Source organism: Triticum urartu, chromosome 3A (assembly GCF_056163025.1).
Source record: "Triticum urartu cultivar PI428250 chromosome 3A, HENAU_Tu73, whole genome shotgun sequence".
NCBI classification, from domain to species: domain Eukaryota; kingdom Viridiplantae; phylum Streptophyta; class Magnoliopsida; order Poales; family Poaceae; genus Triticum; species Triticum urartu.
Genome location: NC_141875.1, coordinates 122280490 through 122352578, shown reverse-complemented (window position 1 = coordinate 122352578; position 72089 = coordinate 122280490). Strand labels below are relative to the sequence as shown.

At 44.6% G+C, this 72089-nt stretch overlaps 1 protein-coding gene and 1 long non-coding RNA gene across 3 annotated transcripts; one reads left to right on the top strand and one right to left on the bottom strand.

The window, feature by feature from the left end:
• Positions 1-23612: 23612 nt before the first annotated feature.
• Positions 23613-25542, bottom strand: LOC125543218 (uncharacterized). The gene is made up of 2 exons (XR_007298346.2): positions 24021-25542; positions 23613-23915 (listed from the first exon to the last, which is right to left on the bottom strand). It is a non-coding gene; the product is annotated as an uncharacterized LOC125543218 (long non-coding RNA).
• LOC125543217 (potassium channel KAT2) lies at positions 25525-29954 on the top strand. Of its 2 annotated transcripts, none has more exons than XM_048706488.2 (11): positions 25525-25751; positions 25841-26056; positions 26151-26306; positions 26380-26418; positions 26611-26854; positions 27435-27674; positions 27777-27875; positions 27968-28000; positions 28080-28265; positions 28360-28984; positions 29783-29954. In XM_048706488.2, exons 1-11 carry the CDS (start codon positions 25636-25638, stop codon positions 29893-29895), a joined length of 2067 nt encoding a protein of 688 aa, XP_048562445.2. In that variant the 5' UTR covers positions 25525-25635; the 3' UTR covers positions 29896-29954. The 2 variants fall into 2 exon arrangements, with proteins under 2 accessions (XP_048562445.2, XP_048562444.2); XM_048706487.2 differs by having other exon boundaries at positions 26380-26437; positions 26537-26854.
• Positions 29955-72089: the final 42135 nt, after the last annotated feature.

The window sequence follows — 72089 nt, the reverse complement described above, 5'->3', positions numbered from 1 at the left end:
ACATATTTGACTCACCAAATGAAGGAATTGGAAGATGCTTCATGGCCAAAGGTCCTAAGGTAACACACCCCAAGTATGTTGATTTTAATAGTGATGAAGATGACTTGTTAGGTGATGATGATTTACTTGTTGACAACTCTAGTGATGAATACTATGGTGAAACGTCAATTAATCATGCTAATCAAGATAAAACGAATGACAATGATAAGGAGAATATTGAGTCTCTAACTAAAGAACTAAACACTCTTAAGTTAGCTCATGAAACTATCTTCGAAGATCATCGAGAACTTTTAAGAGCTCATGAGAAGTTACGCTTTGAAAAGCTCAATCTTGAGCAAGAGCATGAGTTTTTAAAGGCAATCAATGATGATCTCCGCAAGAAAAGTTCTTCTTACATTGCCAAGCGTTTACTCTTATCCACTTACATGCCTCAAGTCAAGTCTAGTAACAAGAACAAGAAAGATTCTTCCTCTAGTAGTAACAATGATCATGCTAAATCCAATATTGTTGCTTCTAGTAGTTCTCTTGATTCCACTAATGATTCTCTTAGCCAAGTTACACTTGAGCAAGAAAATAGCTTATTGAAGGGAATTATAGAGAAAGGAGTGTTCTAAAGCCGTGCCGGGAGTAAGCAATTCGAGGAAATTGTGCGCAAGCAAGGAAGGCACCGGAAGAATCAAGGTGTTGGTTTTGAACGAAAGTTCAATGCCAAAGGAGTTGAGTGGGAAGAAGATCAATACCCCAAGACAAAGTTTGTTCCTCAACAAGAGAAGTATGATCCTACTTCCTTCAAGGGTACACAAGCTCAAGATGATCTTCCACCACAAGACTACAAGCAAAAAGGCAAGGACAAGCTTCAAGAGGAAATTGATGCATTTGAAGAAGCTCCTAAGACATTAGTCAAGTGGATTCCCAAGACCACTTCAAGTTCCACTTCATCAAGTACGACTACAACTCCAAGGATTCCCATCAAGATGGTGTGGATCCAAAAGAAGAAGAACTAGAGAGTTCTTGAGGGTGACTCCGCCAACATACTTCACTCTTATCATTTTGGCAAGAACAAGTGCAATCAACTTCCACATCTTGCACTAGTTCAAGGAGTCACAAACCCTCTTGTTGGTAAGACAAGGGACAAGGTAACCTAAAAGTTTTCATGGACATCATTTGTGTGCATCACTCTATGTCTATGGATATCCTTGTTTGTTCCTTGTGGGACTAACCCATGTAGGTATTGAAAGTGCAATTCACTCAAATGGATAGCTCCAAGTGATCTACATCAACATTGAGCATCCACATCTTCAACATCTACATGAAGTCATCATCGACAAAACCCAAGGTTAGTTCATCCCTCTTAGGGGGGATATCACATCTAGGGGGAGCTTTACTCTAAGACTTGAGCTAAAGCAACTCTAAAGATGTGAACACAACAATGCTTTATGTAAAAGTGGTAACCCCACTTGAGCTTAAACGATGAGTATGACCTATGATCAAGTGTTCTCACTTGACTCCTAAGTCAATATACTCATATATAGATGACCTAGTCATCGCCAATTGCTTCATAGATGCTAGAATTGGTTGTGCATGCTTTGTCACATATTTCAATTGCCATTTTATTGTGTGAGCATGTTGGTTGCATATTTTACTCATTCGAGGACATCCACTTGTTGTTTTGATTGTTTGGTTTTATTTCCTTTTGCCAAGTGGATGGACAAGAATGCCTAAGAACCTCCTCTAGCTATCTATGCTTTTCTCGTCTCAAACTCTATTCATGCTACATCACAAAATTTGATCAAGTCAGATTCGAACCACTCTGTGTGAGGAGCACTCAGAGTCCCCGATTCGTCATAGACTTAAACTTCCAAAACCTCTTTGTGATTCTCGGTCTGACTGATATCCTACTTTCGGTCCTACCGAGATCATTAAGTTGATCTAAATTTTCGATCTTGGTGCAACCGATTTGAACCATTCGGTCACACCGAGTTGCAATAACTGTATACAGTTCTGCATCTCGGTGCCACCGGGTTGTTCCACTCGGTCACACCGACAGGGTCCGGCTATATATATAGGCACGGGTAAAAATTTGGAAATTTCTCTGAACCCCTTCGCCCGCGCGATAGCTCGCTCTGCCAACGTGGTCTCCGGATTGTCTCCTCGCCGCCAGCCGCCTCCAGTCGCTGGTCTCAATCGCCGTCAACGGAATTCAACCCCGCCATTGCCGCCGTAGCGAGTCTCCGCCGAACTAGGGTATGGACTCGATCTTTGTGCTATCCCCAATCTGATTCCTAGCACATTGTGATCTTATTGTTTCTAGCCATGATTGAAACACTCCTATCCAGACAATGCGTTCATAGAATAGGTTTGATTCGAAAATTTTAGGGTTAGGTTTCCGCCGAAACCATCTCGGACCCACCGAGTTGAAAAACTCGGTCCCACCGATTTGGCTCATGCCATTGCACAAGTGAGACTCGGTCTGACCGAGAATTACTAATCGGTGTGACCGATTTTGGAACTTTGTGAAACCCTAGCAGCCTCGGTGCCACCGAACTGTGACTCGGTCTGACCGAGTTCACTAGTTTAGGTTCCAAAACTGCTTCGGTATCACCGAGTTTAAAAATCGGTAGATCCGAAATGATTTCTGTGGGAAACTAAAACTAAGATTTTGAATCATTCTTTTGCAAAAATCTCTGCATTTTGTGATGCTCATCCACTCTACCTCATCTATAAACTGTTCACAGGGTCAGCAGTCAGCTTGTTCATCATGTCTGATCAGAGTGACAGCCAGAATGTGTCAGAAGAGCAAGTGCACATGAGTGAGGGCACTAGTCCCTCCAGTTCTTCAGATGAAGGCAGCAGGAGCACCCCTAGCAATTTGCCAAAAGCTGCCACCAGACAAAGGAAGAAAAGAACCTCAGAATCAGAGGATGAGGATTATGTGGCAGAGGAAGAGGAAGCTACTTCTAAGAAAGTAGTGCTCAAGAAGGAGTATGGCTCAGCACAGAGCACAAAGCCAGGCTTGAAAGTCAAAAGGCCAGCAGGTAGGCAGCCTATGCCAAAGGCCAGAGCTTCAACTCAGATTCCTGAAAAGCCTGAACCCAAAGAGCCTACTGCAGAAGGGAAGAAGAGGAAGGAGAGGATCAAAAAGACCACTGCTAGAGTGCTTGGGAGATCCTCAATCATGAGAGATTCTGAAGAGGAAGAGGAAGAAGAGGTTGTTGCACCAGCACCCAAGGCACAAAAGCTGATGGGTGATGCTATAAGATCAGGGGCTACTGCATCCAAGCCCAAGGAAGCAGCCAAGGCTGCATCAAAGGCCAAGTCATCTCCAAAGAGGAACACAAGGAGCATACCAGCTGCTGAGAAGAACAAGGCCCCAGTGCCTGACATTGTTGAAGAAGAAGAAGGTCAAGTGCTCAGGAAGCTTAAGCCCAAGATCCCAGACCACAATGATGCTCATCTTGTGGCTGAGGACATGAAAATCAGAAGAGATTCAGGGCTAAGGAAGTGGAGAGAAGCAGATCCATATGCTTCAAGGAGAAGAACTGCTGTCGACTACAGGTTCCACACAAAGGAACAGCAGGACTTCTATGAGACAGTTTTGCTTGATAAGAAGCCTATCGTTTGTGACATGAGATGGGTAGACTGGGAGTACATCAAGGACAATGAAGAGCACTATCCTGGAGTGCAAGACAGCTTCAAAGCTTGTGGAGTAGCTGACTTGTTGGGCAGAAGCTCACAAGTGGAATGAAGAGCTGATCATGCAATTCTACTCCACAGCACATTTTTATCCAGATGGCAGAATTGTGTGGATGTCTGAAGGTACAAGGTACCAATCAACTGTTGCTGAGTGGGCACAGCTCATCAATGCCCCAGAAGAGCATGAGGATGACCTAGACATATATGCCAAGAAGAAGATGGACCACAACTCTATGTCCAACATGTACAGGGAGATCCCAAACAAGGCACTTGATACGTTCAAGTTTGGCTCAGTACATTATCTTCTGTCAGGGCTGCCAACCATTAACTGGATCCTTAGGCACACCTTATTGCCCAAGTCAGGTGATCATAAGATGATCAGAGGCCATGCAATAAATTTGCTTCATATATTTGATGTGCCACAGAAGTTCAAGGTGATGAGCCTCATGGTAGAGACCATTAAGAGGACAGCAGCTGATCAGAAGAGGAGCTGTGGATATGCCCCACAAATCCAAGAGTTAGTCAACTCAAAGATGGGCACAGGCACATACCTGCTGGACAAGGAACACCTGCCCATCCATCCAGACTTTGAGGACAATCAAGTTGTCATGAATGAGGATGAACCATCATCTGCACAAGCACAAGCACAGAAGGAGAAGGAAAGGAAGGAGAAAGCTGCCAAGATGCCAACTCAAGAGGAGGCATCTGAGTATTTCTTGAAAACCAAGCAGGAGCAGCTTAGTTACATGATTGCATCCACACTGAGGATTGAGAAAGGACTGGCCACCCTCACTCAGAATCAGCAGAGCTTAGAGAGGATCATAGAACAAAAGTTCTATGACATGGATGTCAAAGTAACAGAGATTCAGTCTGCAGTGGAGCAACTTCAAGATGACATGCAAGAGAGGAGAGGGAAGACTACAACTGATGCATTTGCCAGAGTGCCACGAGCTCCGAGGTCGACTGCAGTGCCAGTTCCTGACACTAGAGCCACCACCTCAGCTCCAGCCACAGCACCAGCCCAACCAGCTCCAGCATCTACTTCAGCTCCAACTCCAACCACGTCTACAGAAACCTTCGTCCTTGGAGTGATCCAGACTCCACCACCACCAGAAGATCAAGCCTGAGAGTCGATCTAGCACTATGCATTTTCTAGGAACTTTTTGGTAACTTGTTGCCAAAGGGGGATAAAAATGTGTAGATCATAGGCTTCGAGAGAGAGTGTTGCTTCTATTCTCTCTTGCTTTATTTGGTGTTTTTTCCAACTTTGTTTGCTTTTGGTTGAGATACTTTGATATGCTTGTGAGACATTGATGATCATGTGTTTCATCATAAGCTACACTTATGCATGCTTGATATTATCTTATCTATCTTATGTGATCATTCACTTTCTTTGGTGATGAGTGCATGTACTTAATTCTTATCATTTTGAGCGCTCCACCAAGATGTATGTGACATGGAAGAGCAACCCATGACTCTAACTCTTTGTGCATTTGCAGTCCAAAGCAAATTTTAAATATGCACAAATTTAGGGGGAGCTCTTACTTATCACATACTTCTCAAAGCAACGATATATTTCACTCTTATTATTATTTGTCGAAGCTTTGATCTATATGTTGTCATCAATTATCAAAAAGGGGAGATTGAAAGTGCAACTATCCCTAGGTGGTTTTGGTAATTCATAACAACATATAGCTCATTGAGCTAATGCTATTCCAAGATGATCATTTCAGGAAAGCTCAATGATTGGCATGGCATGGATGGTGAAAGTGGAACCCTTAAAATGCTAAGGACAAAGGATTGGCTCTAGCTCATATGCTCAAGACTCTTCTTTTTACATTTTAGTGGTCCAAGATCACATTGAGTCCATAGGAAAAGCCAATACAATCAAGGAGGGATGAGGTGTTGCTTAATGAGCCTCTTGCTTCATGTGCTTAATGATATGCTCCAAAATCCTCAGCTACTTTCCCATATCCACATTTGACCTAAACCCAAAGCCAAACTCGGACCTACCGATTCTTTCAATCCGGCGCCACCGAGTTTCACATGTCATAGCCACTGCCAAACCCTAAGCAAATCGGTTCTACCGATAGGGATCTCGGTCTCACCGAGATGGGATTGCAATTTCTCTGTTTCCTTTTCGTAACTTTTCGGTCTCACCGAAAGAGCAGATCGGTCACACCGAGATTGCAATGCAAACTCTCTGTTTCCTTTTTGTAACTTTTCGGTCTCACCAAAAGAGCAAATCGGTCCCACCGAGTTTGCCTGACAAACCCTCTGGTTAGCTTATTACCAAATCGGTCTCACCGAGTTTGTGTAATCGGTCTCACCGAGATTACGTTATGCCCTAACCCTAACCATATCGGTCCTACCGAGTTGCATGTCAGTCCCACCGAAAATCTCTAACGGTCACTAGGTTTACTATTTCGGTCCGACCGAGTTTGTGATTCGGTCCCACCGAGATTGGTAAATTGTGTGTAACGGTTGGATTTTGTGTGGAGGCTATATATACCCCTCCACCTCCTCTTCACTCGTGGAGAGAGCCATCAGAACACATCTACACTTCCAACTCATATGTTATGAGAGAGAACCACCTACTCATGTGTTGAGGCCAAGATATTCCATTCCTACCACATGAATCTTGATCTCTAACCTTCCCCAAGTTGCTTTCCACTCAAATCTTCTTCCCACCAAATCCAAATCCTGTGAGAGAGAGTTGAGTGTTGGGGAGACTATCATTTGAAGCACAAGAGCAAGGAGTTCATCATCAACACACCATTTGTTACTTCTTGGAGAGTGGTGTCTCCTAGATTGGCTAGGTGTCACTTGGGAGCCTCCGACAAGATTGTGGAGTTGAACCAAGGAGTTTGTAAGGGCAAGGAGATTGCCTACTTCGTGAAGATCTACCGCTAGTGAGGCAAGTCCTTCGTGGGCGATGGCCATGGTGGGATATACAAGGTTTCTTCTTCGTGGACCCTTCGTGGGTGGAGGCCTCCGTGGACTCGCGCAACCGTTACCCTTCGTGGGTTGAAGTCTCCATCAACGTGGATGTAGGATAGCACCACCTATCCGAACCACGGGAAAAACATTCGTGTCTCCAATTGCGTTTGAATTCTCCAAACCCTTCCCTTTACATTCTTGCAAGTTGCATGCTTTACTTTCCGCTGCCTATATACTCTTTGCATGCTTGCTTGAATTGTGTGATGATTGCTTGACTTGTCCTAAAGTAGCTAAAATCTGCCAAGAACTAAAATTGGGAAAAGGTTAGGTTTTTATTTGGTCAAGTAGTCTAATCACCCCCCCCCCTCTAGACATACTTTCGATCCTACACAAATTCATGGCCCGGCCGTGCTATGTGTATCTACAGCTCAAGATGCCAGGTTATAAAGGCACCATCATGGTACATGGAAGCCGGAAAATAGCCCTGGAGTGTGAAGAAGGAGATGTCGCTTATGCTGAGTCTGTTTGTGCAACAGAGGAGTTAAAGTTTTATAAAGATAATGTTGACCCGGCAGACATGACGTCTTTGAAGAAGCCAACTACGGAGCATGAATCAATGTTGAACTTCAAGTCAGCTGATGACACCAAGATGGTTGATTTTGTGCCTGGCGATTCATCCAAACAGTTCATTATCAGTGCTAACTTGGATCCAAAATAGGAAAGCGCGCTCATCGAGTTCATCCGTGAGAACCGGGACATCTTTGCATGGAAACCTTCTGACATGCCGGGTGTCCCAAGAGAACTCCCTGAGCACACTCTTAATATTGATCCAAAGTTTAAGCCGGTCAGGCAGTTTCTTCGACGGTTTAGCGAGGAAAGGCGCAAGGCCATTGGAGAAGAGGTGGCCCGGCTCTTGGCGGCCGGGTTCATTGTTGAAGTTTTTCACCCAGAGTGGTTGGCTAACCCAGTGCTTGTACTCAAGAAGAACGGCACCTGGCGTATGTGTGTGGATTATACCGTTTTGAACAAGGCTTGTCCGGCTGACCCTTTTGTTCTCCCTCGTATTGATCAGATCATTGATGCTACGGTGGGTTGCAAGCGTTTGAGTTTTTTGGATGCATACTCAGGTTATCATCAAATCAATATGGCAGTTAAGGACCAGGAGAAAACAACTTTCATCACTCCGTTTGGATCCTTCTGCTATGTGTCTATGCCTTTTGGGCTTAAGAGTGCCCAGGCGACTTATCAACGGTGTGTGCAGAATTGCCTTCACAATCAGATTGGGCATAATGTTCATGCCTATGTGGATGATATAGTGGTGAAATCCAGAGAAGAGGAAACCTTGGTAACAGATCTGAAGGAGACCTTTGATAACCTCCGGGTCTACAAGATGGTGCTTAACCCGGCCAAGTGTGTTTTTGGAGTCCCAGCTGGCAAACTCTTGGGTTTTTTGGTGTCTAACAGAGGTATTGAAGCTAACCCGGAGAAAATTAAGGCAATCACATCCCTGGCCAAACCGGTGTGCATCAATGATGTTCAACGACTGGCGGGTCGCGTTGCTGCTTTGAGCCGGTTCATAAGCCGGTTAGGGAAGAAGGCGATGCCTTTGTATCAGATGATGAAAAAGACGGATGACTTTGTCTAGAGTGATGCTGCAAACTCTGCTTTTGAGTATCTGAAGAAACAGCTTGCTGAGCCGCCGGTTCTTGCTGCTCCGGTTGAGAAAGAGCCGTCATTATTATATGTAGCTGCTAACTCATGTGCGGTCAGTGTGGCCATTGTTGTAGAGTGCAAGGAGGCTGGCAAGGAACATCCGATCCAACGGCCGATTTACTACGTCAGTGAGGTGCTCATTGAATCTAAACAAAGATATCTGCACTGGCAGAAGCTTGTTTATGGGGTGTTCATGGCAAGCCGGAAGCTTAAACACTATTTTCAGGGTCACCCAATAACTGTGGTTAGCTTTGCTCCTTTAGGAGACATCATTCAAAATAGAGAAGCCACAGGACGAGTCGCCAAGTGGGCTATTGAACTTGGGTCTCATGGTTTAAAGTATATGCCACGTACTGCGATCAAATCTCAAGCGCTGGTTGACTTCATTAATGACTAGACAGAGTTGCAGATGCCAGAGGAGAAACCAGACAACACATATTGGACGATTCATTTTGATGGGTCCAGACAGTTGGAAGGCTCGGGGGCTGGAGTTGTTTTAACTTCTCCTCGAGGGGACAAGTTTTGTTACGTGCTGCGATTAATGTTTCCTTGTACTAACAACGCAGTAGAGTATGAAGCCTTGCTCCATGGTCTTCGAATGGTAAAGAGATGAGCCTGAGCCGGGTCCGGTGCCTTGGAGATTCAGATTTGGTGTCCCAACAGGTGTTAGGCAAGTGGGATTCCAAGGATCCTCTCATGGCGGCTTATCACCGTGAAGTCGACGCTGTTGCAGGACATTTTAAGGGTTATCAGGTGGAACACATTGACCGTAGGAAGAATGAAGCGTCCGATGCTTTAAGCCGGTTGGGATCTCAGCGTAAGCCGGTGCCACCTAACACCTTTTTGGATGTTTTGCATAACCTGTCTGTTAAGTTACCTACAGAGGAAGGTTTGGCCGTTCCTGACCTGGGGGCACAGTTGGTGGTGGCTCTTCACGTCATTCCAGATTGAACAGTACCGTTCTTGGCTTACATGACCCGGGGCGAGTTGCCAGAGGATGAGACCCTGGCCGGACAGATAACCCGGCGGTCCAAGTCAATGACGATTTCTGACGGAGAGTTAAACCATCGCAGCGTCACTGGAGCATTTCAGCGGTGTGTTTCTCCTGAAGAAGGCCAAGAAATACTTCGTGAGATCCATGAAGGGGATTGTGGTCATCACGCCGGGTTAAAGTCTCTTGTGGCCAAAGCTTTTCGTCATGGTTTTTACCAGTTGATGGCTCACGCTGATGCACAGGATCTGGTGAGTAGGTGTGATGGATGTCAAAAATTTGCACGACGAGCGCATGTGCCGGCTCAAGAGTTGCGGATGATTCCAATCACTTGGCCTTTTGCAATCTGGGGGCTTGACATGGTTGGACCTTTTAAAAGGTTTAAGGATAAAAATACACATCTTTTAGTGGCAGTTGACAAATTCACAAAATGGGTTGAGGTAGAGCCAGTGAGTAAGTGTGATGCAGCCACGGCGGTTCAGTTCATGAAAAAGGTGATCTTTCGCTTTGGTTTTCCACACAGAATTATCACTGACAATGGCACTAATTTATCCCAGGGGCTATGGAGGATTTTTGTCAACGTGAGCATATCCGGCTTGATGTTTCTTCTGTAGCTCACCCTCAATCCAATGGTCAGGCTGAGAGAGCAAATCAGGAAATCTTAAAAGGTCTCAAGCCCCGGCTTATGGTTCCCTTACAACGGATGCCGGGTTGTTGGGTAGAGGAATTACCCTCGATACTATGGAGTATCAACACCACTCCTAACAGGTCTATGGGTTATACACCTTTCTTCATGGTTTATGGGGCGGAAGCAGTGCTGCCTAGTGACATCCGTCATGACTCGCCTCGCGTGGCAGCTTACATTGAAGCTAATAACGAACAAGCTCGACAGGATGCACTTGACTTGTTAGATGAGGAGAGAGACTTGGCGGCGGCTCGATCAGCAATTTATCAAAAGGACCTGCGCCGCTATCACAGCCGCCGGGTTAAGTCCAGAACTTTCCAATAAGGTGACCTAGTGCTCCGGCTCATCCAGGATCTGTCAGATGCACACAAGCTATCCCCGCCTTGGGAAGGACCCTTTGTGGTCAGCAAGAATTTAAACAACGGGTCATATTACCTCATCGACGTTTGGGAACACAAAGACTCACGTAAGTCGGAGGAGGAGACCCGCCGGCCGTGGAACATTGCTCAACTTCGGCCATACTACACCTGAGCCACCGGCTCTCATCATGTACATACTTTGACATTGTATATATTATGATAAGTAATAAAGCGGGACCTCTGTCCTTTTCCTCTTCAAAGATTATATATCTTACTATTTTCATGACTATTAAGGAGCTGATCATATCTGAATTTAGCTTAACCTTTCTGGTCCGGCTTATGATCGTATCCGAATCTAGATGTAAACCTCATGATCACTTGGGGGCTTCCTGTTCAAACATAGGTCGTATTCGAACCAAAGAGAACATAGATGTCGTAACCCTCTTGATCGGCTCAAAGCCAAACTCACTAGGGGGCTTCTTGATCGTATCCGAATCATAGCTTAACCCCTTTTGGGTCCGACTTGGATCGTATTCGAATCAGGGTCGTTAAAAACCTCTCAAGGTCATTTGGGGGCTTCCTGTTCAAACATAGGTCGTATTCAAACCAAAGGGAACATAGCTGTCAGTACCCTCCTGATTGGCGCAACGCCAAAGCCACTAGGGGCTATATGATCGTATTCGAATCTTAGCTTAACCCCTTTGGTCTGGTTTGCTGATCGTTATTGAATCAGAAACCCCCAATTTCCAGTTACAAAGTTAATTTATATTGTTTGAAATCTGCTATTTGTCTTACTGGTCTTTGTTGTCTCAAATTTAAACGATCAGCATAGTTTTTTCACCGGCTTTTTTATTTGACAATAAGCCGCTAAGGCATGATAGTCATCAGGCATACAGAAGCATTGACTTCTAAAAAAGGACCGGGTCATCAACCTCATCACCTGGGTCATATAAACCGGTGGTCCAGATGCAAAAAGTACAGGTATGACTGTTATTTATGAACAGTTCTTTCTGTGTCTTTTCGTTAATCAAAGGTTGTTTCAACCTTGTTTATTTTCACGTCTGTTTCTGTTCTTTCTACTATGATAAAACCATTGGTCATGTACCGGGTGTTCTGACCTGTTCGGTGCTAAACCGACAAAGCCAGTTTTTTCCTTTTCTACAGGAACAAAGCTGAAATATTACAGAGATAACCATAGATGTGACACATATATTTGACATCAAGAAGCAAAGAGTCACACACGGCATCTTATGCACGATGGCATAGGCAAAATATGCAGTTGTTTCAAGCTAAATCTATTACAAGGCTTTAAAGAGCCCACAAGATGGTTATCACTCTTCCCTCGCCGGTTCACCTCCTTCTGTTGATTGGAAGCTGGGATTGGACCAGTCAAAGCCGTTCACGACAATGAACTCTGCTTCATCATCAATCAGGCCAGTCGGATCAACTTCCGGAGCAAACGTATGTTGACGAACCGGCGGGATAAGATCTGTCACCTTGAAAGAGGGAGTCGCCATCTTCTTATTCTCCAAATCAAAACCCGGCTGATATTTGTCAATGTTGGTCTCATCTCCAAGAACGGTAGCTTGAGGTCGAACTCCCCTCACGCAGGCAATGAAGTCATCCTGCTCAAATAAAGACCCGTCTTCCTTCACAGTAGGGTACCCCCTAGCTACATCCATCGGGTCTAGATCTGGCACCCAGGCTTTGGAGCGGCTCAGGGCAGTCAAGGCTCCGGCTCTGGCACAGGATCGTTTGACCTCTTGAAACCTGGCGGGTAAGATTGACAATTTCTTCAAGATATCGCTCAGCCGATTGGGTCCTTGGTTGGCAGGAGAGATAGCAGCAAGTGCTCATTGAGCGCCAGTATACAACTGCTCTACTAAGGTGTAAATCGCCTTCAGTTTGGTCACATTATCTTGGCTCAGATTTTTGCTTCGCGGACCTGCACATATTTTTTAAACAAAGGGTCAGCAGGCGGTTTATATTCCGGGTCAAAAGAAGGTATAAAAGATCAGTACAGATGGCTTACCAAAGATGGCAAAAACCATTTGAGACACCCGGTTCTTTAAGCCGGTAAGCTCCGTGGTAACCTCCTCAAGAGCCGCTTCAGCTTTTTCAGCGCGTTGTACCAGCAGCGTCTTTTCTTCGGCCCAGGTTTTCTTTTTGGCAATCAAGCTGGTTTTCAATTTTTCCATCTCAGAAAGACTCAATTGAAGTTTAGAATCAGCAGACTTGATTTCTGCCTCTTGATCCGCCAGCCGGGTCTTTGCATTAGTTAATTGGGAGCCCAATTCAGATAGGGCGTTCTACAAAACATACACAGGTGCGTCAAGGCTTAAATTACAAGTTATAAAGATTCAAGTCTCAAGTACTATGCACCGCAATACCACTTGACACTTGGCGGCTAATGTCTGCCAAAGCAATTTTTATGACTATTATATGTTTCAAGTCCCAAGTGCCTTACAAAGTAACAGCACTTGGCACTTGGGTGCTAATGCATGATATTCAGAAAGTTTTTCAAGATTAAACCAGATTGCAATATTTATTAGGATTGGTAAAAGGTAGTTATGAAGTTAAGTACCAGTTCATTTATGATAAGTTGAGCCGGCCCTTGGGGACTACAGGTGAAGTTTACACTATTTTGTTGGACTTTTGAAAAACTTAGAGAGAAAGTATCAATCTATATCATAAAGTCTCCAGATCATTCAGGTTCATCATCTGAAGACTTGGGGGTTGGCAGAGTGTAAGTAAACCGGAGAACATACCTCATATTTCAGCTGCAGTTGCTTGACCATCTCAATTTCTGACTCACAGCTGGAGTGGACATGGCTGAGATAGCCGAACAATATGTCACTAGCATTCAGATGAGTGTAGTGAGAAATGTCAAAACACACTTTCTGTCTCTCCAAGGCTTCTTGTTTAGCAGTGTGCCGAGCTAACACAGTGGGAGTCCCCGGTTCAACAAAACGGCTACCCGTGATCAGAACGTCATGATCAAAAGATGACGGCGGGTTAGCTGAACTGGATGGTCTGGCAGTAGAGGGGTTAACAACGGTATCATCAGCTGACGGCTCAGGAGGGTCTAATTGAGTATCAATAGCTGGGTCTTCTGGTGCTTTAGTTCGAGGGGGAGAAGTTGGCATGGCCGGTTCAGGTGCAAGAACTGACGGGTCTTCCGCCGGTTTAACCACTTTGGCCTTCTTGGGCTTGGCTTGACCACTAAGACAGATTTTATGAGACAGTTAGTGCAATGATGCAGTTTTTTAAAGACATAGAGGAAAGATGATTTTTTCCTAACCCAGGGGCAGTCTTGAAGGCCGGAAATTGCGTCTGGGATGAGTCGCCAGAAGAGCGAGAAACCTCCTACAAAGGTAAAATAAAGTTAGTAATGCAAGAGAATAGACTCATTAATAAAAGCAAAAGATGAAGATAAAAGAGACCTCATTCTGGCGTTTTTGAGGAGTTTGTTGTACAATGGAAGGCGGTTCATCATCGTTCCGGGCCTGACGGCGGCTCTCATGTTGCTGCTTTTTCAAAAGAAAATGAGGGTCCAAATAAGCTAAAGGGTGCGAAAACCTTACTTTCCGGGTTACCAATCGAAGTTTCTGTCTTGGCAAATGGGCTGAGTCGGAGGAAATAGTTACCTCTTCTTCTATGGCCTGACTGGCCCCCGTGTCGTCCTGGCAATAGTCAGTGTCAGTAAGGTTATTAAAAAACTGGCCAAGGGAGTCAAGGGCTACCTCCGACTCAATATCATCGTCAAGCTTTAACAGGTCCTCAGCGGTGCTCTTTTTCTTCTTGGACCTCCGGGTCGTTTTCTTGGCAGCTATGGCAGCGGCTCTAGCCTTCTTGGCGGCTTCATGGTCATACTTGGCTTTCCAAAAGTCAGATTTGGCCTATAAACAAGTAAACGAGATAAAAGGTCATGTAGGTATTTAAAACTATTGAGGAAAATACAAAAAGAAAGAGGTCGGGGTTTTTTTACCTCTGGCGCCAGGTTAAGTTTGCAGAAGGGGTTTAACCCGACTTTACTGCAGTCTTCATATTTGTCGTTCACCAGAAGGGTTGACCTTGAAACAATATCTTCTTCAGTTAGTTGAACGGAGCTGTGACGAAGAGAGTCATCTAGGCCTCCGTCATAGTCATACATCAATTTGGATCGGCGGCTTAGAGGGATGACCCACCACGAGACCCAGCAACGGGTCAAGTCAACTCCGGTTAAGCCATTCCCCAATAAGGCATTAATCTTCTTTATAGATGGAATAAGCTTCTTGCGTTCAGCAGCAGTGAGCTTATCAGGGAGAACAAATTTGGAGTCCAGACGCTCCGCGCGGTAACCCGACAGTGGTTTTTCATTTGCTGGAGATGTATCTTGGCAATAGAACCAAGTCTGGTTCCAATCCTTGGGACAACTCGGTAAGACTATTAGGGGAAAGACGGCGCCCTATCGGCGCTGGATTGAGATTCCACCAAGTTCCAAGCTAGGACCATTGGTACACTCGTTCTGGCGGTTCAGATAAAAATACTCTGTGAAGAGTTCCAGAGTCGGCTCTTCTTGAAGATACACCTCACAGAGAACTTGGAAGTTGCAGATGTTGGATATGGAATTGGGACCAAGATCTTGAGGGTGGAGTTTGAAAAAGTGAAGAACATCTCTGAAGAACTTTGAGCCGGGTGGTGAAAAACCCCGATTCATGTGGTCAGAGAAGACAATAACTTCACTGTCTTTTGGGTTAGACCGTTCCTCGTCTGGGTCAGGTGCACGGTAAGACATAACATTCTTCCCTGGAAAAAATCCTATGGTGAAGAATTCCTTCAAGTTATCCTCAGTTACTATGGAGGGGACCCAGATGCAGACAGTCGGTGCTTTTGACGACATGATGATCAAAAGATGAACTGAAAAGAAAGTAACGTGCCGGTTCAATTCAAAGGTGATGGTGAAGTTAAATGATGATGGTACAAATAAGTAATGGCGGCTTACGTAAGGGCTAATGTCATATAAAGGAAAAAGTAAGCCGCCACCATAAGCCTCCATGACTACAGATATTTGAGAAATACCAGCAACATAATTGGCTAAGTGTTGAGACAAACAAGTTTCATAATTTCTTGATATTATTCTGGATCAAATGGCCGTTCGAAATGGAAAATATTCTAGACCTAAAAATCCAGCACAGATGGGTTCGTGAGTTCTAATGAGGCTTTTTGTACCAAGAGAAGGAATCTACTGGTATCAAGGATGGGCACAAAACAACTACCATTCGAGTATATGTTCTTTTTGGATCAAGAAGAAGCTGCAGTGGAAGAACTACGAAGAAACTGAGATGAACTATGAAGAACACGCAGAAAACCTAGAAACCCTAATGCGGATCTGAGGAACAGGAGGGCAAACACTTACAGCTGCAAATCTTCCGCGAAGAGTCGCCGCCGTTCTCTGGACTGATTCCGGTTGATGCAGCGGCCAAGGTCGACGGAGATGAGGTGCTCTGCGACGGTGGCAGAGCTAGAGCAGCGGGGGAGTTGTGAGAGGAAGAAAACGAAGAGAGAGAAGAATGAGAAGGATCGGGCGTGCCTATTTATAAGGGGATAAGCAAACAGGCGGACGCGAAAATCGAGGAAGACCCAAATAATGATTATCCAAATAAACGGACGCCTCGATTCTCGGAATACATTAAAAGATAAAGAGCCGTTGAAGATGACGTCATAACAGTTTTTTGTGTTTTCAGAAGATGACGTCATGGCGGGTTACAGAATTTTTACAGAGAGAGGAAGATGGATTTCGTCTAAGTATTGAAGATTGACAAGGAACAAAGTTCAAAGTCAACTTGGGGCCTAATGTTGGGAATATGACTACCAGGTAAGACCCGCCCAGGAGGGGCCGGGTCAACCCCAATGGCGGGTTACAAAAGAAGCCCAGTAACATTCAAGGCGATAGTTTATTAAGATTTATAGAAGGCCTAAGCCCAGAGGCGGCTTAAGGCCCAATATTGTAAACCGCCGTATGTAAGGAAAGACTTGTAAAGAAAGGCATATAAAAGAAGTCACCGAGCCGGACACATTTTATGAGTCGGCCGGGACTCTGTAGGCCGCCAGGCGTCAACCCATGTATATAAGGGGACAACCCGGCGGCGGCTTAGGACAAGAAACAACAACTCGAAGCCAGGCAAAGCGTATTCGCTCCCTGGTCTTTGAAACCCCATCAATTCCAACACAACTAGACGTAGGCTTTTACCTTCATCGTAAGGGCCCGAACTAGTATAAATCTCTTGTGTCCTTTGTCCCGATTAACTCCTTTAAGCTTCCTAGTTGCGATGGCCCTACGACTAAGTCCTTTTGCTAGGACATCTGCCGTGACAATTCCACGACACTTCTCGAAGGGCTCCTCCTCCCTCTACTTCTACTCTGACACGGCATAGCTCTGGATGGCAAAGCCCTGCTGAATCAAAGGACTCATACGTGTGTAATCTGATATAGGAATCATATGTTTGATTCTTGTTTGAGGAAACTATTCCTGGAATGAGTCGATGGACTCTTCTTCCGCCGCAACTCGTTTAATTTGTTGGTGAGATCGGATCTAACCTTGTATGCATAGTATTCATAGTGACCATGGGAACTAGATTTATAGGCCAATTTTTTTGTTTTCTACTACGTTCCCCAACAAAGTCACCAAGTTTTGTGGCGCCGTTGATATACTAGAGGCAAGATGGCCACTGCGCGCGGCACCCAAAAAGATCGTAAGTTTTGCTTCTTCTTGTTTAACTTGTTGATTGATTGATTAATTCATTCATTCAATGTTGCTCTACACATTGTCTATCTCGTACGCGCTGCCGTTATGTACCACACGATAGAGAGATGGCCATTTAGGTACATACACTGTTGGATGAAGCTGAAGAGACAGTATGTGTGGGACGACATGGTCCGTTCATGAAAAATTAGTTGAACATCCGGTTAATCTTGTTGAATTTGAACTATTATTGCACTAGACTTATTTGCATGCTATGTATGGATGATTATTGTTATTTCTATTCGAACTTTGATAAAATCCATCGTGTTTGCATGAATTTCGTCCGGTTCGTTCAAACAGTGATTGAAATGTATGCGGACAGTGTTGGATGGCCACCTCACACATCGTGTCCGCGGACCGGTCCCCCTGTCCGGGATGGATGCCGGAGAAAATTTGCGGGCTGGAGATGCCCTAATTGGGCTAGATCTTGATAATGTCGAGCCCAAGTTATCTGCCTGCAACCCTTCCCTCTTTAAGGACTGCTCAAGCACCTTTTCCTAATGGGTTGAATCAGACTTTATGAGCCAAAATTAGGTTTATTTAGATAATGATTTTTGGTGCATTTTATGTATTTTATAATTATTTGCCATAATGATTTACACATTGTTTATTTCGGATCCAAAAGGTTGGAGATACTCAGTAAGTACAAATTATATGAGTGGTATAAATATTGGGATAATTGATTTTATGCCCCTAGTTGGATCACACTCGACAGGTTTACCCCTAGTTTCTGAAAACACTCGTTCCCGCCCAAACCACTTTGCTCGTCCTATGCTTTTGCCCTTTGACTGTTATTTTTAAAAATTCATAAATAATTCATACTAACTCAGAAAAATGCGAATAAGCTATCAAAATGTTAAGAAAAACATCACTTATGTGTGCATGTGATATGAATTCATGAAAAAGTGTTGGAAAGTCCCCATCTCGGGTTGAGCTCATATGATCTCAACACGAACAGTAAAAACTGAAAAACTAAAGAAGAAAAAAATCTTAAATTTTTTGGTGGCAAACATTGGCCAATGTTTTGAGTGCTTGCCAAGTTTCATCAGGGAATGACATTCGTGGAAGTCGTGGCCAAAAAAACAAAATTAGCACTCCAAAATGTTTTCGTTTTGGAGCACCGGCTTTGTTTTAATTTTTTGCACCGACTTCCACGAATGTCATTCCCTTATGAAACTTGGCAAGAACTCAAAACATTAGTCAATGTTTGGTAGAATTTTTTTTTCATTTTTTTGGATTTTACGTTCATGCTGAGATCATGTGATCTCAAACTGAGATCGGGACCTTCTAACACCTTTTTCATGAATGCAAATGACATGCACATATAGGTGATGTTTTTCTGAACATTTTGATATCTTATTCACATTTTTTTGGGTTACTATGAATTTGTTATGATTTTTTCAAAGTGATAGTCAAATAGTCAAAGGGCAAAAGTATAAGACGAGCAAAGTGGTTTGGGCAGGAACGAGTGTTTTCGAAAATTAAAGGTAAACCTGCCGAGGGGACACAACTAAGGCCACATAATTAATTATCCCATAAATATTTGTTTTTATTTCCTATGCACATATTTATTTATTTTGTATTTGTTGCATCAACAACATGATGCAAGAATGATTTCAAATCCAAAGAATTGGAGGATACTCGATGGGTAATAACTTTATTACTACATGAGCAATAATAGCATATTTTAACATTTCTAAGCAAACATTTACTTATTTTGTAAACGTTGAAACGTATGAGTTCTTTTGACAATCCATGCACCAACTGTAAATGAGACAGGCGTGGCGCCCACTATCATTATAAGTCCACGAAATTACAAGTCGGTGCACAGAGGGGCTCACAAAAACAGCGCCACTAGAGTGATGACCAACACATCGCCTTGGGATTGACCACGTTCATCATGAAATAGGTGAACAACGTGACCACCATCAACGACGGTGGCGAAAAGGAAAAGTGGTAACACGGATGAGTCGCTAGGGACGTGTTAGGAATTGTTTCTCCCATTGCAATGCACAAATGCATTTGCTAGTTATTTCATAGATGCCCACAAAGTTTTAGTATAAGTTTTGCAAAAATAAAGCATTGAAACACACACACACACACATAAGAATTAAATCTACTAAGCTAGCACTCCTGCCAAGCATTTGAAGTATTATAGCGTGACTACTTTCCTAGCTGACATGTGTTCACTTTTTATTTCGTTCGCTACTGGTTTTTTCTGTTTGCTATCTATTTTAAAAAAGTACAACAAGATGCTCACATATATGTATATACACATATCCCCATAAACACATGCACATACATTTTACCCTTGTGATAACCTTTGAGATACCGAGCCGGCATAGCATATTGAAATTGATAAAGTCACCGTAGACGCCATCGTAGTCGACGGGGAACGTCTCCTCCCACTAAACAAATATTGTCCAAGGGCCTGCAATAAATTCAAAAGCGAGCACCAATGCCAACACAGTACAATATATGCTCATATATATGCACATACACTCCTCTATTAACGCATACACACATCCTACCCGGCTACCCCGATAACATTGTGAGTAGTATGAAGCGTAGCATTTCTTACTCATTCTATCTTCTCTCTATATAATGAGCCGGCACAACATTTTGAAATTGAAGTTGCCCTAGACGCCTTCGTGGTCGACAAGAACGTCTCCTCCCAGTAAACGAATATCACCGATGAACCTGAAATAAATCAAGAAAAATGCAAGCATCATTACCAACACAGTACAACACAGATGCTCACATATACACACATACTATGAACACATACATACACTCTCTCTCTCTCTCTCTACACCTATAATACCATGAGTAGTACAAAGTGTAGCTTTTTTGCTCATTCTACCTTCTGTATAAAGTTAGGGAGTCGCTAGCGCTGGCAGAAGATCTTCTTCTTCAAAGTTTTGTTGTCTCCTCATATTGCAAACAAGTGGCGAGTGACATACACAAGGGTTGCCAGGGTCCCTATGGATAGGTGATCCCAGAAATCAAACTCCGAGCTTCTAGTTTTGCATGTAATTTTATTTTTGAAAGTCGAGCCATTAACAGTGAGGTTCATAGTTTAGTTAAGCATTTTCTTAATCTCGGTCCGGGATGCCACGTGGTTGGCCAACCCCTATGATCCGACTTATATCCCGCATCATGTGGACTCTCATCAATAAAGCTTAGCTTTGCCCTAAAAAAATCATAGTCGCACGTAGATGTAGCAAAGCTCCCTGGCAATGGTACAAACCGATTTGTGCGTCTCATTGCGGCCGACTTTCACGACCATGCCCCCCAGCGGCGCGGTGAGGGAGGCCGCGAGGTGGGTGTGGTGAGCGGCGTGGGAAGCAGTTCAGGAGGACGACATCAGTGCAATCTGATCTGGGAGCAACTAGTTAACGAGCGCTCCTTCGGGAGCCTCGCAACGATCATCGCTACTTGGCGCGCTCTCAGCTATTTGCCACGTGTCGCACTCTGGATGCTCCCTTCGGATTTTATTTTTTTATTTTTCCGCACGTGTTTTCGGCTTTTTAAACGGTTTTTTCCGGGTTTTTTCGAAAAAAAAAATTGGGTGAAAAAATGTGTTTTTTTCTTTTCGCGAAAGTCACGGTTTTTCTTTCGCGAGAGGCACGGTTATGCTTTAGTAAGAGTCACGGCCGTGCCTTTCGGAAACGAAAAAAACGCGTTTTCTGTTTTTTTTTTTTCTTTCGCGAGAGTCGCGGTTTTGCTTCCGCGAGAGGCACGATTGTACTTTCGCGAGAGTCACGGCCGTGCCTCTCGGAAAGGGAAAAAGAAAACGCGTTTTTTCTTTTTTTTCTTTCGGGAGAGTCACGGTTTTACTTCCGCGAGAGGCACGGTTGTGCTTTTGCGAAAGTCACGACCGTGCCTCTCGGAAAGGGAAAAAATACGCGTTTTCTGTTTTTTTCTTTCTTTTGCGAGAGTCACGGTTTTGCTTTCGCGAGAGGCACGGTTGTGCTTTCGCGAGAGTCACGGCCGTGCCTCTCGGAAACGGAAAAAAATGCGTTTTCTGTTTTTTTTTCCTTTCACGAGAGTCACGGTTTTGCTTCCACGAGAGGCATGGTTGTGATTTCGTGAGAGGCACGGACGTGCCTCTTTCGGAAAGGGAAAAAAACCATGCTTCCGGTCCGGTTTTTTCGTCCGGTCTTTTTCATCCGGTTTTTTCATGAAAAAAAAGTTCGTCAAAACCTATCAACATGGGATCTGGTTTTGAAAATCTCGACGCGAGGAATCCAATGGTGAAAACGGTTCGAGATTTGGACGTACGGTTTAAGAGATAAAACGTTTTGAATAAACGGATCTAAAAAAAGGAAAACTCCGAGGTTGCAACAAGTGGCACGCTGCATGTGCGCCACTCGTCGCGACCTGGAAAAATGGAGTGCTCTTTGCAAGGAGTACTTCTTAATTAGTGATTTCGATCTGATCTAGCTCCCATGGTGATCGTTCGGCCAATCAACTACTTGGATTGGGCCATATCGCCAGAGCTACCTCTCGTCCATTGCGAGACGTAACTCGGTCCCGCCTCTGGGCGTGAGGGAGTGGGCTGGCCCAGTACTGTAGTGCCCCTGACTTGAGTTTTCTCTCTCTCTCTCTGTATTTTTCTTATCGGTTTTTTCTGTCTTTCTTCATTTCTCCTAATGTTTTAGGGGTTTCTATGTTTCATCACCGGTTTTCTTCTCTTCTTTCTTTTTCTTTATTTATTTACCTTTTCTCTTTTCTTTTTAGGGAAATGCTGCTCATCAGCCGGCCGATAATCACGCCCGCGTCTGCCTCCTTGATTGTGCGCCACGCGTCCTTTGTGGCCTACCACCGTGTCTTTTGCAACAACGCCGTACCTTATTCCCATCTCTCAATCCTTTCGTCCCCAATCAGCACCGCAAGAGACACTCACCATGCACCAGTCCTCGCCGCCGGCCTGCTTCAATAGCCGTCGTTCGCCGGCGAGGCTGGCCTTCGCCGCCTCACTTGTCGTGGCTGAGCAGCCGGCTGCTCCCCTGCATCTAGGTCGGGCGAGCCACCGCCCGATGTCGGTGACTGGTATCTACAAGGCCCGATCGTCGTTCCAGCGGCGCATGGGGCAGCGCACGGCCTCTCTGTCGCCGCTGTCGGTGTCGAGGAGCCCTCCCTGCTGGATCAGTCCCAACCTTGCGCGTCATGTTTCCAAAACAAAGACCTTGTTGCAGTGGTCAACGGTGTTACTGAAACAAAGCTCTTGCTGCAAAGAAGGATTATACATAGAGATGCTTTGCAACGTCACCAATGTTTCCGAAACAGATCTATTATTGCAATAATCACTGATATGTTTCTCAAACAAAGTTCTTGTTGCAATAGTCTCTATTGTTTCTGAAACAAGACTCTTGCTGCAAAGATGGTCCTAAGCTGAGCAATCTAGATTGGACGGCTTGCGAGGCGGCGGATCTTTTAAAAAGATCCGCTGGCCGACGCGTAGCACGCGCCTTCTTTTTAACACATGTCTAGTTTTTTCAATACACATTCTACATTTATAGTAGACACGTGGAACATTTTTTATACACGTTGAAATTTTCAAATATATGATGTATACTTTTTCTCAAATACTTGTTTTGAACTTTTTTTCAAATAAATGCTAAACATTTTCCAAATACATGTGATCATTTTTTAATGGCAAGTAATTCTTGTATTGAACTATGTAAACTTTTTTTACATTGTATGCTTTTTTTATTAAAATCATGAATATTTTTGAAACATGTGAATATTTCTTTTAAATGTCACATAAATTTTTTGGACGATACTTAAATTTTCAAAAACCTACACAAACATTTTTTACATTGTATAAACATTTTTTTAAAATGTCACGTACATTTTTTCTGAAACAATGAGCATTTTTTTGAAATGTCATGTACATTTTTCTGAATGATATGAACATGTTCTTGAATTATGCAAAAAAAATACATTGTTAAATAGTTTTTTAAATGTCACAGACATTTTTTTCCAAGTGTTATCCTTTTTTATGTCACAAACATTTTTTTTCAAATGCTATCAACATTTTTTTAAGTTGCATGAACATTCTTTTTGCACTGCGTGAACATATTTCAAACGAGCAATTAATTTTTTTAAGATTTAAATAAAATCTGCATATATTTCAGAAATATAAATAAAAGTAATAAAACTAAAAAGAAACGTCCATTTAAGGGGCCTGAGGCGAGGGGTTCTTTCGTCTAAGCCTCTCCCTAGGCCATATGATATGCTCCCTCTGTTCCTAATTATAAAACGTTTTGGCAGTTCAATTTAAACTGCGGAGGTAGTACTTCCTGAAGATGAAACGGGTATAACCAAACGACTGAATTTGAGGTGTAAATGGCAGGCGATGGATCAACCAAACAGTCCAGTTTTGCGTAATTCGAGTGAGAAAGAAGACACTGACGATGCAGTAAACAGATCAGGAGCAACTCAGTCAAAACTAGTCTTTGCCCAATTCAGTACTTCTTTTCAAGAGAAAATCCAGTCTTGCAATTAACCAGTTACATCGGTTTCCATTTCCAAAACGGCAAAACTCAAATCACATGCAAAATCTACAAGCTGAAACCTAATCCAACCGGTCAGTGGTTTATAAAATTCTTACACATAGGGGTCCCTGCTGGTCAACAACACGGAAGCCACTACTCTGCGAAAATGGGCCGAAAATCCCAGAGTCATCTCCATTCTCCACGAATTTGCACTTCTGTGCATGGAAAACCAAATCATTTCCAGATGCTGATATGTATAAAAAGCAAGTTCACATGTTAGCAAAACCTGAGGGTGACATAAGAAAGAAAGGTGATCATCAAATAGTCACACGTGATGAAAGTTGAAAAGTACCGGGCACAGATGTCACCAAGATGCAAAGCTCCCAGGAAGCCCGTGATGGAAGTCAGTGGATTGTGACTTTGTGAGGCAGGATAAGCTGAAGCCGCGCAACTTGCACATTTGCTCACAGGATCCAGAAAGCAGGATATTTCTTTCTTGATACTCCCAGGCGAAGGCAAATAAGCAAGACATGGTCAATTTCAAGTGGTTGTAAGTTTCCAGTAACAGCCACGCGTCGCAAGAAAGGTGCATGAAACATCTACAACCATGGAGATAATGTATTACTGTGTATAAGGCTTATTTCAACTTAACTAGTAGTAAAGTAGTGATCTAAAACGTCTTATATTAGTGTACAGAGGGAGTATATTCTTATTATTTAGATTGTCAGAAGAGGATATATGAAATAGGAAGCGACACAAATAACACAAGGTTCTTTACCTGTGATCAACGAGAAAAAATATTTAATGTCTGGTAGATGATTAGATTGCTCAAGGATCAGAAAGTAATGATACTAGTGGTGACTGGCCTTTATTATTGCCCAAGAAAATGGTCCCAGGCATATTGAATAGACCTATCTACTGACCAGAAGAAGTATACAACATAACTGCCAACATGCAGAGCATGGGAGAGGATGCTAAGAGCTGTAACAGCATTTAAGCTCACTTCAGTTGTTACTTTGACAGCATCACAAAATAAAAGCAAATGGAAACATTTCTGGTTAGCTACGCAGCCAAAGAGAAGAATATTATTGAATCCCCTATTCTCATAGTGTAAACTAATCTTTGCGGCGGCACAAGATTTTAATTTTCCAATGAGCCCAGGACCCTTGCGAGAAATTAATCGTAACAATCCTTTATCTTCAACTAGAATGTTATATCCAGTTTTTCATTTCGGAGGCCAGTAAAATGCTTCCAATTACTTCACGGCAAGATCAGTACTCCCTCCGATCCGAATTAAATGATGCAATGTATAGAGGTTGCATCAATTAATTCGGATCGGAGGGAGTAGCATATATCATGACTTTACGCAGGCAGCAAAGCATATTCTTTTTACCTTGGGACTAAAATTTCACTTCACTACTATGGAGTCCCTCCCTACAGACAAAGTTAATGGGTGAATTACAGAAAATGATATTTCATCATATGAACTTCCAATTTTTTTACTTATAATTAATTATGCCTATAATTCTGCATAACCTGTCTGTGAAATCTGAAAAGAAATACTTTCCAAAGGACTGCAAACATCATCTCCTAAACCCTGACCACACTAGGTAATGGTAAACCAAAACAGTTACAGCCCATTCATAGCGAACCTACCAAAACCATGAACAGTAGACTCAGACCACTTGTTTGTTTATTTTCATGTAGAAACAAAAAAGAACAAATAAAAGGTCACTATCTTTTAATGGCCACATCAAGGATCTCACTTCCGTTGCTTCCTCCATCCTCTTCTTTCTTGGAGCCAAGCCAAACTCTTATTTATTCTGCACAACCAATACTTCAACACAGAATAGTACCATCCATGAAGGTTCAAAGGCATGGCAAGACTAAAATCCTCTTCAATAATCCAAATAGCCTGTAGGAACTAGGATCGACGGTAAGATACGCCCTGCTTCATAGATACTACAATGGATAATATTAGCAACATCTTCCACAATGACCTACTCCCATCTCTAGGAGCAAGAGCAAACCAATCTATCAAGTTGAGAAAATTCATCATTTCTCCCTGTGATTCCCGTTACAGGTAAAATCACACTCTTTACTTTCTCTCGCATCATATATGTATGTGTACACAAATACTTAGTATAGTCTTCCACTCTTGTGAGTCTGCAGGATCTGGGAAACGTTCTTGCTTGTGCTCGTTGTTTATTCAGCATGGATCTACCCGTTTGAGCTAGCATTTCTGAGACATCTCTCATGGAAGCTTTTCCTAGTTGAGAACATTGTCAACAGCTTCTTCGCAATTGATATTGTTCTCACCTTTTTTCTAGCGTATCTTGATCACAAGTCTTATCTTCTAGTGGATAATCCAAAAAGGATTGCAGCTAGGTTGGTACTTGCACCTCAACCGTGTCATTCTTAATGGTAAAGCACATGTGCAAAGCTAACAATTTGAACAACACTGACATGAGCCTGTACACAGATATCTCTCTTCCTGGTTCATTCTTGACGTCTGTTCCACGATTCCATATCAACCGTTTGGGCTACTCTTTAACAAGCATGGAAATGGCCTTGCCTATAGGACACTTAACATGCTTCGATTATGGCGTCTCCGACGCCTCAGTGCTTTATTTGCCAGGTATGTGTCGTTTTATTATTTGAAACTTGAAAATAAGAGAACCGAAAATTACTAAGGTAAATCGCCCCTCTAGGCTTGAAAAGGATATCCGATTGAACTACTACTGGATAAGGTGCACCAAACTAATTTCTGTAAGTTTGCATCCTCTCCTCTCCAAGTATGAAACAAATTGATGTATTACTGCCCTGATGAATGAAACATAACTCTGCATGTTTGACTGAGCATTGCAGGTTACTCTTTTTGCAATACATTGTTCAGGATGTTTCATTTACTTAATAGCTGATACATATCCCGATCCATCAAGAACCTGGATAGGAGCAGCAATACCAAACTACAGATCAGAGAGTCTATGGATTCGATATGTGACAGCAATTTATTGGTCCATTACAACACTCACAACAACTGGTTATGGCGATTTACATGCGGAGAATCCAAGAGAAATGTCATTTTGCATATGTTTCATGCTATTTAACCTGGGATTGACAGCATACCTCATTGGTAACATGACAAACCTAGTTGTCCAGGGAAGTTGCCGTACCAGGAACTTTGTACGTACTCTTCCAAATACCTTTCAAGATTTGTTTTGTCATTCTGTGATTGTTGATATTCCTGCCTGGCTTTACATAAGGATTGGAATAAGAAACCGAAATGGAAGTAAGAAGCATGTGAACTTGTTTGTACCGTGCAGACTAAGTTAGGGTACTGTTTCCCTAACTTCATAGGAGCGAAGTTAGAGGAGCCAGTTCCACGTAATACATATGGACCTTATAGACTGTAGGTCAGGATAGGCTGAAAAAACAAATCACAGCATGCTTATAGATACTCCCTCCGTCCCAAAATAAGTGTCTCAAGCTTAGTACAACTTTATACTAAAGTTAGTACAAAGTTGAGACACTTATTTTGGGACAGAGGGAGTATGTCACTAGCATGTCCTGGCTCTGGACTCCTAATGGCTTAAGGTCATGCATGTTCAGATACACATGAAAACTCTGGCTAATTAAAATGCATGTAGATATACCTGAATGTGTACGGCTCACATGTGTTCACATGCATAGAAGCAAGAGCTTTATTTCAAGAGTATCATATACTGTTTTATTCCTCCTAACCTTCCTGTCTTCAACTCTGCAGAGAGATACCATCCATGCTGCCTCTCGGTTTGCTGCAAGGAATCAGTTACCTGAACAAATTAGGGATGAAATGCTAGCTCATATCTGCCTGAGGTATAAGACAGAAGGGCTGAAACAGAAAGAAACATTGGATAGTCTCCCCAAGGCAATTCGTTCAAGCATAGCGTGCCATTTATACCTCCCTGTCCTAGAAAAAATATATCTTTTTCATGGTGTTTCTTTTACTTGCAGGCTCCAATTGGTATGAACACAAAAATAGTTACTTATTGTAGAGCAAGTGTAAAATAGTGTACACTGAATATCATCAACGTTTAGAAGGTAATATGTTATCGCCTACATGTAGGTTACCACAATGGAAGCAGAGTACTACCCACCAAGAGAAACTGTCATACTCCAGAATGAAACGCCTACAGATGTTTACATATTAGTTTCAGGAGCAGTGGTTAGTCCAACTATAAGATTGATGATTGTCAAGATACTGCAGTTTCTTACAACCATGCATACTAGTGTAACTTGTGCTATTTTGTTTGGCAGGAAGAACGGATAATGATTGATGGGCGAGAAAAGGTAAGAGATGACACATGATCATGTATTTTAAAGGATACAAGTTAATGCAGAATCTGATATGTATCATTACAAAATCCAGGTTGAGAAACTACTATCAGGTGGTGACATATTTGGTGAAATAGGAGTTCTCTGCAACATTCCCCAGCCATTTACATTCCGCACGTCCAGAATTTCACAACTATTAAGGCTTAACACAACAGTGCTAAAAAACATTATTCAGGAAAACAAACACGACAAGGAAATTATAATGAACAATCTTTACCAGGTGAGTTCACCAGCTTTTTTATAATTATGGCATCATGTTTAGATAATTGAGTTGTTTATATAGAACGAAATTAGTATTCTTGTGCATTTGGCAGAAAATGAACTCGGATCAAAGGTTCTCTACTGACACGATGGAAGTATGCGAAGAGACGCTCGATCAACACTTTGGAGAGTACAACGGATGTTTTGCATCCAATCAGGTCAACATAAACAATGAATCAAAAGCAGGAGAAACAATAAGACTGGCTTGCAGTGAAGAACGTTGTAAAGAACTCAATGAATCAGACAGACATGGAGCAATTCACAGTACTACGGAACAGGGTTCCTTTAATACAAACATTGATTTTCCTGATAAAGGTGAAAGTATGGAAAATCATGTTGCTACAAGTCAGCTTACGGACAAATGGAAGGCAGATGAGCATGAACATACATCGACCGACAACTGCATGACAGGATATGGAGGGGCTCGAGAGAGGTTCAAAAACATACGGCAAGACACAATATTAGGGCAGCCAAAAATCACAGATAAAATGCTTACATGCTTAGTTGCTGGAGAACTCCAGGAGATCACTGATACACGCACAGAAGCTGGTTCTGTGGTTTCAGAAAGAAAAAGAGTGACAATTCATATGCATCCACAACAGAACAAAAGCTTAGCAGTACCATATGCAGAAGTCATAAATCTACCAGAATCTCTGGATCAACTTTTCGGCATAGCTCGTAAGTATCATATAATTCAGATGCATGATTAAGAATTAACGTCCAGTATAGGAGGGTTTAGCTTCTTATAGCTTCTCAGCTATTTTATGGATAGGGGCTTCACCTTGTCAGTGCAGATGAGGTTGCTTAGGTTTCTCATAGCCTATCGCTATTCTGACTTGGATTTTATATGAGAATCGAAAGGAGTTGTATAATGCGGGATCATGACCAGAACATAACTTTATCACACAGTATTGGTTAGCAAACCACTACATTGTGATAAGCTATGCTAACATAACTTTATCACACTACAAACTTAACTTATAACTGTTCAAGTAAAGTTTATGTTTGTTAACTACTCCTACACCTGATTTTTTGTTTAACTGGTCACAGTACGTCAAGTGTTGCCCATATCCCCAAAGCATCAGGCCCAGGCCCTAGCTAACTCTGATTTTAATATACTAAGTCGATGAATCAATGCCCCACAGGGTTTGTATTAACCCCAAATAGCTAAAGCCAGAACCTTCTGGCATCTGTCATTTGTAGTTGGCATCATACATGAATATTTTCCGGATTTAGTTGCGCCCTGTTTTAGTTTTGGAAATTTTCAGTTCCTTTGCTTCCCCCCTTAAAAATGAACAGTAATTGACTTAGCTCAGTGATCAAGTCTGTTGAAATCAGCCAGTAATTGTAGTACCATAATAGTGTGAAGGCCCCGTTACAACTCTCCTAATGCCAGAAACCAGCATTGCATAGTCTAATCATGCAGTGCAATCCTTCTTTTAGTGTGAATGTACTTATCCTGCATTTTTTCTGTAGGTGAGAAGTTTCCGGGTTATTGTCCTGTGAAGCTGTTCAATCAAGATTTTGCTGAAATTGACGATATAACAGTAATTCGAGATGGTGACCAGTTGTTTCTTATGGAAGTTTGATTAAGGATGCTCAAAAATATAGACTGTGGAAAGAGCAATGCATAGTATATGAAGTAGGACTCTCATTTGAGGAAGTTGCCTAGATCTCAGCAAACAGGAATCGAGCGACTTGGTGAAATCATGAAGAAAATGCCACCCAGGAATCAGTGGGAGACTTGGAGTTACGGTTATAGACTAGCTAAATGTAGATACGAAGATGTGATGGAAACAGTTTTAAATCTGTTCTGCAGATCAAATGTTTGGGGAGGGTAGACCTCCGCTGAATTGGTCGTTTTAGGGAAGAATATCACTTTCAGGCAACAAATATTAGCAATATTGAATGTTTCACCAAGATAACTAGTCAAAAAAATGGATGATAGACATAAATTCTACAGTAGCTAACTGAGGTACTCTGACCTTTTAATTGTTAGCTTGTGCGCTTTGAGACTGCAACTATTTAGATGATAATGATCCAAAATGGTCAAATTCTTCAACAAATTAGTACGAGTGAAAACTGGAATTTCATGTTATGGCAACTGAATAGCTACTTCATTTTTCTCGGCAGATAATAATAACTCTGGGTGTTCAAATTGGAAGTCATTAGATATCACACTCACAGCAGCTAGCTAGCTATATCAACTTTGCAAAACTGCTACTGTATTTAATTAGTGCACTAAGAAAACTAGTTTCAGCATGACCAGCAGATGCGGTGAGAGATCATTCAACGACCAAATTTGACGACTATGCACAGTAAATCACACAGATCGAAATTAGCTACTGTACTTCAACTCACCAAATTCATGAACTGGAGATAAGAAGCCTGAAAGCTCAGCTCATGAAACAAATTCCATTTGAGGAAGAAGCGTACGCAACGGGACTTACACAATCCGTTCGCCGCGGCGACTCCAGGACTCAGCGACCACCCAGCAGCGCAATGCGATCCGAAGTTCCAAGCCTGCCAGTCTCTCACGGCCAGTGCAGTGCGTCGCGGTGTGGGAGGCTGGCGCCCGTAACGCGCGCTGGGAAGGGGGACGCCGGGAGAAGGCAGGTGCGCATCCGCGGCGGCTGGTGAGGTTTCTAGAAGCTTCCGTTACTGGGGACGAACGGCGGGCGAGCGGCGGCGGCGGCCGCGTGCATATCGAATAACCCAAAGCGCACATGGGATTTGCTTGGGATAGCAACTGAGTGTCCAGCCACCGTTGGATGGTAAATCAACTGTCGAGCAGTAGGCCATCTTTCTACTTCTCCTAAGAGCAACTCCAATGAGGCGACCCATTTCATACGCTCGCGTCCGTTTGAATTGGCGCGGACACAAAAATCGGCCCAACGCGCCGATCCGAACGGACGCGCGTCTGTCTGCCGACCCATTTCCGGCCCATTTTTAAGTTAGATTTGCGTCGGCGCGGACACAAGACGGAGCCCGCCGGTCGGTGGCAGCCACCACCATTCCCCCCATTTTCCCCAAAAATCCCCCGCCCGCGTGCTCCCGCCCCACCTCCCGTCATGGAGGACGACATCGACCTCGCTGCCGCCGCCGGCCTCGCCTCCCTTACCTCGTCCGGCACCCCGCCTCCCTCGCCTCGTCCGGCGCCCCCGCCCCAGCCTGGAAAGGCAAGCCTCGTGCCCCGCGCAAGACCGCTGCCACGGCAAAGCCAAAGAAGCCGCTGATGCCCGCACAGCGGGTGTGGGAGTCGGCCAAGAGGAAGGACCGGAGGCACGCCGCGGACGCGAGAGATGAGACCGCCGCGCAGGCCGCCGTCGCCGCCGCCACGCAGCAGGAGATCACCAACGCCCGCGTCACGGCGGCAACGAGGAGGCGCTCTACATGCTAGGGTTAAACCCTGGCCAGCACGGCCTCCTCAACGCCGCCATCGCCGCGGCCAGCACCGGCTCATCTGCGTTTCCTTGGATGGTGCTGCCCGACTCGCCCCGCGCGTCGGCTTGCAACCCGGTGCCCGGCTTCCACGTGTACTCGCAGGCCTCCCACCTCTCCGGGGAGTGCTCGCCCGACGTGAGCGTGGTCGCGCCTTCCACGCCCGTGCCTGCACCCATCGACCTCAACGCCACCCCGGTGGCCGGTGGCTCGTCATCCGGTGGCGCGAGGAAACGTCTGCGGCAAACGCCGACCGGCGTGCTCCCGAAGGCCCGCAACCTGTTCGAGGGAATGTCGTCCACCATCGACGAGGACTACATGCAGAACCTCATCTTCGAGGGCGGTGCGCCGGCCGCTGGCTACGATCTCGATGAGACACAAAGCCAGGACAGTCGCGGGCCGTTCACGCCGGGCGCTGACTATGATCCCGATCAGACGGCCTTCATGCGTGATTAGGTCGGCATCGACCTGGACGGCTTCCCACTCGACCACGAGTTCTCGGACGACTACGGGCTAGAGGAAAAGGACGAGGGCGACATCGAAGTGGAGCCCTTGTTCGAGGACGAGCTCGTCAACCAAGCCGCCGACCCTAAGCCAAAGCGCAAGAGCAAGCGCATGAAGGCATACACGGCGGCCGAGGACAAGCTTATTTGCTAGTGTTGGCGAGGCATTGGACAAGACCCCAAGACGGGCGCCGAACAAAAGCATTCAACCTTTTGAATTCATGTCCATCGAGAGTTTCATGAGCGCAAGAAGTTTCCGCCTTACCAACTTGTGAGCACGCGCGGGCGGGTGTCCATTTTCAAGCGATGGAGGGTGATCCAACAAGAGGGCAACAAGTTTTGCGCCACTCTTGAGAGCATCAAGGCCCGCCCCGTGAGCGGCATCGGCATGCAAGACATGGTATGCTAGCAAGCCACCCTCTTTTGTGTCATCAAGTTCATGCTTGTGTGTTCATTTGCATATCATTTGCCCATATGCTTGCATGGAAACATTTTGTAGGCATTTCAAGCTTTGGAGGCATTCAAGGTTCAACACAACGGCAAGTGCTTCAACCTCTCCCATTGCTTTCGGGTCATCAAGGATGAGGAGAAGTTCAAGGCGCAATATACCACCCTCAAGTCGCGTGGGGGGAAGAAAGCCATGGAGGAGGTTGGGGAGGGCAAGCCGGCACGGTCGCGGGGAAAGACCAACTCCAAGAAGGAGGACAAGCGGGATGCGGCATCCAACGCCTTGATCGCAAGCGTGGAGGGCATGATGAACAAGAAGGACTCAAGGGAGGAGGAGCGCCGGCGTTTCAAGGCGGAGCAAATGGACGCTTTCATGGAGATCCAAAGGAGGAGGCTTGAGATGGACGCGGAGAAGCAAGCCAAGATGTTCGAGCTCGAGGCGGAGAAGCAAGCCAAGATGCTAGAGATCGAGGCCGCTGTCGTGGTTCTAACTCTGACAATGATGTAGGGGGTGTGTATGGAGAGGCTAGATCTCAGCTATGGAGAAGTTGTAAACACACCAGAATGTACGAGTTCAGGCCCTTCGCGGAGGAAGTAACAGCCCTACGTCTCGGTGCCCGGAGGCGGTCGATTGGATTATAGATGTGTGAATAACAGGGGTGCGAACCCTTCATACTGAGGAGGGGGTGGCTTATATAGAGTTCGCCGGCCCTCTCCTGCCCTCAGTAATGCAGGGTTTAAGGTACATTAAGATTGGGCGTTACTAGTAACGCCCCTAATAAAGTGCTATAATGACCATAAAGACTACTTAAAGACCGACCGTTTGCCTGCAGAGTGACTTTAGATCTCCTGGCAGTCGAGTGGTTGGCTTCATGGTCGAGTGATAGCTTCTTGGTCGAGTGTCTTGAACCCGTCGAGTGGGATACCTTCAAGTCGATTGAAAGGTGACTTCTTCTAGGGATGTCCTTGGGTAAGGCTCTTGGACAGGTCCGTGCCCCTACCCTAGGTACATAGCTTCATCATTAGCCCCCGAATGGATCGAGGTTAGAGTGGGGAAAGAGTTGGGGATCTTTCCGACTGGTTCTTTGGGCTACATGAGTGCCTCGTTTTGGATCAATCGTCACGGATGACGTTGCCAACTCCTTTCAGTCGCCTTGATCCATTCCAGGCCTTTCGTCGAGTGAATTACCTTGCTTGTGAAGCTCCGAATGATGGTGCTAAAGGGATCTTCTGCCTGATGAATCGTTCTGCAACCCGCGGATTTCGCGGGGTTTGAATTTCGGGAAGCGCGCGGGACGGGAGCGGCCGTAGTAATCGGATGTGATAAGGCGGAAGCTCCTCAATTTCCGCGCCACCTTTTTCGCCACGTACTGCGCGCGCGTCTGCTGCGGGATTTGACGGGATAGCCTGGGCCTACCAGTCAGCCACTCGGAAGCGGCCTCTTATAAGCCGTCGGCTCGGGGTTTCCAAACAGTGCGCTCTCTCCTTTCTTTCTCCCTTCACAAGTTCCTCCACCACCTCCGCTCTCACCCTAGCGCCGCAGGCCCGTTCGAGATTTGCCGGCGACGATGGTGAAGGACAAGGCGCCTGCTCTGGAGCGCGCGAAGAAGGCGGCGGCGTAGGGGAAAGGGAAGAAGTCTGCTCGGGGCGGATCTTCCTCAAGGACTGCTCTGCCCAGAGGCTGGATCCAGGGCGACTGGATGCCGTCGGTGATCCGGCAGGAAGACCTTGACGACATGGTCGAGGGGGGAGTCATTCCCCACGAAGCTGCGCGTCTCCCGGGGGGAGAGATCGAACCCCAACCTCGTGACGGTGAGTGTGTGCTCCTAGCCACTCATATCGACCGCGGCTTTTCTCTGCCTCCTCATCCTTTTTTCCGGAGCTTTCTAAACTTCTTCGGGGCGCAGCTCCACCACTTCACTCCCAATTCTATCGTGTATCTCGCTGCTTTCATTTCCTTGTGTGAGGGTTTCTTGGGTTGCCGCCCCCATTGGGGACTCTTTAAGCACATCTTTACTTGCCGTTCCCAATCGGTCAAGAAGGCCAAGTCGAGTGACGAAAGTACGCAGGTGATCCAGCTGTGCGGGGGCCTGGCGATCCAGACGAGGGGAAAAAGTTGTTTTCCATCTATCACTTTCCCAGAGTCGGTCCGTGGTTGGCAGGCGACCTGGTTTTACTGTCAAGACCAGGCGACCCCAGGACAGTCGACTGGGCTTCCCCCTTTCTCTCTCGACCGAGCTGAAAAACCTGCTTCTCTGAAAGTGACGCCGGAAGAAAAGGCCCAAGTCAAAGTGCTGGTTGGTCGAGTGGTTCAGCTTGTCCGCGATGGCGTGACTGGCATGGACTTGCTGGAGGTCTTCCTTCGGAGGCGCATCCAACCGCTCTAGGCTCGTGACCACCCGATGTGGCTGTACTCGGGTCTCGACGACACCACTCGGATCCACCCGGAGGAGGTCACTGATGAGATGTTGGAGGGGTGGCTGTCGAGCATCACAGGAAACAAAGACAACCCCCGAGGAGCCAGGAGGGTTGTTCCACTCGACAACTCGTATGAAGTAGACCAGGTCTGACTTTATGCTCCTGACTGGGATCCTGTTTTCTTCATTGGTCTTCTTTGAATTGGTCGATTGACTTTTGTCTTGTCTGTTGTTTTCCAGGCAACTACTGAGATGCACTCGACGCCCAACAGGGCACAGGAGCCAACTGAGGAAGGGGAGGCGAGCGGAGGTGAGAGTGGAGACGAACAAGGCGAGTGGGAGTCCGATGGCGAAGGAGAGGGAGACGACGACGTTGACTCCAGCGAAGAGGAGGAGGAGGAGGTTGAACCCCCCCCCCCCCGTCCGGAGAGGCGATCCAAGCTTACACACGATCCAGCGCGGGAACGTGGTAAGGCGACTGCTCCTGTCGGGCAGTCGTCGAAACGCCCTCGGACCTCTTCTCCTACGCCGACCGAAAAGGCTCCCAAGCACCCACGCGCGACGCCGTCCAAGCCGCCAAAGGCTCTGCCGAAGATGAAGATAACTGTCCCCACCATCTCTGGGTAATAATAAAACTTGTTTTCCTTTGTCGACCGTGGACAGATCCTTGGTCGATTCATTGAGCCAACTGACTGACTTTCGAGATTTGCAGTGCTGCTACTTCTGAGCTCTCCGCCAAGGACGACGATCAAGAGATGGAGGATGCTGTTACCTCCAACCCTGGTACGATTACTGATGTTCTGCCTTGAGTCGACTGGACATTTATTGCAACTCTGGTCGATTGAATTTTTTTTCTTGTAGCTCCTCCTCATGTTATCAACCTCCCGGATGACGACGACGTGCCGCTGAGAGTGAGAAGGAACAGGAGAGCGTCGGCTGGCGAGACCCCACAATCCACTCCGGCGCCTGAGGCCGTAGCTCGAGACGGTGGTGAAACCACTCGGGCTTCTGTGACTTTCGCCATTCCTCTGACGAGTGTGCGGCCCTCGACGTCGACTGCGGATCCGTCTTCACTTTTTGCCGCGTACCCCGTCCCTGAGGACCAAGCGGCTGCCGCAAAAGAGGCTATACGCCAGGCGGGGATCATGATGGAACAAGTGAAAGTGGCTCGGGAGGCCAGCCAAGCAGCTTATGACGCGAGTTCGGCTCTTCAGAGTAACGTCCAGGTCAGTCGACTCAACACTTTGGTCTGTTACGATATGCTGTTTGAAGAATCTCTTTTCCGAAGATCTTTATATCTGTACACCCACTGGGTGTGTCTTCCAATTCTTGGACGAGTGGGGGCACGCTAAGTGCACCCACTGGGTGTAGTCCCCGAGACTACGGTGGACTGCTGGCAGTCGACTGTAGTCTTTATATTGTGTTGCTGTAGCTGTATTTCTTCACTCGATCTGGTCAGGCCATGTCGAATGGAACTGTATCCGGTCGACTGCGGGCAGTCGACTTTTTTTTACAGTGGGGGCATGCTGAGTACACCCACTGGGTGTAGTCCCTGAGACTACTGTTGAATGTTTTTGATTCGGCTGTAGTCTTAGAAACGCCATCATTGTCTCTTAGTTACTCGGAAGCAACTTATCTTGGACGTCTGTCGACTGATTTTTTTTGCAGAAATCCTGCGAACTTGTAGCTCGCTATACTGAGTTGGAGAATCAGCAGATCCAGCTCAACCTTAACTTGAAGCTTGCTCAAGAGAATTTGAAGAAGGCGCAAGAAGAAGCAAAAGGTATGGCTGGTGAGGTTCTCCATTCTTGACGAGTGACTTTTCTTTCTTGTCCATTCTTGATGTTGATTTCACTCGACGTGCCGCAGATAAACTGGAAGAAGCTCTGAGGAAGAAGGATCAAGATCTTGCAGAAGCACAGAAGGAGGCCTTGAACAAAACGAGGCTTGCTGAAGAGAAACTGGCTTCGGTCGGAACTCTTGAGCAGGAGAACTCCAGACTGAAAGCTGCTCTCAAGGTAGCCAATCAAGAGGTCAGCCAACTGAAGAACGACAATGTGGCTCTGCATGACAAGGCGGATGATCTGGCGGGGAAGAGGAACGATCTGGAGGCTTATCTCGGTGGACTCGCCAAGAAGCTGTTCGTCATGCTCGAAGGTAATTACTCCGACCCGACTATCTTGCAGTTACCAAGCCTGTTTAGGGCCACTGTCTTATTCTTGAATCGTGTTTGCAGAATTCTGCCAGAGCTTCGAAGAGGAAACCAGTCAAGTGGAGCCAGGCTTGGACCCCGCCAATTCTCTCGTGAAGGATGAGGCTGCTATGAATGTGCTCCGATTGGAGTCTCGTGTTACCAGTGTTGTTGACTATCTTGCTCGACTGAAGGTTGCGATGTCGCGGATCGACACATCACTCTGGCCTGGGATGATGCTTCAGAACGACCTCGAGTCCCTCGAGTCCCAGGTCGAGTGGCGGAATGGAAGAAATCTTCTGCTAGATGTGGTGCTGATGTCGCTCTGTCTCTGGTCCGCGTCCATTGCAAGGAGGTGCGAGAAGAAAAGCTGGTCGCCATTCAAGTTGCCAATACCAGGAAGCACAGCTTTCAAGACTTCATGGAGACTTTCATCGCTGCTGCCACTCGTATTGCAGACGGGATCGACTTGGACGAGTTCGTCGCCCCTTCCAGTCCTCCACCTGAGGAATGAAAAACTTTTATGCTTCACTTTAAATTTGCCTCAGAATGCCGAGTGGGTTTTGTAACCGTTAAACTCTGTCGAGCTGAGGGCTCGAGTACTTTGGTCTGAGGTCTGGGACCTTTAGGTCTTATCTGAACTTGATTTATCGTTGAATATCTTCGTGGATGATCCGTCGAGTGGAACTCGATCTTCACTCGAAATAACTTTGTATTTGTGGTGCAGCTCCGAAGGAGAAGGTAGCAGTCGATTTGCACCTCGTCGTCCTTGCGGATTGGGTTGCGTTCCGTACTTAGGCGAGCGCTGGGCTGCAGCTAAGCCTACGAGTGGGAGGTTTGCTCTCCACTCGGTAGGATTTTTTCAAACTTAGGCGAGCACTGGGCTGCAGCTAAGCCCCCAAGTGGGAGGCTTGCTCTCCACTCGGTAGGATTTTTTCAAACTTAGGCGAGCACTGGGCTGCAGCTAAGCCCCCGAGTGGGAGGCTTGCTCTCCACTCGGTAGGATTTTTTCAAACTTAGGCGAGCACTGGGCTGCAGCTAAGCCCCCGAGTGAGAGGTTTGCTCTCACTCGGTAGGATTTTTAAACACTTAGGCGAGCACTGGGCTGCAGCTAAGCCCCCGAGTGGGAGTCTGGCTCGCCGCTCGGTAGGATTTTTAAACACTTAGGCGAGTGCCTGACTGCAGCTAAGTCTCTAAGTGGGAGAACTTAGGCGAGTACTGGACTGCAGCTAAGCCTCCGAGCGGGAGGATTGCTCTCCACTCGGTAGGATTTTTCAAACTTAGGCGAGTGCCTGACTGCAGCTAAGTCTCTAAGTGGGAGAACTTAGGCGAGTACTGGACTGCAGCTAAGCCTTCGAGTGGGAGTCTGGCTCGCCACTCGGTAGGATTTTTAAACACTTAGGCGAGCACTGGGCTGCAGCTAAGTCTCTAAGTGGGAGTCTGGCTCGCCACTCGGTAGGATTTTTAAACACTTAGGCGAGTGCCTGACTGCAGCTAAGTCTCTAAGTGGGAGAACTTAGGCGAGTACTGGACTGCAGCTAAGCCTTCGAGCGGGAGGATTGCTCTCCACTCGGTAGGATTTTTCAAACTTAGGCGAGTGCTTGACTGCAGCTAAGTCTCTAAGTGGGAGAACTTAGGTGAGTACTGGACTACAGCTAAGCCTCTGAGTGGGAGTCTGGCTCGCCACTCGGTAGGATTTTTAAACACTTAGGCGAGTGCCTGACTGTAGCTAAGTCTCTAAGTGGGAGAACTTAGGCGAGTACTGGACTGCAGCTAAGCCTCCGAGCGGGAGGATTGCTCTCCACTCGGTAGGATTTTTCAAACTTAGGCGAGTGCCTGACTGCAGCTAAGTCTCTAAGTGGGAGAACTTAGGCGAGTACTGGACTGCAGCTAAGCCTCCGAGTGGGAGTCTGGCTCGCCACTCGGTAGGATTTTTAAACACTTAGGCGAGTGCCTGACTGCAGCTAAGTCTCTAAGTGGGAGAACTTAGGTGAGTACTGGACTGCAGCTAAGCCTCCGAGCGGGAGGATTGCTCTCCACTCGGTAGGATTTTTCAAACTTAGGCGAGTGCCTGACTGCAGCTAAGTCTCTAAGTGGGAGAACTTAGGCGAGTACTGGACTGCAGCTAAGCCTCCGAGTGGGAGTCTGGCTCGCCACTCGGTAGGATTTTTAAACACTTAGGCGAGCAATGGGCTGCAGCTAAGCCCCCGAGTGGGAGGTTTGCTCTCACTCGGTAGGATTTTTAAACACTTAGGCGAGCACTGGGCTGCAGCTAAGCCTCCGAGTGGGAGGTTTGCTCTCACTCGGTAGGATTTTTCAGATTTAGGCGAAACGGATTCGCAGCTAAGTCACCCACTAGGGGGGGGGGGTTCGTATGCAAACAAAAGTGACAGCAATTATTGGAACACTCTTGTATTTGATAAAAATGAACTGCAGAAGTTCTTCTTATTACATCTCGTCCAAGGGAGAACTCAAGTGTAAAAGGGGCGGAGCAGTTCCGCATTCCAAGCTCGCGGCTCGTCGATCTGGCGATCAACATTATAGAGGTGATACGCTCCATTGTGGAGGACTCTGGTGACGATGAAGGGGCCTTCCCAAGTAGGAGCAAGCTTGTGTGGTTTCTGTTGATCCACTCGGAGGACCAAATCTCCTTCTTGGAAGGCTCGACTCTTCACATTTCTGGCGTGGAATCGATGCAAGTCTTGCTGATAAATGGTCGATATGATCATGGCCATTTCCCTCTCTTCTTCTAGGAGGTCGACTGCATCTTGCCGGGCTTGTTCTTCTTCATCTTCGGTATAAAGTTCGACTCGGGGTGCGTTGTGAAGAAGATCACTTGGCAGAACTGCTTCGGCTCCATAAACCAGAAAGAACGGAGTTCTTCCAGTCGACCGATTTGGGGTGGTCCTCAATCCCCACAGAACTAACGGAAGCTCATCGACCCATGCGCCCGCTGTGTGCTTGAGATCACACATCAGCCGAGGCTTTAGTCCTTTGAGAATCAGACCATTCGCCCTTTCAGCTTGTCCGTTCGACTGGGGATGGGCGACCGATGCGTAGTCGAATCGTGTGCCTTGAGAGGCGCAAAAAGCTCTGAACTTGTCCGAATCAAAATTTGACCCATTGTCAGTGATGATGCTATGCGGGACTCCATATCTGAATGTTAGCCCCCTGACGAAACTGATAGCAGTGCAAGCATCAAGATTCTTGATAGGCTTAGCTTCAATCCATTTGGTAAACTTGTCGACTGCCACAAGCACATGTGTGAAACCGCTCCTGCCTGTTCTCAGTGGACCAACCATGTCCAGTCCCCAAACAGCAAAGGGCCAGACGAGTGGAATGGTCTTCAGGGCTGACGCAGGCTTGTGTGACATGTTGGAGTAGAACTGGCACCCTCCACACTTGTCGACTATCTCCTTTGCCATTTCGTTTGCCTTTGGCCAGTAAAATCCCGCTTGGTATGCTTTAGCCACAATGGTCCGAGAAGACGCATGGTGACCACAGGTCCCCGAGTGAATATCATCAAGGATTATCTGACCTTCTTCTGGTGTTATGCACTTCTGACCAATTCCAGTCGCGCTTTCTCTATACAACTGTCCCTTTATGACTGTGAAGGCCTTGGATCGATGGACGATCTGTCGAGCCTCTTCCTCGTCCTCTGGGAGTTCTTTCCTTAGGATATACGCGATGTACGGTATCATCCAGTCGGGAGTGATTGCCAAGACTTCCATGATTAGGTCGACCACAGCAGGGACTTCGACTTCAGTCGGATCTGTGGCACTTTTCGGCTATGGGGCTTCTTCTGTAAAAGGATCTTCTTGGACTGACGGTGAGTGGATGTGCTCCAGAAACACGTTGCTGGGAATGGCTTCTCTCTTGGAGCCTATCTTTTCCAAATCGTCAGCCGCTTGATTTTTCAGTCGGGGGATGTGATGAAGCTCTAACCCCTCGAATTTCTTTTCCAACTTTCTCACTGCATTGCAATAACCAGTCATTGCCGGACTTCTGACGTCCCACTCCTTCATCACCTGATTGACCACCAAATCTGAGTCGCCATAGACCATGAGGCGACGGACGCCGAGTGAAATGGCCATGCGCAACCCATACAACAGTGCTTCATATTCTGCTTCATTATTGGAGGAATCGAAGTGAATCTAGAGAACGTATCTGAGCTTATCTCCTTCGGGGGGAGACTAATACTACCCCAGCACCGGAACCATTCAGCGTCTTAGATCCATCAAAGAACATGGTCCAGTGCTCCGAGTGAATCTGAGTCGGAAGTTGCTGTTCGATCCACTCGGCGACGAAATCTGCGATTGCTTGGGACTTGATAGCCTTCTTTGCTTCAAACTTGATATCTAAGGGAAGGATTTCAATCGCCCACTTGGCCACTCGACCAGTTGCATCTCTGTTGTGCAGAATCTCTGACAGTGGGGCGTCGCTGACGACTGTAATGGAGTGGTCAGAGAAGTAATGAGCAACCTTCTTCGTGGTCATATAAATCCCATATACAAGCTTCTGGTAATGAGGATATCTTTGTTTTGAAGGGGTCAAAACTTCAGACACATAATATACGGGGTGCTGAACTCTGAAGGCCTTTCCTTCTTCTTCCCGCTCGACCGTAAGTACTGTACTGACAACTTGTCCCGTGGCCGCAATGTAAAGCAACAGGGGCTCTTTACTGATTGGGGCAGCAAGCACCGGCTGGGTGGAGAGTAGAGCTTTGAGCTCTGCAAATGCTGCATCAGCTTCTGGAGTCCACTCGAACTTGTCAGACTTCTTCATCAGTCGGTAAAGGGGCAACGCCTTTTCACCAGACGAGAAATGAATCGACTTAGAGCGGCCAAACAACCTGTAAGCTTCTGGACATCGTGCACACGCACAGGGCGCTTCATCCGGAGTATGGCACCGACTTTTTCAGGATTGGCGTCGATTCCCCGTTCGGAAACGAGAAAACCGAGTAAATTTCCACCTGGAACTCCGAATGTGCACTTTGATGGGTTGAGCTTGATATCATACCTCCTGAGGTTTGCAAAGGTTTCAGCAAGGTCAGTCCGCAGGTCGGAACCTTTCCGTGACTTAACCACAATATCATCCATGTATGCCTCCGCATTCCGACTGATTTGGGTGAGTAAACACTTCTGAATCATCCTCATGAACGTGGCTCCGGCATTCTTGAGGCCGAATGGCATGGTGACATAACAGAAGCATCCAAATGGAGTGATGAAAGCTGTTTTGATCTCGTCGGGTCCATACAGACGGATCTGATGGTACCCGGAATAGGAGTCCAAAAAAGACAATCGCTCGCACCCCGCGGTCGAGTCGACTATTTGGTCGATGCGAGGGAGAGGAAAATGATCTTTCGGGCGGGCCTGATTGATATGTTTAAAATCAATGCACATGCGAAGTGACTTGTCCTTCTTGGGGACCATGACAACATTGGCGAGCCACTCGGAGTGGTAAATCTCTCGGATGAACTCCGCTGCTAAGAGCCGAGCCACCTCCTCGCCAATAGCTTCCCTCTTCTGGACGGCGGACCATCGAAGATGTTCTTTCACAGGCTTGAATTTTGGGTCGACTCGTAGACGGTGCTCAGCCAGCTCCCTGGGAACTCCAGGCATGTCAGAGGGCTTCCATGCGAAGATGTCCCAGTTCTCACAGAGGAACTGGATGAGCGCTTCTTCCTATTTGGAGTCGAGCGTCTTTGAGATGTGAGTCGGGGCAGCATCGGGGTCGGTCGGGTGAATGTGGACTGGCTTTGTTTCACTGGACGACTGAAAAGCAGATTCTGAAGCAGGCTTCTTGGCTCGTAGCAATTCACTCGGATCAGCAGTCTTCTGGTACTCTTGCAGCTCGACCACTGCCATCTGAGCATCAGCGATCTTTGAGCCTTTCTGAAAACACTCTTCAGCTTTCTTCCGATTGCCTGTAACAGTGATCACACCTTTAGGGCCAGGCATCTTCAATTTGAGATACACATAACATGGTCGGGCCATGAAGCGTGCATAAGCCGGCCTGCCCAAAATAGCGTGATAGGCACTTTGTAAGTCCACGACCTCGAATGTCAACTTTTCCTTGCGGTAATTCTTCGAATCACCGAAAACCACATCAAGAGCAATCTGGCTGAGTGATTCGGCTTTCTTCCCGGGAATGACTCCGTGGAAGCTCATGTTACTGGTACTGAGCCTGGACATCGGAATGCCCATCCCTTTCAATGTTTCTGCGTATAGTATGTTCAGGCCACTGCCACCATCCATCAGGACCTTGGTCAGTCGAGTGCCTTCGACAACTGGGTGGACCACCAAAGCTTGCCTCCCAGGGGTGGCTATGTGCGTAGGGTGATCAGACTGGTCGAATGTGATGGCAGTCTGAGACCACTTCAGATAACTAGGTGTTGCCGGAGCAACCATATTCACCTCACGGTTAATGACTTTCAGTCGACTTTTGCTTTCGACATCGGCAAAAATCATCAGGGTGGAATTGATTTGGGGGTATCCATCATCACTATCTTCCTTGTCCTCAACTCTGTCCGACTCTTTTTCCTTATCTTTGGACTGCTTGCCCTGAAACTGCTGGATCAGGAGCCGGCACTGTCGAGTGGTATGCTTTGGGTAAATAAAATTACCCTCTTCATCTTTCTTGGTGTGGATGTGACATGGCAGATCCAAAACATCATTTCCATCTTGATCCTTGACTTTCTTGGGCTTCCAGGGCCCCTTGGGTTTTCCTTTGAATTTTCCCTGGGTTACGGCCAGGGCCTCCCCAGGGGCGGCTGGCTCGGCCTTTCGCTTCTGTTTTCGACTGGAGTTTCCTCCGGTTTCTTGGGCGACTGCCTTGTGCTTGCCACTCCGGAGTCGATCTTCGTCTTCACCATTAGCGTATTTGGTGGCAATCTCCATCATCCGATTCAGAGACATCTCTCCAGTTCAACCGAACTTCAGATTCAATTCTCTGTATTTAACGCCTTCTTTAAAGGCACAAACTGCTTGATGATCTGGTACATTCTCAACTATGTGATGCAATGTGATCCACCTCTGGATGTAATCCCTCAGAGTTTCATTCGGTTTCTGCACGCAAGACCGCAATTCTGTAAGGCCTGCAGGTCGCTTGCATGTTCCCTCAAAGGTTGTGACAAACACTCGGGAGAGGTCCTCCCAAGTGTAGATGCTGCTGGGTGCCAACTGATTTAGCCACGCTCTGGCTGAGCCCTCTAACATGAGAGGCAAATGCTTCATAGCCACCTCATCATTGCCACCACCAATCTGTACAGCCACTCTGTAATCTTCAAGCCAAGTGTCAGGTTTAGACTCACCAGTGAACTTGCTGACTCCCGTCGCCAACCTGAAGTTGGGAGGAATCACTGCGGCTCTGATAGCTCGACTGAAACACTCTGGCCCCGAAGCATGTACTCTACTGCTGGCAGGCGCATCTCTGTCATGGCCTTCTCGATGAGCTCTGTTCCTGTCAACCAAACCTTGAACGAGGATGGATCTTGCATCAAAGCCCGGGTCCCTGGGGTCGACTGGAATCCTCCGCCCAACACTATGAGGGCGTTTGTCATCTTGCTGTCGAGGCGCATACGACCCACTCCTCAGGGGAGGGGTTGGCACTCGACGTCGATCATCACGATCGAATCGGTGATCATACTGCTCATTTCTTCTATACTGATTATGCCGGTCTCCACGTCCCTCACGCCTCGGGGGCGATCTCGGGCTGTGGGCCGACTGGACTGTATCCGTTGCAACGGATCGACTGTGGATCCTATTCCGCGACTGAGAAACAGCGGAATTCTGGTTTCCCGCCGCCCGGAGCAACGCTCTGATCTGCAACAAGCCCCTACCAGCCTCCGACTAGGAGGGGTGAATCGATTCTGCTATACGGGCTGCGGCGGCCAAATTCTGAACTGGGGTTCGATATACCTGCGTCGGCGGGAAGGGCCGACGTCGACTGGACTCGGGAGCTCGCTGACGCGCTTGCTCGTCGAGTATTCGCTGGAGATTCTCCAGTCGAGTGTGCTCGGCCAAGTTAGCCAAGCGCGCGTCCTCCAAGGCCCGAGCCTCGGGGGTTTCTCCGATGATAGGAGTGTGGAGTGCGTCCATGTTCCGGCGGCGAAGCTCCTCTCGCTGCAATGACGTGAGAGGTTCGGGGAGATACTCATCATGGGATGCGACGGGTCGCCCCCACCCGCGCCTCCATCAGCGCGAGGGAAACCGGGAGGACTGTGTGTTCCATCGACCGCCAGAACCTCAGCCGCTGGGTCGCTGCTATCGCACTCGGATGCGGTCTCCGCGAAGCCAGTAGACAGGTCGAACAGGCCGCAGAGAGATTCGTCGGGCTCGATTGCCGCAACTTGTGGGGCTGCCGACTGGCGAGCCATGGCATGCCTCATCCACCGCTGAAGTCTTGACCGACCGGAGCGCTTGCGCTGGTGGGAGACAGGGCGGGGAGACGACACGGGGGCCGACCGATACTGGGTCGACGGCTGCCGCAGGAGGACGCCAGGAACGCATGCGCGGAAGTGCGTCACACCGCGGACGTGGAGCGCTTCGATGTCGAGTGGAGCCTCCTGAAGCCAAGCGGAGTCATCGGCGATGAACGTGAGCGCGCCGAGACGGATCTCGCGGCCCTCCACCAAAACTCCGCACGAAACCATGATCAAAGTGATCGGAAAAATCGCAACTTCTCCAACTAGGCGCTAAGATTCCTGCCCCAAGGTGGGCGCCAACTGTCGTGGTTCTAACTCTGACAGTGATGTAGGGGGGTGTGTATGGAGAGGCTAGATCTCAGCTATGGAGAAGTTGTAAACACACCAGAATGTACGAGTTCAGGCCCTTCGTGGAGGAAGTAACAGCCCTACATCTCGGTGCCCGGAGGCGGTCGATTGGATTATAGATGTGTGAATAACAGGGGTGCGAACCCTTCATACTGAGGAGGGGGTGGCTTATATAGAGTTCGCCGGCCCTCTCCTGCCCTTAGTAATGCAGGGTTTAAGGTACATTAAGGTTGGGCGTTACTGGTAACGCCCCTAATAAAGTGCTATAATGACCATAAAGACTACTTAAAGACCGACCGTTTGCCTGCGGAGTGACTTTAGATCTCCTGGCAGTCGAGTGGTTGGCTTCATGGTCGAGTGATAGCTTCTTGGTCGAGTGTCTTGAACCCGTCGAGTGGGATACCTTCAAGTCGATTGAAAGGTGACTTCTTCTAGGGATGTCCTTGGGTAGGGATCTTGGACAGGTCCGTGCCCCTACCCTAGGTACATAGCTTCATCAGCCGCCAACACCAAGACTAAGGCCAAATAAGTTGCTCTCGCGAGCATGATGACCGGGGTGGAGATCATGAAGGTGGATCTCAACACCATGTCGCCAAGGAAGAGGCCGTGGTTCGAGAAGATGCAGGCTGACATGCTCAAGTTCGATGATGAGTGATCTATGGCGGCAAGCGCTGTCTTTTTGTATGCCGGCAGGTGTGCTGGCATGACCACGGGGGCCATGATGACGTGGTCGAACTCAAGTCCCACCCTTTTTGTGTGGTGGCATGTGTGACGGCTAGCTGGCGAGTGCGCCAGCATGAGCTGTGGTGATATTTTCTGAAGCCGACATTGTATGCCGGCGCTGGCATGGTGCCGGCATGGTGAGACATGGCCTCTGGCATAATCGGCCGCGGGCCTTTTTAAAAAAAAAGTTGATGCGGACATGAAGTGGGTCAGCGCGTTGGGCGCACTGCCGACCCAAATACAAAACTGGGCGGACGCCGGGCGGGTGGCCGACCCAAACGGACAAAAAGCGGACAAATGTGCCATCCGTTTAGGTCGGCCCGTTGGAGTTGCTCTAAACGAGTCTGCGGTGGTGATGGTACCTTTGGTTTCGTTTGGTTTCGAATATGTTCATTTCGTTGGGTTCCGTTGTTCGTCGCCTCTTCGCTCCAGAACCAATCGGGACACGCAATCCGATTTTCAATCTAATGGAGGTACATGTGATTCTGCTTTTGACTTCGCCACCGCCAACGACAAGGACGCCGCCGCCCTCTCGAACGTCAACAAGGACGCCCTCCCTCCTCCCCATCCCCTCCTCCTCCAAACCCCTGGCCACATCACATTCCGAAGCCCAGCCCCACCACGTCGATGGGGCGGCGGCAACTGCCCAACAGGCGTGTTGGGCCTAACCATGGAGCTAGAGGAGTGGCGTGTGCACCGCTAGCAGAGAGTCCATGGTGGGCTTGGACATCTCATTTGGTTTCGTATATGTTCGCTTTCGTTGGCTTCCATCATTCGTCGCCTCTTCTTTCAAAGGAGAGAAATCAGGACACTGCCGAACTAACTAGGACACACAATCCGATTTGATTCGATCTACCGGAGGTACATGTGATTTTGCTCCTGACTCCGCCACAGTCAATGACGAGGACGTCGCCGTCCTCTTGGACGTCAAAGAGGATGCCCTCCCTCCTCCCTATCCCTTCCTCCTCAAAACCCCCACCCACATCACATCTCGAAGCCCAGCCCCACCACGTCGGTGCAGTGACGGCAGCTGCTACCTCTTGAGCATGCATTGGCTTTCCCTCGAAGAGGAAAGGGTGATGCAGCAAAGTAGCGTAAGTATTTCCCTCAGTTTTTGAGAACCAAGATATCAATTCAGTAGGAGACTACACGCAAGTCCCTCGTACCCGCACAAACAACTAAGAACCTTGCAACCAACGCGATAAAGGGGTTGTCAATCCTTCCACGGCCACTTGCAAAAGTGAGATCTGATAAAGATAATAAGATAAATATTTTTGGTATTTTTGTTGTATAGATTGGAAAATAAAGATTGCAAAATAAAAGGTGGCAGAAGTAGCAAGTAGATAGGAAAACAATATGATGGAAGATAGACCCGGGGGCCATAGGTTTCACTAGTGTCTTCTCTCAAGATAGCAAATTCTACGGTGGGTGAACAAATTACTGTCGAGCAGTTGATAGAAAAGCGCATAGTTGTGAGAATATCTAGGCATGATCATGTATATAGGCATCACGTCCATGACAAGTAGACCGAAACGATTCTGCATCTACTACTATTACTCCACACATCGACCGCTATCCAGCATGCATCTAGAGTATTAAGTTCATAAGAACAGAGTAATGCATTAGGCAAGATGGCATGATGTAGAGGGATAAACTCAAGCAATATGATATAAACCCCATCTTTTATCCTCGATGGCAACAATACAATACGTGCCTTGTTGCCCCTACTGTCACTGGGAAAGGACACCGCAAGATTAAACCCAAAGCTAAGCACTTCTCCCATTGCAAGAAAGATCAATCTAGTAGGCCAAACCAAACTGATAATTCGAAGAAACTTGCAAAGATATTAAATCATGCATAAAAGAATTCAAAGAAGAATCAAATATTGTTCATAGATAATTTTGATCATAAACCCACAATTCATCAGATCTCGACAAACAAACCGCAAAAAGAATTACATCGAATAGATCTCCAAGAGAATCAAGGAGAACTTTGTATTGAGATCCAAAGAGAGAGAAGAAGCCATTGATAACCCACAAGTATAGGGGATCGCAACAGTTTTCGAGGGTAGAGTATTCAACCCAAATTTATTGATTCGACACAAGGGGAGCCAAAGAGTATTCTCAAGTATTAGCAGCTGAGTTGTCAATTCAACGACACCTGGAAACTTAGTATCTGCAGCAAAGTGTTTAGTAGCGGAGTAATATGATAGTAGTGGTAACGATAGCAAAAGGTAACGGTAGCAAAAGTAATATTTTTGGTATTTTGTAGTGATGATAACAATAGCAATGGAAAAGTAAATAAGCGAAGAACAATATGTGGAAAGCTCGTAGGTAATGGATCGGTGATAGAGAATTATGCCGGATGCGGTTCATCATGTAACAGTCATAACCTAGGGTGACACAGAACTAGCTCCAATTCATCAATGTAATGTAGGCATGTATTCTGAATTTAGTCATACGTGCTTATGGAAAAGAACTTGCATGGCATATTTTGTCCTACCCTCCCGTGGCAGCGGGGTCCTAATGGAAACTAAGGGATATTAAGGCCTCCTTTTAATAGAGTACCGTACCAAAGCATTAACACCTAGTGAATACATGAACTCCTCAAACTATGGTCATCATCGGGAGTGGTCTCGATTATTGTCACTTCGGGGTTGCCGGATCATAACACATAATAGGTGACTATAGACTTGCAAGATAGGATCAAGAACTCACATATATTCATGAAAACATAATAGGTTCAGATCTGAAATCATGGAACTCGAGCCCTAGTGACAAGCATTAAGCATATCAAAGTCATAGCAACATCAATCTTAGAACATAGTGGATACTAGGGATCAAACCCTAACAAAACTAACTTGATTACATGATAAATATCATCCAACCCATCACCGTCCAGCAAGCCTACGATGGAATTACTCACGCACGGCGGTGAGCATCATGAAATTGGTGGAGGATGGTTGATGATGACGATGGCGACGGATTCCCCTCTCCAGAGCCCCGAACGGACTCCAGATCAGCCCTCCCGAGAGAGTTTAGGGCTTGGCGGCAGCTCCGTATCGTAAAACATGATGAATCCTTCTCTCTGATTTTTTTTCTCCCCAAACACGAATATATGGAGTTGGAGTTGAGGTCGGTGGAGCTCCAGGAGGCCCACGAGGCAGGGGGCGCGTCCCCCACCCTCGTGGCTAGGGTGTGGGCCCCTGGCCTTGATTCTTTGCCAGTATTTTTTATTATTTCCAAAAATAATCTCCGTAGAGTTTCAGGTCATTCTGAGAACTTTTGTTTCTGCACATAAATAACACCATGGCAATTCTGCTGAAAATAGCGTCAGTCCGGGTTAGTTCCATTCAAATCATGCAAGTTAGAGTCCAAAACAAGGGAAAAAGTGTTTGGAAAAGTAGATACGACGGAGACGTATCAACTCCCCCAAGCTTAAACCTTTGCTTGTCCTCAAGCAATTCAGTTGACAAACTGAAAGTGATAAAGAAAAACTTTTACAAACTCTGTTTGCTGTTGTTGTTATAAATATGTAAAGCCATCATTCAAGTTTTCAGCAAAGATTATGAACTAGCCATATTCTCAATAACTCTTAGGTCTCATGTTTACTCATATCAATGGCATAATCAACTAGCGAGCAATAATAATAAATCTCGGATGACAACACTTTCTCAAAACAATCATAATATGATATAACAAGATGGTATCTCGCTAGCCCTTTCTGAGACCGCAAAACATAAATGCAGAGCACATTTAAAGATCAAGGACTGACTCGACATTGTAATTCATGGTAAAAGAGATCCAGTCAAGTCATACTCAATGTAAACTAACAGTAATGAATGCAAATGACAGTGGTGCTCTCCAACTGATGCTTTTTAATAAGAGGATGATGACTCAACATAAAAGTAAATAGATAGGCCCTTCGCAGAGGGAAGCAGGGATTTGTAGAGGTGCCAAAGCTCGATTTTGAAATAGAGGTGAATAATATTTTGAGCGGTATACTTTCATTGTCAACATAACAACCAAGAGATGGCGTTATCTTCCATGCTACACACATTATAGGCGGTTCCCAAACAGAATGGTAAAGTTTATACTCCCCCTCCATCAACAAGCATCAATCCATGGCTTGCTCGAAACAACAAGTGCCTCCAACTAACAACAGTCCCAGGAGGATTTTTGTTTGCAATTATTTTGATTTAATTTGCATAAAGCATGCGACTGGGCATCCCGGTGACCAGCCATTTTCTTGTGAGTGAGGAGCGGAGTCCACTCCTCTTGAGAATAAACCGCCTAACATGGAAGATACGGATAGCCCTAGTTGATACATGACCTATTCGAGCATACAAAACAGAATGTTTATTTGAAGGTTTAGAGTTTGGCACATACAAATTTACTTGGAACGGCAGGTAGATACCATATATAGGTAGGTATGGTGGACTCATATGGAATAACTTTGGGGTTTATGGGATTGGATGCACAAGCAGTATTCCTGCTTAGTACAGGTGAAGGCTAGAAAGAGACTGGGAAGCGACCAGCTAGAGAGCGACAACAGTCATGAACATGCATTAAAATTAATCAACACTGAATGCAAGCATGAGTAGGATATAATGCACCATGAACATAAATATCGTAGAGGCTATGTTGATTTTGTTTCAACTACATGCGTGAACATCTGCCAAGTCAAGCCACTCGAATCATTCAAAAGAGGATACCAGCCTATCATACCACATCACAACCATTTTAATAGCATGTTGGCACGCAAGGTAAACCATTATAAGCTCCTAGCTAATTAAGCATGGCATAAGCAACTATAATCTCTAATTGTCATTGCAAACATGTTTATTCATAATAGGTTGAATCAGGAACGATGAACTAATCATATTTACAAAAACAAGAGAGGTCGAGTTCATACCAGCTTCTCCCATCTTAATAAGTCCATCATATATCGTCATAATTGCATTTCACTTGCATGACCGAATGATGTGAATAATAATAACAGTGCACGTGCATTGGACTAAGCTGGAATCTGCAAGCATTCAATTCAAGAGAGAAGACAAGGCAATATGGGATCTTTTGTCAGATCAACAATAATGCATATAAGAGCCACTTTAACAATTTAATTATGGTCTTATCCTATCGACCCCCAAAGAAAAGAAAAGAAATAAAACTATTTACACGGGAAAGCTCCCAACAAGCAAAAGAAGAACAGGAAATCTTTTTGGGTTTTCTTTTTAATTACTACTACAAGCATGGAAATTAAAACTAGCTAAAAGCTACAACTATTTTTTTGGTTTCTTAAGGTTTATTAAACACACAAGAAGAAAGCATAAAAAAGAAATAAACTAGCATAGATATTACAATGAAAAAGTATGAGCACCGACATCTAGCAATGAGTGTGTGAACATGAATGTAATGTCGGTGGGAAATACGTACTCCCCCAAGTTTAGGCTTTTGGCCTAAGTTGGTCTATGGCCACGACTAGCTTGGCGGATATCCAAAGTAATAGTTGGGTCGTACTACGAAGAAGAGGACTCTGATTGCCACTGGTTGGCAATCATCTCCGGATCCCACTGGTAATTAGACTGTCGTGGAGGATCAAATTGTGGTTCCGACTCTGGCTCTGTGGCTGATATAGGGTTCCGGTAAGCGTGAGTAGCCTCCAGTGGAACGAGATACTGGCCTGTAGATAAATCAAATAAGGAAGGAGCAGGCAAGGTGATAGTCTCAGGATGATGTTTATCAAAAAACAATTTGTATTTAAGCTCCATTTCCCTATTCTTTATAATAAAATCATGCACTACCATACTCTTATAATCTAAATAAACAGTAGGCAACAATTTTTCTTCTTTTTCATAGTGCCTAATAGGTATGTTATAGTATGCAACAAGGCGTGAAGCATAGGCACCCCAAAGATGGGGCCCTTTGTATGGTTCAGACTTAACTGTTTGGCAATAATACCGCCCATACTAACAGAGTCGTCACGGAATAAACCATGGAACAAAATAATAATATCAGGAACACTAAGGTTTCCACAGTTTCCGCGACCAATTAAGAAACGACTAGCAAATATTGCAAAGTAGCGTAAAACAGAAAAATGTATGCTAGTGATTCTTGCATCAGAAACTTTCCTAGTTTCCCCTACAGTAATAGTGTCAATAAACCCGTCCACATCTCTATGATGTGGTTCCTCTAAGCTACCCTCGAAAGGTATTTTGCAAACCCTGCAGAATTCATATAGTGACATCTTCTTAACCACATCATATAAATGAAACTCTACTGAAGGAGGTGATTCCCTAGGATAATAGTAGAAGTTTTGCACAAAAGTATTGGTGAGTAAGAGATACTGTTCGCGTTGGTCATGGAGGAAGTTGGTGAGGCCTGCATTCTTAGCCAATTCATAAAAATCATCATAAATCCTGGCTGCTCTCAAGAAATCATCGGAAGGCCATTCACACGGCCGAACCTCCGCGGTGCGAGGCAGATTGTATTTGGGCCTCTCTGCTTCTTCATTTTGCTTTTTCCTTTGAGCTTCGGCTCGATAAGCCCCTAAAAAATCTCTTCATTATTTTCTGAAAAAATCTGAAATTTTTAGTAACTTCAAATAAAAGTAAACCAAACTCAACAAAATTGATAGCAACTACTCCTACAAGTGCCTAGAGCCTATATCATGCATTAGAACTACTTGGAACCATATAAATTTGACATGCAAGCTCAAGAACATGGTCACCTAGGCAGCACAAATTTGCAATGAATAAAGTACTAGAACAAAAATTAATTGGAGCAATGGAGGAGTCACATACCAAAGAACAATCCCCCAAAGCAGTTTTGTGAATGGAGCTTTGAGCAAGGAGATCGAAAATGGCAGCAAGATGAGCTAGAACTCGTGCTTGAGATGGTTAGTGATTTTTTGGGAGGAAGGAGTGTGTGGTGGCTGGAATAATTGGAGGGGAGCCACCGTGGGCCCACGAAGCAGGGGGCGCGCCCAGGGGGTGGGCGCGCCGTGGACCCTCGTGGCCAGGTGCTTGCTCCCCCTGCTGTGTTCTCAGTGCCAGATATTCTCAAATATTCCAGAAAAATCATATTTAAATTTCAGGGCATTTGGAGGACTTTTATTTTCGGGGTATTTTTATATTGCACGGATAGTTAGAAAACAGACAGAAATTACTATTTTTGCTTTATTTAACATAAATAACAGAAAGTAAAAAGAGGGTACAAAAGGTTGTGCTTTCTAACTTCATCCATCCCATGCTCATCAAAAGCAATCCACTAACAAGGTTGATCAGGTCTTGTTAACAAACTCATTCCGAATAACATGGAACCGGAGAATTTTCGAATAACACTAGGTTACCTCAACGGGGATATGCACATCCCCAACAATAAGAATATCATATTTCTTCTTGACAGTAGGAAGAGGAAATTCAAAACCTCCAAAAATAATCGATGGAATTTTTCCAATAGAATTGATACATTGGACTTGAGGTTGTTTCCTCTGAAAGTGTACCGTATGCTCATTACCATTAACATGAAAAGTGACATTGCCTTTGGTGCAATCAATAACAGCCCCTGCAGTATTCAAAAAGGATCTTCCAAGAATAATAGACAAACTATCGTCCTCGGGAATATCAAGAATAACAAAGTCCGTTAAAATAGTAACGTTTGCAACCACAATAGGCACATCCTCACAAATACCGACAGGTATAGCAGTTGATTTATCAACCATTTGCAAAGATATTTCAGTAGGTGTCAACTTGTTCAAATCAAGTCTACGATATAAAGAGAGAGGCATAACACTAACACCGGCTCCAAGATCACATAAAGAAGTTTTAACATAGTTTCTTTTAATGGAGCATGGTATAGTTGGTTGATATGTCTCCGTCGTATCTATAATTTTTGATTGTTCCATGCCAATATTATTCAACTTTCATATACTTTTGGCAACTTTTTATACTATTTTGGGACTAACATATTGATCTAGTGCCCAGTGCCAGTTCCTGTTTGTTGCATGTTTTTTGTTTCGTAGAATATCCATATCAAACGGAGTCCAAACAGAATAAAAATTGACAGAGATTATTTTTTTGGAATATATATGATTTTTGGGAAGAAAAATCCACGAGAGATGGTGCCCGAGGTGGCCACGAGGCAGGGGGCGCGCTTGCCCCTTGGGTGCGCCCCTGACCCTCGTGGTCCACCCGTAAGGCGGTTGGTGCCCTTCTTTCGCTGCAAGAAAGCTAATATCCGGATAGAGATCGTGTCAAAATTTCAGCCCAATCGGAATATTTGTTCTACCTTTAGCTCCTCGTTGGGTTCAACACTCTTACTTATCGAAAACTGTTGCGATCCCCTATACTTGTGGGTTATCAAGACCTTTTTCTGGCGCCGTTGCCGGGGAGCAATAGCGTGGGGTGAATATTCTCGTGTGTGCTTGTTTGCTTTGTCACTAAGTAATTTTTATTTGCTGTTCTTAGTTGTTCTCTATCTTTAGTTATGGATATGGAACACGAAATACCAAAAAAATTAGGTGTACTTGCTACTCATGGAGATGGGGAACCTCCTAAAACCCTTGATGCTAGTTATGTGAAAAATATTATGTACTACTTTAATAATCCTGAGAAAACCCCATTCAATTATGTAATGGGAGTAACGTTGGATCAACGTGAATACTTTAGGGATTACCGCTTGACACAAAAAGGGAAACTATTATGGGATCAAATTCATATATTGAATTGGTATGCTAGGAAACTATGCTTGAGATATGATTATACTTGTTGCTCTAAGGTGAAGGCTCCACACCTTCCCTTTTCATGTGAATTTAATGATAATGAAACCTTAGCTTCTTATGCTAATGGTATATATGATTACTATGATGTGGAACAAATTGAAGAATTTGTTGCTTTTATGGGTGCTTATGAAATTGAATCTATGTGTAAAGAGTTTGAAGATTTTGATGATGCTGTTTATAGATCTGAAAATTTAGCTATCCTCAAATATTGCTATGAGAATTATGAATACAATTCCGAAATTAATGCACTTATTGAGAAAGTCTCCGTTGTCCAAGAAGAGACTAATATTTTGCAGGAGTCTATGGAAGAAGAAATTAATGAAACTGTGAGCTCATTGGATGAAAAAGATGAGGAAGAGAGCGAAGAACAAAAGAAGGAAGAGCGGATTGATCACCCATGCCCACCTTCTAATGAGAGTAACTCTTCAACTCATACATTGTTTAATTTCCCTTCGTGCTTACCGAAGGATGATTGCTATGATGAATGTTATGATCCCTTGGATTCTTTTGAAATATCCCTTTATGATGCTTGTGGCCAAGATGCCAATATGAATTATGCTTATGGAGATGAACTTGCTATAGTTCCTTATGTTAAACATGAAATTGTTGCTATTGCACCCATGCATGATAGTCCTATTATCTTTTTGAATTCTCCCGACTACACTATATCGGAGAAGTTTGCCCTTATTAAGGATTATATTGATGGGTTGCCTTTTACCGTTACACATGATGATTTTGATGAATATAATATGCATGTGCTTGCTACTCCTACTTGCAATTATTATGAGAGAGGAACTATATCTCCACATATCTATGCTTCCAATATGATAAAATTGCAAGAAACTATTTATACTATGCATTGGCCTTTACTATGTGTGCATGAATTGTTCTTTTATGATATGCCGATGCATAGGAAGAGAGTTAGACATTGTTGTTACATGATATATGTTACTTTGTGCTCACTACTAAATGCTAAATCATTGTTAATTAAAATTGGCTTTGATATACCTTGGGATCCGGGTGGATTCATTACTTGAGCACTATATGCCTAGCTTAATGGCTTTAAAGAAAGCGCTGCCAGGGAGACAACCCGGAAGTTTTAGAGAGTCATTTATTTCTGTTGTGTGCTTTTATAAAGGTTAGAAATAAAAATAATGTGCCAAGGTTTTCCTTTAGGATGTTTACATTTGCTTGATGGTTTGTATGGTGCAGGACAGAAACTTTGGATGTAGTGCGCGATTTTACATTTTTAGCTAGAACGTCAAATGGTTCTGATTCTTTTTGCACTATCTTTCTATACAAGTCTTTTATGTTTCCTAATTTTGGTAGAATTTTTCAAGTATCAGAAGTATGGTGAATGTTCAGATTATTACAGACTGTTCTGTTTTAGACAGATTCTGTTTTTGATGCATAGTTTGCTTGTTTTGATGAAACTATCAATTTATATTAGTGTATTAAGCCATGAAAAAGTTATACTACAGTAGACACAATGCAAAAACAAAATATGAATTGGTTTGCTACAGTACTTAGAGTAGTGATTTGCTTTATTATACTAACGGATATTACCGAGTTCTCTGTTGAAGTTTTGTGTGGATGAAGTGTTCGATGATCGAGAAGGTTTCGATGTGAGAAGAAGGAAGAGAGGCAAGAGCTCAAGCTTGGGGATGCCCGAGGCACCCCATGTAAATATTCAAGGAGACTCAAGCGTCTAAGCTTGGGGATGCCCCGGAAGGCATCCCCTATTTCTTCAACAAGTATCGATATGTTTTCGGATTCGTTTCGTTCATGCGATATGTGCAATCTTGGAGCGTCTTTTGCATTTAGTTTTCATTTTTCTTTTATGAACCATGCTGGTATGAGATAGTCCTTGGTTGATTTATAGAATGCTCTATGCACTTCACTTATATCTTTTGAGTATGGCTTTATAGAATGCTTCATGTGCTTCACTTATATCATTTGAAGTTTGGATTGCCTGTTTCTCTTTACATAGACAACCGCCATTTTGTAGAATGCTCTTTTGCTTCACTTAGATTTGTTAGAGCATGGGCATATCTTCTGTAGAAAGAATTAAACTCTCTTGCTTCACTTATATCTATTTAGAGAGATGACAGGAATTGGTCATTCACATGGTTAGTCATAATATCCTACATAAAACTTGTAGATCACTGAATATGATATGTTTGATTCCTTGCAATAGTTTTGCGGCATAAAGATGGTGATACTAGAGTCATGCTAGTGGGTGGTTGTGAATTGTCGAAATACTTGTGTTGAGGTTTGTGATTCCCGTAGCATGCACGTATGGTGAACCGTTATGTAACGAAGTTGGAGCATGAGGTATTTATTGATTGTCTTCCTTATGAGTGGTGGTCGGGGACGAGCGATGGTCTTTTCCTACCAATCTATCCCCCTAGGAGCATGCACGTAGTACTTTGTTTCGATGACTAATAGATTGCAATAAGTATGTGAGTTCTTTATGACTAATGTTGAGTCCATGGATTATACGCACTCTCACCCTTCCATCATTGCTAGCCTCTCTAGTACCGCGCAACTTTCGCCGGTACCATAAACCCACCATATACCTTCCTCAAAAAAGCCACCATACCTACTTATCATGGCATTTCCATAGCCATTCCAGGATATATTGCCATGCAACTTCCATCATCATCATCATCATATACATGACTTGAGCATTCATTGTCATATTGCTTTGCATGATCATAAGATAGCTAGCATGATGTTTTCATGGCTTGTCCATTTTTCTATGTCATTGCTACGCTAGATCATTGCACATCCCGGTGCACCGCCGGAGGCATTCATATAGAGTCATATCTTTGTTCTAGATATCGAGTTGTAATATTGAGTTGTAAGTAAATAAAAGTGTGATGATCATCATTATTAGAACATTGTCCCATGTGAGGTTATCAAAATAAAAGTGGCCAAAGAAGCCCCCCCAAAAAAAGAGAGAGGCCAAAGAAGCCTACAAAAAAAAGAAGAAAAAAATGAGAGAAAAAGAGAGAAGGGGCAATGTTACTATCCTTTTACCACACTTGTGCTTCAAAGTAGCACCATGTTCTTCATATAGAGAGTCTCTTGAGTTATCACTTTCATATACTAGTGGGAATTTTCATTATAGAACTTGGCTTGTATATTCCAACGATGGGCTTCCTCAAATGCCCTAGGTCTTCATGAGCAAGCAAGTTGGATGCACACCCACTTAGTTTCAGTTTGAGCTTTCATATACTTATAGCTCTAGTGCATCCGTTGCATGGCAATCACTACTCACTCACATTGATATCTATTGATGGGCATCTCCATAGCCCGTTGATACGCCTAGTAGATGTGAGACTATCTTCTCCTTTTTGTCTTCTCCACAACCACCATTCTATTCCACCTGTAGTGCTATGTCCATGGCTCACGCTCATGTATTACGTGAAAGTTGAAAAGGTTTGAGAACGTCAAAAGTATGAAACAATTGCTTGGCTTGTCATCAGGGTTGTGCATGATGTGAGTATTTTGTGTGGTGAAGATGGAGCACAGCCAGACTATATGATTTTGTAGGGATAACTTTCTTTGGCCTTGTTATTTTGAAAAGACATGATTGCTTTATTAGTAGGCTTGAAGTATTATTGTTTTTATGTCAAATGATAGACTATTTCTTTGAATCACTCGTGTCTTAATATTCATGCCATGATTAGACATATGATCAAGATTATGCTAGGTAGCATTCCACACCAAAAATTATCTTTTTTATCATTTACCTACTCGAGGACGAGCAGTAATTAAGCTTGGGGATGCTGATACGTCTCTGTCGTATCTATAATTTTTGATTGTTCCATGCCAATATTATTCAACTTTCATATACTTTTTGCAACTTTTTATACTATTTTTGGGACTAACATATTGATCCAGTGCCCAGTGCCAGTTCCTGTTTGTTGCATGTTTTTTTGTTTCATATAATATCCATATCAAACGGAGTCCAAACGGAATAAAACAGACGGAGATTTTTTTTGGAATATATATGATTTTTGGGAAGAAAAATCCATGCGAGACGGTGCCCGAGGTGGCCACGAGGCAGGGGGCGCGCCTGCCCTGCTGGGCGCGCCCCTGACCCTCGTGGGCCACCCGTAAAGCGGTTGGTGCCCTTCTTTCGCCGCAAGAAAGCTAATATCTGGATAGAGATCGTGTCAAAATTTCAGACCGATTGGAGTTACGGATCTCCGGGAATATAAGAAACGGTGAAAGGGAAGAATCTGAGAACGCAGAAACAGAGAGAGACAGAGAGATAGATCCAATCTCGGAGGGGCTCTTGCCCCTCCCGTGCCATGGAGGCCATGGACCAGAGGGGAAACCCTTCTCCCATCTAGGGAGGAGGTCAAGGAAGAAGAAGAAGAAGGAGGGGGGCTCTCTCCCCCTTGCTTCCGGTGGCACCGGAGTGCCACCGGGGGCCATCATCATCACCGCGATCTACACCAACACCTCCGCCATCTTCACCAACATCTCCATCACCTTCCCCCCTCTATCTACAGCGGTCCATTCTCCCGCAACCTGTTGTACCCTCTACTTGAACATGGTGCTTTATGCTTCATATTATTATCCAATGATGTGTTGCCATCCTATGATGTCTGAGTAGATTTTCGTTGTCCTATCGGTGGTTGATGAATTGCTATGATTGATTTAATTTGCTTGTGGTTATGTTGCCGTACTTTGGTGCCCATCATATGAGAGCGCGCGTGGATCACACCCTAGGGTTAGTTGTATGTTGATAGGACTATGTATTGGAGGGCAAGAGTGACAGAAGCTTCAACCTAGCATAGAAATTGATGCATACGGGATTGAAGGGGGACCAATATATCTTAATTCTATGGTTGGGTTTTACCTTAATGAACATTAGTAGTTGCGGATGCTTGCTAATAGTTACAATCATAAGTGCATAGAATTCCAAGTCAGGGATGACATGCTAGCAGTGGCCTCTCCCACATAATACTTGCTATCGGTCTAGTAAAGTAGTCAATTGCTTAGTGGCAATTTCGCAACTCCTACCACCACTTTTCCACACTCGCTATATTTACTTTATTGTTTCTTTATCTAAATAGCCCCTACTTTTTATTTACGTACTCTTTATTATCTTGCAAACCTATCCAACAACACCTACAAAGTACTTCTAGTTTCATACTTGTTCTAGGTAAAGCGAACATCAAGCGTGCGTAGAGTTGTATCGGTGGTCGATAGAACTTGAGGGAATATTTGTTCTACCTTTAGCTCCTCATTGGGTTCGACACTCTTACTCATCGAAAACTTTTGCGATCCCCTATACTTGTGGGTTATCAAGATTGGTAGTCCTGGATCTCCTAGTTTCTTAGGTATTCCACCCTTAAAAGTATAATTAGCAAGCATGGTGGAAATTTTAGCTTCCGGTATCTTTCTTTTATTAGTGACAATTTCTTTCATATACTTAGCATAAGGATTCATTTTGAGCATATCAGTTAATCGCATATGCAAAAAGATAGGTCTAATCATTTCAGCAAAGCGCTCAAAATCCTCTCCTTCCTTTTTCTTGGATGGTTTGGGAGGAAAAGGCATGGGTTTCTAAACCCATGGTTCTCTTTCTTTACCATGCTTCCTAGCAACAAAGTCTTTCTTATCATAGCGTTGATTCTTTGATTGTGGGTTATCAAGATCAACAGCAGGTTCAATTTCTATATCATTATCATTACTACGTTGAGCATCAGCATGAACATCATCATTAACATTATCACTAGTTTCATGTTCATTACCAGATTGTGTTTCAGCATCAGAAATAGAGATATCATTGGGATTCTCAGGTGTGTCAATAACAGGTTCACTAGAAGCATCCAAAGTCCTATCATTTTTCTTTTTCTTCCTTTTAGAAGGACTAGGTGCATCTATATTATTTTTCTGGGAATCTTGCTCAATTCTCTTAGGATGGCCCTCAGGATACAAAGGTTCTTGAGCCATCTTACCACCTCTAGTCATAACTCTAACATCATTATCATTTTTCTTACTATTTAATTCATTGAGCAAATCATTCTGAGCTTTAAGTACTTGTTCTACTTGAGTGGTAACCATAGAAGCATGTTTACTAATGAGTTTAAGTTCACCTTTAACTCTAGACATATAATCACCCAAGTGTTCAATCATATAAGCATTTTGTTTCAATTATCTACCAAAGTAAGCATTGAAGTCTTCTTGCTTAACCGTAAAGTTATCAAACTCATCCAAACATTGGCTAGCAAGCTTAGTAGGAGGGATTTCAGCTTTATCATATCTATAGTGAGAATTTACCTTTACTACCTGTGTCCGGTTATCAAGACCATGTGTTTCTTCAATAGGTGATGGATTAAAACCATATATTTCTTTGACATGCGGTAAATTAAGACATGTATTTCTTCAATAGGAGGTAAATTCTTAACATCTTCAGCTTTAATACCCTTTTCTTTCATAGATTTCTTTGCCTCTTGCATATCTTCAGGACTGAGAAATAGAACACCTCTTTTCTTCGGAGTTTGTTTAGGAATAGGCTTAGGAGTTGGCTCAGGAGCTGGCTCAGGAAGTGTCCAATTATTTTCATTTATCAACATATTATTCAATAGAATTTCAGCTTCATCCGGTGTTCTTTCCCTGAAAACAGAACCAGCACAACTATCCAGGTAATCTCTGGAAGCATCGGTTAGTCCATTATAAAAGATATCAAGTATTTCATTTTTCTTAAGAGGGTGATCAGGCAAGGCATTAAGTAATTGGAGAAGCCTCCCCCAAGCTTGTGGGAGACTCTCTTCTTCAATTTGCACAAAATTATATATATCCCTTAAAGCAGCTTGTTTCTTATGAGCAGGGAAATATTTAGCACAGAAGTAATAAATCATATCCTGGGGACTACGCAGAGAACCAGGATCAAGAGAATTAAACCATATCTTAGCATCACCCTTTAATGAGAACGGAAAGATTTTAAGGATATAAAAGTAGCGAGTTCTCTCATCATTAGTGAACAGGGTGGCTATATTATTTAATTTAGTAAGATGTGTCACAACAGTTTCAGATTCATAACCATAAAAAGGACTAGATTCAACCAAAGTAATTATATCAGGATCAATAGAGAATTCATAATCCTTATCAGTAACAAAGATAGGTGAAGTAGCATAAGCAGCTGAGTTGTCAATTCAATGACACCTGGAAACTTAGTATCTGCAGCAAAGTGTTTAGTAGCGGAGTAATATGATAGTAGTGGTAACGATAGCAAAAGGTAACTATAGCGAAAGTAATGTTTTTGGTATTTTGTAGTGATGATAACAATAGCAACGGAAAAGTAAATAAGCGAAGAACAATATATGGAAAGCTCATAGGCAATGGATCGGTGATAGAGAATTATGCCCGGTGCGGTTCATCATGTAACAGTCATAACCTAGGGTGACACATAACTAGCTCCAATTCATCAATGTAATGTAGGCATGTATTCCGAATATAGTCATACGTGCTTATGGAAAAGAACTTGCATGACATCTTTTGTCCTACCCTCCCGTGGCAGCGGGGTCCTAATGGAAACTAAGGGATATTAAGGCCTCCTTTTAATAGAGTACCAGACCAAAGCATTAACACCTAGTGAATACATGAACTCCTCAAACTACGGTCATCACCGAGAGTGGTCCCGATTATTGTCACTTTGGGGTTGCCGGATCATAACACATAGTAGGTGACTATAGACTTGCAAGATAGGATCAAGAACTCACATATATTATGAAAACATAATAGGTTCAGATCTGAAATCATGGCACTTGGGCCCTAGTGACAAGCATTAAGCATAGCAAAGTCATAGCAACATCAATCTCAGAACATAGTGGATACTAGGGATCAAACCCTAACAAAACTAACTCGATTACATGATAAATCTCATCCAACCCATCACCGTCCAGCAAGCATACGATGTAATTACTCACGCACGGCGTTGAGCATCATGAAATTGGTGATGGAGGATGGTTGATGATGACGATGGCGACGGATTCCCCTCTCCGGAGCCCCGAACGGACTCCAGATCAGCCCTCCCGAGAGAGTTTAGGGCTTGGCGGCGGCTCCATATCGTAAACCGCGATGAATCCTTCTCTCTGATTTTTTCTCCCCGAACACGAATATATGAAGTTGGAGTTGAGGTCGGTGGATCTCCAGGGGGCCCACGAGGCAGGTGGCGCGCCCCCACCCTCGTGGCTAGGTTATGGGGCCCCTCGCCTTGATTCTTTGCCAATATTTTTTATCATTTCCGAAAATAATCTCCGTAGAGTTTCAGGTCATTCCAAGAACTTTTGTTTCTGCACATAAATAACACCACGGCAATTCTGTGAAAACAGTGTCAGTCCGGGTTAGTTCCATTCAAATCATGCAAGTTAGAGTCCAAAACAAGGGCAAAAGTGTTTGGAAAATTAGATATGACGGAGACGTATCAGCCATCTAGCTAATAACTATGGACCCAAAGGTGTGTGGTAAACTACTCACACATCATCGAAGAGGCTATGGTGTTGATGTAGAAGCCCTTTGTGATCGATTCCCCCTCCGGTGGAGCGCCGGAAAAGGCCCCAAGATGGGATCTCACGGGTACAGAAGGTTGCGACGGTGGAAATAGGGTTTTGTGGTGCTCTTGGATGTTTTCGGGGTATATGAGTATATATAGGCGAAAGAAGTAGGTCGATGGAGCCACGAGGGGCCCACGAGGGTGGGGGCGTGCCTACCCCTGGGTGTGCCCTCCTTCTCGTGGTCACCTCGTTGCTTACTTGACGTCCACTCCAAGTCTCCTTGTAGCGACCAGACCTCAAATAGTCTGATCTCTGTGCTCCGCTGTCATCCCTGGATCAGTAATGCTGACACCACACAGTACTCGGAGGATTTATAACAGAGTAGCAATCACACACTTATTACATCGAGTGTCTCAAAAGAGAACTTATTACAATAAATATGGCTTAAGGCCATCTAATAACAATAACAGCGGAAGGCTTGTAAGATAAGTGAGTCCATCAACTCCAACGGTATCACTGAGTATAGAACCACGACCTAAAAACTCCTTAATCATCGTCTGAAAAGTCTGCAACATTAACGTTGCAGCCCGAAAACGGGTCAGCACATGGAATATGTTGGCAAGGTAACACATAGATAGTAATGGAATGCATCAGCTATACTATATGCATATTTGGTTGGTGGAAAGCTCTATGGTTACAGTTTTTGCGTAAAGCCAATTTTTCCCTACTTCAAAGGAATAAATTTAATTACTAACATGGTGGTTGTGAAACATTGAGAATGGTTGACAGCATTCTCAATCCCAATTAAAATAGCATCATTAAAACCCAACAATATTAATTTAGAGTAACATGTTGAGATTCACATGAAAATCCAAGTACTAGATACTCAAAACGTCCATAACCGGGGACACGGCTAATCATGATTAGTTTGTTACGCTCTGCAGAGGTTTGCGCACTTTTCCCCACAAGACTCGATCGCCTCCGTTTGGTTTCTCGCACTACATGGTGTTTGAGAAGACGGATGACCGAGACATAGTCTTTCAGAAGTGCTAGCACCTTACGATCGGGTAGACCGTACCACCTACATCCCCTACATCTGCTAGTCTACCAATGTAAGAGTTCGCACAACTTAGTCAACTATGCCAGAGCCCATAATGGCTTGTGGCTGCACACGGAAGTTTCTAGCATGAATAATCTCATGATCCCTTTGGGCCTGGGTGGCGGTCCAAAGAAAACAGGCAAGTCCTGGTAACCCCAGGTGCCTCAATCCACCCAGATGTGTGTTAGGTTGCCACCTTAGATAAACCATTAATTAACAATCTCACATCTGTCATGGATATCACTCACCCAATCCACGTCTACTAGCATAGCATGGCATAATAAGCAAACGTAGAACTAACTCCCAAAGGTTTGATAATAAACAGGTAATAGGTACTACCTCATCTACTTCCCATCCCACAGTTTAATTAGATCCTAATCATGCAATGTGTGAGGATTGATATAATGCAATAAAACTGGGTTGTAGAAAAAGGTATGATCAAAGTGTTACTTGCCTTGCTGATGATCCGCGTAACCTAGAGATTCAACGTAACAGACGGCGCACTCCGGGTATTCTATCGCAGACAAACAACAAGCATACAATAAGTACTCATCTAATGCACAGGTAAAACTCAAATAGCAGATCTAACCAGAAAGTTCAACTTAAGAACCCTGGTTGGCAAAAAGAATTAAATCGAACGAAGCAAAAGAAATCAAACGGCGAAAGAAAACAACTTCGTTCTAGTAATCTGGATCTAGGGCAAATTTTACAGTAACAAAAACATGTTTAAGTTGATTATTCGGAAAGAGGGTTTCGAGACGAAACTCCAGGTGCTTGAATCGCCTGATTCCGATAAACGAGCGAAAAGTTATACTAAAACGAAAATCGGATCAGAAATCGCGATCAGAAAATAACCGCGGAAAATCCGACGAAAAAGACAAACGACGAACAGAATTTTTTTTTTAAAAAAACCTGCACAGAAAACGAGGCGGCGGCGGCGAAACTTGGGCAGCGCGCTCCGGCGGGCGGCGGCGGCTAGAGGCGGCGGCGGCGGCTGGGAGGCGGCGGCGGCGGCTGGGAGGCGGCGGCGGCTGGGGCAGATTAGGGTTAGGGTTTCCGGGGCTGGCGGCTGCTCTCCTCTCGGGCCGGCCTCGAGTGCTATTTAAAGGCCCGGCCGGTGGTCTCCTGGCCGGTTACGGCCCGAAGTCGGTTACGCGTTTTTTTTAATATAAATCCGCTCGGAAGAAAAATAAAAAGAAATACTAAACGGACTCCAAAAATCACGAAATAAATTTTGCCGGGTTCCTAAAATCAAACCCGATAAGGTGAACATTTATCTGGGCCCAAACTACAACTTTGAAAAACGCGCATTTTTCCTAAATTCAAATAAAAATACCGAAAAACTCCGAAATAAATCTTATTTGATTTTTTATTAAATCCTCAATATTTCTATATTTTGGGAAAGTCATTTTAATCCCTCTCTCATATTTTTGTAATAGAAATAATTGATGATAAAATAAATAAAATAAAATGATCCTGTTTAAATAATTTGAGAAAACTCAAACATGTAAATAACGAAATCCCCAACTCTCTCCGTGGGTCCTTGAGTTGCTTAGGATTTTCTAGGATCAAAACCAAAAGCAAAATAAAATATGATATGCATGATGACCTAATGTATAACATTCCAAATTGAAAATTTGGGATGTTACAAACCTACCCCCCTTAAGATGAATCTCGCCCTCGAGATTCGGGTTGGCTAGAAAATAGGTGAGGGTGGTCTTTGAGCAAATCTTCCTCTCGCTCCCAGGTGGCTTCATCCTCCGTGTGGTGGCTCCACTGAACTTTACAAAACTTGATAACCTTGCTACGAGTAACTCGACTGGCAAACTCGAGAATCTTTACTGATTTCTCCTCATAGGTCAAATTGTCATCCAACTGAATTGCTTCTAATGGTACTGTGTCTCTCAAAGGTATGTCAGCCATCTCCGTGTGACACTTCTTCAACTGAGAAACGTGAAACACATCATGCACTCCGGCCAATCCTTCTGGCAAATCCAACTTGTAGGCCACTTCTCCCATACGCTCCAAAACTCGATATGGTCCTACAAATCGTGGCGCTAACTTCCCCTTAACTCCAAAGCGCTTGATCCCTCGAAGTGGGGATACTCGAAGATAAACTCTGTCTCCAACTTCGTAAACTGTTTCCTTGCGTTTAGAGTCTGCGTAGCTCTTCTGCCTGGACTGGGCTACCTTGAGCCTATCGCGAATCAACTTCACCTTCTGTTCAGACTCTTTAATCAGATCTGGTCCAAACAACTGGCGGTCTCCAACTTCGTCCCATGACAACGGTGTCCTGCACCTCCTTCCATACAAAGCTTCGAAAGGTGCCATCTTCAAACTGGTCTGATAGCTATTATTGTAAGAGAACTCTGCATATGGCAAATTATCGTCCCAACTAGATCCATAATCTAGCGCACAAGCTCTCAGCATATCCTCCAAAATCTGATTGACTCTCTCGGTCTGTCCATCTGTCTGCGGATGAAAAGCTGTACTAAATTCTATCCTAGTACCCAAAGTCTCATGCAACTGCTTCCAGAACTTTGAGGTAAACTGGGTTCCTCTATCTGATACAATACTCCTCGGAACTCCATGTAGACAAACGATCCTGGTCATGTATATCTTTGCCAACTTAGCACTGGTGTAAGTGGTCTTTACTGGGATGAAATGAGCTACCTTCATCAATCGATCGACTACAACCCAAATCGAGTCATAGCCTGAACAAGTCCTTGGCAATCCCGTGATAAAATCCATGCCTAACTTATCCCACTTCCATTCGGGTATCGGCAATGGTTGCAACAATCCTGCTGGCTTCTGATGCTCTGCCTTTACTCTCTGACATACATCACAAACTGCTACATACTCCGCAATATCCTTTTTCATTCCGGTCCACCAGAAAATATCCTTGAAATCCAAATACATCTTGGTATTTCCTGGGTGAATCGAATATGGTGAGTCATGTGCCTCTTGCAAAATCAACTTTCTGATCTCCGGGTCATTGGGCACATAAACGCGGTCTTCAAACCATAGGGTGTCGTGCTCATCCTCACGAAATCCTTTAGCTTTTCCTTTGCTCAGTTTCTCCTTTATAGCGGCAATCTCTTTGTCCGATTTCTGAGCTTCCCTGATTCTATCCATTAAAGTTGACTGAATCTCTAGTGCTGCTACATAGCCTCTCGGAACTATTTCCACACATAGTTCACGAAGATTTTCTGCTAACTCCTTGGGTATTTCTCCCGTCATTAATGTATTGACATGACTCTTACGCCTTAATGCATCAGCTACTACATTAGCTTTTCCGGGATGATAATGCAACTTCATATCATAATCCTTGATGAGCTCCAACCATCTCCTTTGTCTGAGATTCAACTCCTTCTGTGTGAAAATGTACTTCAAACTCTTATGATCCGTGTACACCTCACAATGATTTCCAATGAGGAAATGTCTCCATGTCTTCAATGCATGCACTACGGCTGCTAACTCCAAATCATGCGTAGCATAATTCAATTCGTGAGGCTTCAGTTGTCGTGAAGCATACGAAACAACTCTCCCTTCCTGCATAAGCACTGCTCCAAGTCCTCGACGTGAAGCATCGCAATACACCTCATAATCCTTGGTTTGATCTGGCAAAATCAATACTGGTGAGGTCACCAAACGTTTCTTCAAATCCTGGAAACTAGCCTCACACTCCTCAGTCCATTTGAACTTAGTATCCTTCTTCAGCAACTCCGTCATAGGCTTTGCAATCTTTGAGAAATTCTCAATAAATCTCCGGTAGTATCCTGCGAGTCCAAGAAAACTCCGGATCTCTCCAACTGTTGTTGGTGCTTCCCACTTGGTCACGGTTTCAACTTTAGCGGGATCTACTGCTATACCTTCTCCGGATATAACGTGTCTGAGGAATCCTACTTCCTTCAACCAAAACTCACATTTGCTGAACTTGGCATATAATTGGTGTTCTCTGAGCTTTCCAAGTACCAAACGAAAAAGCTCCTTATGCTCCTCTTCATTCTTCGAATAGACCAGGATATCATCAATGAACACTACGACGAACTTGTCCAAAAACTCCATAAACACTTTGTTCATCATGTTCATAAAATAGGCAGGCGCGTTAGTCAGTCCAAATGACATAACGGTATACTCATATAGTCCATATCTTGTGGTGAATGCTGTCTTAGGTATATCCTGTTCTTGAATCTTCAACTGGTGGTATCCTGATCGCAAATCGATCTTGGAAAACACTTTAGCTCCTTGCAATCGATCAAACAACAACATCTAACAGGCGGCGCACTCCGGGTATTCTATCGCAGACAAACAACAAGCATACAATAAGTACTCATCTAATGCACAGGTAAAACTCAAATAGCAGATCTAACCAGAAAGTTCAACTTAAGAACCCTGGTTGGCAAAAAGAATTAAATCGAACGAAGCAAAAGAAATCAAACGGCGAAAGAAAACAACTTCGTTCTAGTAATCTGGATCTAGGGAAAATTTTACAGTAACAAAAACATGTTTAAGTTGATTATTCGGAAAGAGGGTTTCGAGACGAAACTCCAGGCGCTTGAATCGCCTGATTCCGATAAACGAATGAAAAGTTATACTAAAACGAAAATCGGATCAGAAATCGCGATCAGAAAATAACCGCGGAAAATCCGATGAAAAAGACAAACGACGAACAGAATTTTTTTTTTTTAAAAAAACTGCATGGAAAACGAGGCGGCGGCGGCGAACCTTGGGCGGCGCGCTTCGGCGGGCGGCGGCGGCGGGCGGCGGCGGCGGGCGGCGGCGGCTAGAGGCGGCGGCGGCGGCTGGGAGGCGGCGGCGGCTGGGGCGGATTAGGGTTAGGGTTTCCGGGGCTGGCGGCTGCTCTCCTCTCGGGCCGGCCTCGAGTGCTATTTAAAGGCCCGGCCGGCGGTCTCCTGGCCGGTTACGGCCCGAAGTCGGTTACGCGTTTTTTTTATAAATTCGCTTGGAAGAAAAATAAAAAGAAATACTAAACGGACTCCAAAAATCGCGAAATAAATTTTGCCGGGTTCCTAAAATCAAGCCCGATAAAGTGAACATTTATCTGGGCCCAAACTACAACTTTGAAAAACGCGCATTTTTCCTAAATTCAAATAAAAATACCGAAAAACTCCGAAATAAATCTTATTTGATTTTTTATTAAATCCTCAATATTTCTATATTTTGGGAAAGTCATTTTATTCCCTCTCTCATATTTTTGTAATAGAAATAATTGATGATAAAATAACTAAAATCAAATGATCCTGTTTACATAATTTGAGAAAACTCAAACATGTAAATAACGAAATCCCCAACTCTCTCCGTGGGTCCTTGAGTTGCTTAGGATTTTCTAGGATCAAAACCAAAAGCAAAATAAAATATGATATGCATGATGACCTAATGTATAACATTCCAAATTGAAAATTTGGGATGTTACACTCCTGGATTGCATTTGTTCCAAAAATAACTCTCCTGAAGGTTTCATTCCGTTTGGATTCCGTTTGGTATTCCTTTTCTGCGAAACACTGAAATAGGCAAAAAAAACAGCAATTTGCACTGGGCCTTTGGTTAGTAGGTTAGTCCCAAAAATAATATAAAAGTGCATAACAAAGCTCATTAAACATCCAAAACAGATAATATAATAGCATGGAACAATCAAAAATTATAGATACGTTGGAGACGTATCAAGCATCCACATGCGTAATTCTTGCTCGTCCTCGAGTAGGTAAATGATAAAAACAGAATTTTTGATGTGGAATGCTACCTAGCATAATTCTCAATGTAATTTTCTTTATTGTGGCATGAATGTTCAGATCCGAAAGATTCAAGACAAAAATTTAATATTGACATAAAAATAATAATACTTCAAGTATACTAACAAAGCAATCATGTCTTCTCAAAATAACATGGCCAAAGAAAGTTATCCCTACAAAATCATATAGTCTGGCTATGCTCTATCTTCATCACACAAAGTATTTAATCATGCACAACCCCGATGACAAGCCAAGCAATTGTTTCATACTTTTGATGTTCTCAAACTTTTTCAATCTTCACGCAATATATGAGCGTGAGCCATGGACATAGCACTATGTGTGGAATAGAATGGTGGTTGTGGAGAAGACAAAAAAGGAGAAGATAGTCTCACATCAACTAGGCATATCAATGGGCTATGGAGATGCCCATCAATAGATATCAATTTGAGTGAGTAGGGATTGCCATGCAACGGATGCACTAGAGCTATAAGTGTATGAAAGCTCCACAAAAGAAACTAAGTGGGTGTGCATCCAACTCGCTTGCTCACGAAGACCTAAGGCATTTTGAGGAAGCCCATCATTGGAATATACAAGCCAAGTTCTATAATGTAAAATTCCCACTAGCATATGAAAGTGACAACATAGGAGACTCTCCATCATGAAGATCATAGTGCTACTTTGAAGCACAAGTGTGATAAAAGGATAGTAACATTGTCCCTTCTCTCTTTTTCTCTCATTTCTCTTTTTTTGGGCCTTTTCCTTTTTTTATATGGACTCTTTTTTTCTCCCTTTTTCCTTTTCGTCCGGAGTCTCATCCCGACTTGTGGGGGAATCAGTCTCCATCATCCTTTCCTCACTTGGGACAATGCTCTAATAATGATGATCATCACACTTTTATTTACTTACAACTCAAAAATTACAACTCAATACTAGAACAAAATATGACTCTATGTGAATGCCTCCGGCGGTGTACTGGGATGTGCAATGAATCAAGAGTGACATGTATGAAAGAATTATAAAGGTGGATTTGCCACAAATACGATGTCAACTACATGATCATGCAAAGCAATATGACAATGATGTAACGTGTCATAACAAACGAAACGGTGGTAAGTTGCATGGCAATATTGTTGGGG

Coding starts and splice junctions, on each gene's coding strand:
- LOC125543217 (XM_048706487.2), top strand. CDS start 25,636: ATGGATAATATTAGCAACATCTTCCACAATGACCTACTCCCATCTCTA. Junction 26,057..26,150: donor CCAAAAAGGATTGCAGCTAG/GTTGGTACTTGC, acceptor GCCTGTACACAG/ATATCTCTCTTCCTGGTTCA. Junction 27,675..27,776: donor TTACTTGCAGGCTCCAATTG/GTATGAACACAA, acceptor GCCTACATGTAG/GTTACCACAATGGAAGCAGA.